The sequence below is a fragment of the Macrotis lagotis genome, chromosome 5 (genome assembly GCF_037893015.1).
Source record: "Macrotis lagotis isolate mMagLag1 chromosome 5, bilby.v1.9.chrom.fasta, whole genome shotgun sequence".
In the NCBI taxonomy this organism is placed as follows: Eukaryota; Metazoa; Chordata; class Mammalia; order Peramelemorphia; family Peramelidae; genus Macrotis; species Macrotis lagotis.
This window is the reverse complement of record NC_133662.1, coordinates 160,259,759-160,323,241: the sequence shown is the minus strand read 5'-3', so window position 1 is coordinate 160,323,241 and position 63,483 is coordinate 160,259,759. Positions and strand designations below refer to the sequence as shown.

The 63,483-nt window shown below is 36.4% G+C and overlaps 1 protein-coding gene across 1 annotated transcript; it reads right to left on the bottom strand.

Moving 5' to 3' along the window:
• Positions 1 to 3,132: 3,132 nt before the first annotated feature.
• On the bottom strand, positions 3,133 to 46,999 carry RAB32 (RAB32, member RAS oncogene family). The gene is made up of 3 exons (XM_074187786.1): positions 46,608 to 46,999; positions 7,661 to 7,938; positions 3,133 to 5,145 (listed from the first exon to the last, which is right to left on the bottom strand). Exons 1-3 carry the CDS (start codon positions 46,858 to 46,860, stop codon positions 4,999 to 5,001), a joined length of 678 nt encoding a protein of 225 aa, XP_074043887.1. The 5' UTR covers positions 46,861 to 46,999; the 3' UTR covers positions 3,133 to 4,998.
• Positions 47,000 to 63,483: the final 16,484 nt, after the last annotated feature.

Here is a 63,483-nt window from a genome sequence, read left to right as displayed (position 1 = left end):
GAAACCTCAATTTCCTTACCTGAAGGGATTGAACTAAAGTTCTAAGGTCCCTGTGGTTCTATGAGCCCATAATATATGTAATATGGGAAAGATTCTAAATTCAACTGCTTTCTTCAGGAAGCAAACATTTCTGATTCTGCTAGAATATGATATATGTCAGCCAACAAAATTTTAGTAAACCCTTACCAGATCCATTACTAAGTTCTGGAGATACAAAGAAAGAAAAAACCTGGCCCTTTACTCCTGAGGAGTTCACATTCTAATGTCTGCTTTGAGAACATGCAAATAAATAACAATGTTCATGAGATACATGCCATGTAAATGGAAGGTAATCTAAGAAAGGGACGGGGTGGGGGAATTCAAGATCTCTTGACAAGAAGGTGGGATTCCAGTGGATTCTTATTGGCCAAAATGGTGATGTCTCACCCCTGTCTCCCCATTTTACACAAACTTTTTTTATGAGTAACACAGAAGTATTATCTGGGTCAATATCTAAAATGAAAATGGTTCAAGCATAACCCCAACAAAATTAATAGGAAAGAGAAGAATCATTTCATATTTTATTAATGAACAATATATTTATTTTTAAAGAATGTGATTCTATAATACATCAAAACAAAAGTTATGACTTTCATTATGTTTTCTCTCACATAATGTTTCCAAACCTCTTGCCTGGGCTCATTCCACAATTAGTATCTATTTGTTTATTAGCTTCTTTAGTTCTGCTTCAGAAACAGCAAAGGCACCTTTCCCTTTAAAAGGACATGGAAGAGGAAGATGGAAGAGTGAAGAAGTGGTGAAAGACTTGTCTCAAAGGAATCTCGATATGTCTTCCCTTTTCCTAGGATAAAATATACTGGTAAGCAGAGAACTGTACAGGTAAATTATGTCCAAGATTTTTCCTCCCTGAATTTATAAAGTAACATTAGCTTCAAAAGACAAATACAATTCTTTAGTCATTGCATACTGTCCTGAAGTTTAAAAAATTTCCCGAAATGGCAACTTATTATCACAAGTGTTTATAGGGAAAACAAGGAGCATGGGGCAGAGTGCATGGCCAGGGAGTCAGGAAGGTCCAAGCTCAGATCTGATCTCTGACATCCATGAGCTATACATAAAGACCTGGAAAGACTTTCAGAGACCATCTAGTCCAAACTCGCCATTTTAGAGATGAAGAAAATGAGATCCAGAAGTCACTTAACAGTGACTTGTCCAAGGTCAAAAAGGTAATAAGTAACAGGGTAGGATCTGAACCCAAGGACTTTTGACTCAAGAACCAGCTCTACCCGCCATATTTCACTGTGCCCTTTAGTTGATTGAAATTCTTAAGTTCCTGAAGCAATATAGACACAGTTCTTTGTGAGGGGAAAAAAATAAGAAAATATTTGTAAAGAGTTTTGCAAACTATAAAATTCTAGCTATTCATCAACGCACATTTATTAAGTGCTCATGCTGATGTGGGTGGTAATGAGGATGCACTGACAGGGAGATACACTCATTTTCACTTGGCTAGTTGATCTGTGTTTCTTAGTGGGTTTCAGAGCCTTAATTAATATGAAGGCAGCTCAATGTCAGGGAAACAGAGCTAGAATCCAGGAAGAACTGTGAGACAATAAGCAAGCCTCTTGACCTCTTAGTCTTGCTTTCCTTCTCTATAAAAGAATGATAATAACTTGTAATGCCTTAAAAGGTAGGGATGAAAAATCAAATGAAAATGCATGTTAAAAAAAAAAAAACTTTGTAAAGTTAGAACAAGGAAGCAATAAAATGCATTCCTTTGCTTTATGAATGCTTGACAACGCCTACTCTAAATTTAGATCTCCAATAATTATAAAGAAGGAAAAATACCAAGAAAAGAGGACCTTTGCTTATACTTTTTTCCTAAAATGCTTCCCTATGATCAATTCCCACCATCCAAAGTCCACTTGCAGGCACCAAAGGCTCAATTGAAATATGTGTTACCTCCATGTTGTCAGAGGCTTTTCCCTTCCTTCTGGCTGTGATTAACTTCTAGTGAACTGCCATGCTACTTTTATCTCTCCTTAGCACTACCTTAAATTATAGTATGGTCCATAATAAAAACTAGCACCTGTTGCTTGCTGTTCATTCATTGAGCCATGCCTGGCTATTTGTGATACATGGGGCTTTCTTGGCAAAACTACGAGAGTGGTTTTCATTTTCTTCTACAGTGGATGAAGGCAAACAGAGGTTAAGGGATTTCCTCAAGGTCTCACAACTAGTAAATGTGTGAGGTTGGATTTCAACTCAGGTCTTCCAGACTGCAGGTCCAGTGGTCTAGCCAATGAGCTAAGATACCTAGCTGCCCAGGTAGCAGTGACGCAGAGTTTTTAAAGTTTACAAAGTAGTAAATAGGTGCTACTTACTATCCTCATCATTTCATAATAAGAAAATTAAGGGCAATGAAGGTTAAAATGAATTGCCAGTGGTCACACACTAAGTATCTGATGCAAGATTTGAACTCTGGTCTATCCTGATTCCAAGTCCATAACTTCATCCATCATACCTCCTAGGTGCTCACATGCTTTACTTTCCCTACTTATGCTAAGTAGGACAAGAGCAAGAGCTTATCTTATTCACTATATTTTCTAGAAGGTCCTGAATAGAAAAAGTATTGAAGGAAAGAAAATACATTTCTAAATATTATAGAAGACTAAAAGGATCCTACCATACATGCTACTGTATACACCCACCATACAAGTACAAATACTAAGAAATATTACCACCATTTCATACGGGGTAAACTGAGCCACAGAGAGAGTGGAATGCTCAAATAGACAAGAATAAAGTCAAGAGGAAAGATCACAGGTCACCTGATTCTCAAGCTGGTAGAATTACTTTAATCATGCTAAAATGTTCTTAAACAGACACACATATACATGAATACACATCCCTCAAGCAATATACACACACATATATGTCACTATATATCTATATATATAGTGGCATATATATATATGTACACATATATATATTTATATGGATATAGATAGATACATCGATAGATATAAACACACACACACACACACACACACACACACATATATATGTTGTCAAGATCACTATCAATAATTCAAATAAGATAACACTCACTTCAGAGCTCCTCCTAATACATTTTTAGTCTAGTGAGGACAGAAAGGGCAAAAATATTTAAGATTCACTCAAGACACTAAAGACTGACAAACTAACTCTATAGAAGAGCATGGTGACTTACTGTTAAAATGGCAAATCCTAAGAAGTCACTTGTTCTTCTTCTGTTCCTAATTATGTATACACTCTCAACAAAAAAACAAACATAATTTGAAGTTTTTCAACTCTATATGCTTAAAATGCATAAATACACACAAATACCTACTTCTCTAAGTGTTCTCTCTAAAAATAACTGTCAGCATATATAGGATTTTGAAGTTTGTAAAACACTTTATATATGTTTTTTCATAATAGCCCTGTGAGGTAGGTTCTAATATCACCACTTGAAGAAACTGAGATTTAGAGCCATTAATTGATATTGCCCAGGTCATATTCCCCAATTAAATATATGAGTCAGAATTTGAATTCAACTCCTAACTTCAATTGCAGCACCATATCCAGTGTACTACCTAGCTAACTAGAAGCACAGTTTTAGTAGTAACCAGGCAAGAGTTATGTTATATAAGAATTTAACCCTGAACAGTACTTTAACTTCTCTTAAACAAGGCAGAAGAATGTCTTTCTGAAATCAGTGAATCCTTTAAAACAAGGTATTTTAATGTGAATAGACACCAAGAAGTTTTTAAAGGACCAGTAATATTTTCTTGTTACCTCTTGTCAAAACATTTATTTTTCCAATAAGTGACAAATTTCACTCAAAAAAAAATAGGTATGTACAACAATGTAATTTGGTCTTCAGTTTCTCTCCCACTGTGTTTCAAATGAACAAAAAATATAGGGTAAGGCTTACTTGAAAGCTTAGAGAAAGTTTTAGTTCATTTGCTGGTTAATTCATTCTACACTGTTTGAATTTTATCATCTGAGTTCACCAATTGTGTAAGATTTATACCATTAATCAGATCTGAAATAAGATCTTTAAGGTAAGAACAAACATACAGGATGTAAGAAAACAAAGAAAAGGATGTCTAAACAGCTATCAAAGTTATCCCCTGCAAAGGACTAGCTTCCTAGGTAGTCACCCATGATCCAATTCAAATTAAGGGAGTAATGAATGCTTAACTGTATTGGAAGCAGCTTGAAAACAGAATTATCCATATACAGTTGGAATTATAGACCTTAAAGTTTAATATAGAATACAAATCTTTCAAATATATATTTTAAAAACTCAACACTGTCAAACAAGGAAAAAAGACCCCTTTTGTGACAAATGATAATTATAATGCCTAAATCAATAGGATAAACTACCAGAATATTCTTCAGGAAAAAAAATTATACACAAAAACTGTAGCAAAGCCCGGACTATAAGGTATTCTTCTATAGTAGTATCTTAATAAAATAATTCAACTTGGAAGTCTTTCAAATTAGGAAGAACTGACTGCTTATTTTTTAAAAAGGAATGTAAAAAAAGCATTAACATTTTGACATTGTTTAAAGAACAAGACAAATTTTGAACACATGCTCTAGACCCATGATATGAAACATTTTTTTTTTAGGTTTTTGCAAGGCAAACGGGGTTAAGTGGCTTGCCCAAGGCCACACAGCTAGGTAATTATTAAGTGTCTGAGACTGGATTTGAACCCAGGTACTCCTGACTCTGGGGCCGGTGCTTTATCCACCACGCCACCTAGCCACCCCTATATTGAACAATTTTAAAATATGTTCCACTTCCAACCAAGGAGTTCAGAAACCCAGAAACACCACCATTTTAAAGAACAACCCATATGAAAGTCCCAATACAGCAGTTCATCTGGAATTTAGTCTCAGTTTAAGTCTTGATACGTATAAAGTCAATGGTCTTTTTATACCAAAAATAAAGTATTAGGGGAAACATTAACAGCACTGGGATTTACTCTCTGCTTTCAAAGTGTTCTGGTCCAGTTTTATTTTGTCCTCATCATCTTCATTAGGAAAATGTTTATAGTTTGTAAGAATATTCTCTACCAAGAATCGAACTGCTTCATCTATGTTGATATTATCCTGAAATGAAGAAAAAATAAATCAGTGTTGTACCTTTCAAAAAATACTAAAAATGCTCAGGAGAAATATAGAAATAAATTTAATAACAATTAGATACATTTTAAGACATTAAGACTTCGTTGAATGCTCCAAAGTTTCCTTATTTTAAATATTTCTTAAAGTGCTTGACTACTTCAGAGAATACAGGGCACTACCCCCTAAAGAATAAACCAAGTTTTGTTATGACATGATCCTAACCTCATGGAATTAACAGTTAAAAAGGAGGAATAATTCACATGTGCATATATGAATATATCTATACCAAAATTTTAAATAGTAAACTGCACTTTATTACTGGCCCCAATTTCACAATCATGTTATTCTGGGACTTTAGAACAATCTTCCTTTTCCAGTTTTCCTAAGTTCCCTGCCCCCTTGAAGTTCTTGAGAGAAGCAATGTGGTATGGAAGAAAGGTCTGTGACAACTTGGGTTCATATCTTAAAGCTCTTTGCATGGTGGAGCAAATTACTTTTTACTTTCGGTTTGCAACCTCAAAAGAAATATTTCAAGAAGTCTAAGCTGCATTATAGATCAATTATTAACAACCATATCATGCCAGGTGCCTCAAAGGTTTCTATTTGTTTTCTGAGAAGTATTCTGTTTTGCAAGTAATAGCTTGTAAATTCTTGACCTCTCTTCACCCCACTTTCCTTAGCATTTCTGTGAACCCAATTCTCTCTTCATAGTGGGCTTGAATGATTGAAATGTACTATTTTAAATAACAAACTTTTACACATCTTTGGAATAATAGTTATTCTTATGGTAAAAATGAAACAAAAAAAAAAGCCCTGAAATGGAACAAAATTTAGCAAGGAGCTAACTAAAGATGAACAAATAAGCTCAATCTGACTTCATCTGGTCAACATCAGATGTTCCAAGACATCTGGTAGAAGAACATGAATACAAGTGAGCGCTGATGTCACAAAATGAAAGTGCATTAAATTATAGTCTGTCCCAATTAAATTCACATTTCATTGTAACAAATTCTATGATCTGAAAGAAGTCAACATCACACAGTTACTGGTCTTGCTTCAGTCAAGTCCAACTCTTTATGATGCCATTTTGGAAGTTTTCTTGCCAAAGATACTGGATGGTTTGCCATTTCTTTCTCCAGCTCATTTTACAGATGAAAAAACTGAGACAAAGAGGGATAAGTGACTTACCCAGGGTCATATGCCTAGTAAGTATCTGAGGCCAGATTTGAACTCGGGAAGCTGATAAGCCTTCCTGACTCCAGGTCTGGCACTCCTCTAAAAGCCTCACTTAAATCAAAGGAAAGAGTCCAGATAAATGTTTCATTGTGAGGGTCCTTTTGCCCCAAATTCTGAGTATATGACAGGAGTCAGTGGTAATTATATTTCCAATGGTCTCTCTACTAAATCATAAAATGAGTTCTATACACACACTTTTATTTTTTTTCCCTTAGTACAAATTGTTGTTTTTGGGAATCATGCACAAATTAGTTAATTTTGAACAGTATGAGATACCTGTGGAGCTTTGTTAAAAAAAAATCCTAAGGAATCAATAGCTATCACAACATTCTCCACTGTGATTTATAAGTTGTCATTATATACACAATGGGTAATTTATAACAGTAGCTATGCTTTTTTCATTCTTAGGTACCCCTCACAGCATCAGCACAAATTACTTTTACTCATTCCTCCAGCCGTAAAGATGTGGATAGTTTAGGCTTAAAAATGGAAATGTTTGGCTCAATGTCAATGTGATAGATCTGCAATAACATATTTTATCTTAAATTTGGCATTTCAAATATCTATTAACCTCATAGGAAAAATTAACTTCTAAAGACAATTATTCATGAACTTCCCATCCTAGTGAAATTATTAACCAATAATGAGTTTCTAAAACAACTAATGCAATAATGTCCTTTTAATTAACTTCTAAGACACTCCTCTTTTCTATATCTTCCATCATTGAAGTTTCAGGAGAAATGGAAGCTCAGCATCTCACACTTAATCTATGGCGATGACTTATTTTATTATACCCTTACTACCTAAAACTGGCTAATAAAACTATTCTGCAGCATATGCCAAAAATAAAAGATCTCCTTTTCACCATTTGTTAGAATAGTTGGGTTTTATGAAAATATCACACAGAATTGTTAATTTACACAAACTTGAGAGCAAAAGAGATCTCAAAGGCATCTAGTCAAATCCATACCTGAAAAAATTCTCTCTACGTCATCCAACTTCTACTTTTGAGTAGCTCTAACGGTTTAAATTTTTTCCATATTCATTTTAAAATTATTTTGAGTTCCAAATTCTCTCTTCCTCCCAACCTACTCCTCACTCCCACCCATTGAAAAGATAAGCAATGTTATGTATGTGTGAAATCATGTAAAGCACAATATCTATAGTAGTCATGTTACAGAAAGATAAAAATAAAAAGTTAGAAACATAAAGTGAAAAATATGCTTCAATCTGCAGAGTTCATCCATTCTTTACATGCTCTTACCTTTGCAGATGTTTCAAACCATCCTATAAATCCATTTTCTTTGCAGAACTGGTCTATCTGAGAAGGGTTATGACCACTATCCTTGTTCTGATCACACTTATTGGCTAGGAGAACTGTAGGTATTGGGATGCCATTTGGAAGTTGTACCTTACTGTCCAAATCATTTTTCCATTTGAGGACTGCCTCAAAAGTAGACCCTCTTGAGATATCAAAGACCACAAAGGCACCCATGGCTTCTTTGTAGTATACTCTTGTCATGTTACCAAATCGTTCTTGACCTGAAAATATATGTACAAGAAAGAATCTTTAGGACAAAAGAAAAAGAAATCCACAATTCAAATGTCTGTATTTTTAAAGACTTTTAAATCAAGCAAACATTTATGGAGCATCTGAATAGTCAAGGCTTTGTTCTAGCAACAGCAAAATAAAACTGAAACAATCCGTGTCTTCAAAGAGCTTATATTCTACTGGGAGGATAAAGATATGCACAGATAATTAAAATACTAGCTACTCTGAAAAGAAAGAGAGCAGTAATAACTGGCTAGGAATAGAAGGGTGAGTGGTAGTAGAATGTGGAGTTGGGAAAAGTTAGAAAGAAAATTCAGCTGAGACTTCATAAGTGACAGCACCTGAGCCCTGATTATAGCTAGGGATTCTAAGAGACTCAGTACTCATTCCAGTGATAGGAAACAGCCTGTGAAGCAAAGGGACACACCCAGGTGGAGATGGGAATGTCTCACACAGGTAACAGCAGACTAGTCAGACTGGAATGGTCAGCAGAGGAAGAGGAAGGATTAAGTTCCATATATTGTACTCAACACTATTGAGATATCTCATCTGATCCTCACAACAACCCTGGAATATAGGTGCTATTATTATTATTTAGTTGAGGAGACTGGGGTAAATAGAGGGAAAATGGCCAAGGTCACGCAACCGTTAAGTGTTTGATTCTAAATTTGAATTCAGACCTTTTTACCTCCAGGCTCTATCTACTTCTATCTACTGAACCACTTTTCTGCCTCAGTACCTAATATGGAAAAGTACATATGAGCCACATTGCTGACACCTTTAGATGATAGGCTGAATTATATATATGTATATATATATACACATGTATATATATGTATATATAATTTATATATTATATAATAGTAGTAACTATTAAAAATATTTCCTCCCCATTGAAACAAAAGCATCTTAGGGTCAGGAAAGATTACAGTTTTGTCTACCACCTAGTACCACACAAATCAATAAACATTTATTAATTATCTATTATTTTCCAACCTTCTGATGAGACAAAAAAGGCAAAAGATAATCCCTTATCCTCAGGGAAATCACAATCTAATTCACATGTAGACAATATATTGAAAGCAAACTATAAAGAGGATAAAAAAGGAAATTAAATAAACAAACAAATACATGAGAAAGAATAAGAAGAAACAGAGAAGATGCTGGAATTAAGAAGGGTTGGGGAAATTTTCCTGTAAAAGGTAGGATTTTAGTTAGGACTTAAAAGAAGCCCAAGGCAGCTAAGTAGTAGGTAGTGGGCCTAGAGTCAAGAAGACACATCTTCCCAAGTTCAAATCTGGCCTTAGACAATCACTATCTGTGTGACTCTGACTAAGTCACCTTACCCTATTTGCCTCAGTTGCTTCATTTGTAAAATGAGCTGGCTGGAGAAGGAAATGGCCAACCATTCCAGCATCTTTGCCAAAAATTCCTAAATGGGGTCAAGAAGAGTTAATGACAACTGAAAAACAATTGAATAACACAGATAATAGCATTATTTGGTTTCTGCCAACTCAAACCTACCAAACCACATACCATCCTGAAGTCTATATTTGCAATTCCATAAGTACTGCTATACAGTGGATATGAGTTTAGGCCTTAAGCCAGGAAGACCTGAGTTTGAATCCTCCTCAGTTACTTAACTGTGGCATGCCTCAGTTTCCTTAAATGTAAAATAGGAATAATAACAACCCTTACTTCCTAGGATAAAATTATACAAGTATATGTGTACACATAACTCAAATATAAAATAAATGCTAGCTCTTATACCACTTTTAACAAATCTAATCTGAGCACGTGAAACAAGAAAATTCAAGTCATACATGTCCTAAACAGTGCTATAGGGATAATTGCAAATGAAAAACAAAACAAAACAAAACTTTGTTATCTAAGATCAAGAGACAAGAGGGTTGGATTAAAAAATGAATAGTGCTCCAATAATATCACCAACTGAACCCTTCAAAAAGATGGTAAAAGAAGGGACTGATAAAACTCATCAGAAGATTAGAGAAGGAAATTTTGAAAGAAAAAAAGATAGGATTTCTTCCCCTTCTAGCCTATATCTTTAGTCATCTTCCTTTCACATCTCAGCCCAGTCTTCTGGGGGTTTTGTATATTTGGTTTTCTTAAACTATGGCATAGCTGGTTTTCCACTCTAGATCTTGAGTTGAAAAGCATATATTAGCGAGCTATATTTGCATTTCAAAGTGATTCATTGCAGAGTTCTCTTTAAGCAGTAAGAATCTGTCATATAATTTTAAAAAAAGGATTTCACAGAGGGGCAACAATTCTGTAGCTCCTACAGCATAATAAACAAAAACCTTGAATTTTTTTACAGTGCTTTCAATATTTTTCATATCAATTAACTCCTGTGATCTTCACTCTGTGGTAGATAGCAAGTTATCCTCATTTACAGGAAAGGAAAATTAAGTTACCCAAGTCATGGGGCAGATAGGCAGGGTCAGTTTGAGGCCAAGTACTTTCCTTAGTGGCTGTGACTAGAGTGCTGGGGTCTAGAATCAAGATTCAAGTTCAAATCTTGATTCAGTCAGTCACTAGCTGTGCTTGGTCAAGTCTCTCAGTGTTTGCTTGCATCAGTTTCCTCAACTATAAAATGAATAAAATGTTAAATAAATTGTGAGGATCAAATAATTGCTTTCCTTTATAATCTGAGGTATTTACTAATTGTAATCCTATGCATTTATGTATTCACAAATATTCTCCAAAGGGTCTACAACACAAAAAACATTAACCATTGGTCTAGCTGGTATCTGAAACACGCACTGTCCACAAGGCCTTCAAAAAGATTAACAATTCTTTAACAATCATCCAGGCCAATTAAATATGGCTATCGGAGTTACACTTTTAACTCAACATCTGGATCTCAGTGCCACAAATATTTTATAAATTCAGGACAGCAGGACAACAAACAGTTGCTGAATATGATGGAAAAACAAGACCAGTGCAAAATTAATGATACTTAATAAAGGGGCAGTTATAGGTGGCAAAGTGGAAAAAGTTCTCCAGTCAGGAGGACCTGAGTTCAAATTTGACCTCAGACACTAGTTGAGTGAGTCTGGGTAAGTCACTTAACCCCAAATGACTTAAAACAAAACAAAAAAAATGATACTAAAGTATGATCCTGGGCTATTAGCACTGCCAAGTAAATTTCAAAAAGTATAAATGCCCCAAATTTATAAACCTCTACATAACTTCCATAGTATTATTTTCCAGCTTATATGGCATGAAGAGGTTATTACCCCAAGGATTTAAGGACAGCTTCATTGTCCATCTCTATAAAGGTAAATCTATTGCCATGGATTGTCCTATGGCAATCACAGGGGTATTTCTCTTTTGGTCATTGCTGGTAAGATTCTTGCCAATAGGCTACCCTTCACCTGACGGATGATCACCTTCCTTAGAGTCAGTGTGGCTTCAAAAGGGGTTGAGGAACAGTCGATATGATGTTTGGTGCCTGACAATTCCAGGAAAAATGCAAGGAACAGAAGAGAAGTCTGAATACAACAACTGATCAAGGCCTTTGATACTGTCAGTTGTGAGGGTTTTTAAAAAATTATGTCAAAACTTTGTTGTCTGGACAAATTCTTATCAGTATTGTATGTCAACCTCATGACGGCGTGTATACCCAGGTTCTGGATAGTGGACAATGCTCTCAAGATTTCTCAGTCATCAGTGGAGTAAAACAAGGCTATATCCTTGCTCCCATACTTTTTTTAGCATGTTTTCAGCCAGTTATCAAATGTCTTTTCTAAGGATGAACACAGCTTCAAGGTCAGCTACCACACTGATGGCAAATTATTCAACATGAAAAGGCTACAAGCCAAGACAAAAGTGGAGGGAGTATTGCTGCAGAATCTTCTGTTTGCAGATGACTGTGCTCTCAATGCAGCCTCTGAAGCTGAGATGCAACAAGGTATGGAACGATTCTCTGCTGCTTGTGCTCCTTTTAGTCTCATGATGAACACCAAGAAAACACAGGTACTCCATCAACCAGCACCACACTATCCATATGTGGAACCATCATTTACAGCAAATGGAGCAGTTTTGAATACTGTGGACAAATTCACTTATCTCAGCAGTACCCTTTCCAAGGAGGTGCACATTGACAATGAGGTTGACACTCTCATTGCCAGAACTAGCTCAGTATTTGGGAGGCTTGGAAAGAAAGTGTGGGAGAGAAGAGGTATTAGACTGACCATTAAACTGAAGCCACTGTGCTGACCTCCTTGCTATAATCCTGTGAAACCTGGACAGTCTACCAGTGCCATGTCAGCAAACTGAATTGCTTCCATTTACACTGTCTTAGGGAGATTCTGAAGAGCACCTGGAAGGAGAAGATACCAGACCCTGAGGTCCTTCCTTGATCTAACCTGCCTAGCATTCCAACAATACTACAGAAAGTGCAACTACAATGGGCTGGACGTGTTAGAAAGCCAGACGTATGCTTCCAAAAAGACTATTCTATGGAGAACTCACACAGGGCAAGCACTTACAAGGGGGTCAGAAGAAGCTATAAGGAGACACCCTGAACATCTCATTGAAGAACTTTAGAATTGATTGTACAGCATGGGAAGCCTTGACACAGGACCGTGCCCTCATCAGTGAGGGGGCTGCATTATATGAGCAAGGCAGAATTGACGCAGCTCAAAGGAAACATGACATCTGTAAGTTTAGAGTAAACAACCCAAGTATTCACATGGACTGTTTGTGACCAACCTATGGTAGAGCATTCCGAGCTCATATGGGGCTGATCAGCCACAGTTGGACACATTGTAATTTGTCTCAAACATAGTGATGTCATTTTGGTCTTCTTCAATAACAAAAGTCAAGAATTACTCTTGGGGCTGCTAGGTGGCATAGTGAATAAAGCACCGGCCCTGGAGTCAGGAGTACCTGGGTTCAAATCCTGCCTCAGACACTTAATAGTTACCTAGCTGTGTGGCCTTGGGCAAGCCACTTAACCCTGTTTGCCTTGCAAAAAAAAAAAAAAAAAAAAAGAATTACTCTTAAAAGTATTTCATAGTAGGATAGTTAAAAAAATGGAGGGAATTATTAATCAAACTAAGATGACTGATTTTAATTATTTTTGACAAGTTCTTCCTTCCAGGATCATTAGAAGCTCTGTCTGTCACAGTAAGAGCCTAATCTATTATCGTAATTGGTCAAATATGACTATACATGAGTATAGACTCATTTTCATGTTCACATTTTCTTACTAACTTAAATCTAGGCAGCCAACTGTTTAGTGTGAGATTTCACTACATATGCTGACATTTTAAAACAGTGGCATCATTCCATTTTCCACTAACATTTAATATGCACCCACAGCATATGCTTAGTTTGACACAGAACACAGCCCTCAGATCAAAAGCAACCTGACTTCTCTGCAAGGACAGGCTTATTGATATTCACCTCCATTTTCTTTTGAAAAGATTCTCCTTATTAACTTCATTATTGGGCTATGTTTTTAAGCCTGTAATAATGACAGGAATGAGATTTAAACTTGTCTCATTGAGATATCATTTAAAAATATTAGTTCTACAAAAGATTTAGCCATTTAATTTGAGAGAGACATAATAAAAGAATCTAGAGAAAAAGAAAAACACAGATCACAAAAGGTATGCCAATCTATTAAGGCAAAGCCAGTGACTACCATTTCATTCCTTTAGTAAATCACTTAACTGGCCTTCATACAGATTCCTTTGGACAAATTATTGCAAGCATTCAACTACCATTTAATAAAGATAAAATACTGTTTTAAGTAAAGGTAGAGAAATAAAGATAACTTATGATATAGATTCTGCCTTCATTAAAAAAAATGACAGTTCTACATAACTGCTAAAGTAAAAAACAGACTAAGAACATGGGAGGTACAGAACATCACGAAAAATAAGAGACTAGAAAGATGATTTTTGGCTGAGATCATAGATTGGCTCCTGGAAGATGTAGGAGTTAAATTAGGCTTTGAAAGATGGGAAGGATTTGGAAGAACATGAAGGAAAAAAAAATATAAACAGTTGACAATATGGGTGGAAGGGTTGGATTTTTTAGGTGCAAAGTAAAGTTCATTCAAAAGTAGTTAGCAAGAGAAATTTGAAAAAGTCAATTGCCATGCTGGACCCAGAATTAGGAAGAACTGAGTTTAAATCTTATCTCAGACATATACTAAGTGTGTGACTCTTGGGGAAGTCACTTAGTCTCAGTCTGCCTCAGTTTCCTGATCTGTAAAATGGGTTTAATGATAGCATCAACCTCTAGGAGCTGCTGTAAGGATCCAATGAGATAATATCTCTTAATAAACTATTCAAACTCTAGTTAGTTATTAAGTGACTATGTAAGGGCTCAAATATTAAATAATTTGAACTTTATTTGGTAAGGAAAAAGAAATTTTTTAAGCAAAATAGTGATGTGTATAGCTTTATGTAAAGAAGTTACTAAAGCAGTGGTGTGAAGAATGGTCTAGAAAAGGGAGAAAAGAGTGGGAAAATCTATTAGGATACCCCAATAAGCCAGGCAGGTAGTAATGAGAGCCTCTACTAGGGTGGTGGTAGTTGGGATTGAAGATCTCATACACGTTTGAGAGATATTGAGAGTAAAATGGAAGATGATATACTTAAAACTCTTATATTTCTGGCAAAGTAGTTTTCAAGACCACCAATTAGCAACTTTATTACCTGGTGTGAATTATTTAACATTAGAGTCAGCAACTGATCACCATCATAATGGGTGAGAATAATTTTTCTAAATGTAAGTCTTTAAAACCCTGCCTTCTTAAAATTAAATAACTACATTTTATCTTGATATTTACAGATGAGAAAGCCAAGGAAGAAAGAAAATAAGTTATAACAAAATCAGTAGTAGAGCCAGGATTTATACTTTGTCCTCTGATTCCAAGCTCAGCATCCCTGACAATAAAATGCCCCTATACACCAATAACTCTTTGGGGCTAAGACAAAAAAGTGTTCTATGTAACTATCAATGACTGTGTCATCATGCAGCCTCCCCTCCAAATCATTTTTTTTTCTTTACAATTCTACCTCTCCAAGTTCTTTCAAACACATCCATCAATCATTAGCAAATTAGTTGCTTGGGAACAGTTCACAGGTAAAATCAAATGGTTTCATTGATATAGTTGGTGTTTTCATTAAAGGCTTCTGGCAAAACAAGATGATTTTTGAGTCTGATAGATATTGCCTAGAAAAAACAGTAAAAATAGGCAACCACTGGAGTAATTTTCCTAATGTTTCCTCTATTCGTGTTATTCCTCTAATCATTAACCTCTGCTATTTCCTCACTGCTAAAAGAATAAAAAATAAACTCATACTTTTGGAACTCCAGAATCCTGCTCCAAGCCAATTATACAGTCTTAAGCAATGCTATTCCATCTCATAGATTTTATATTCTCCCAGCCATTCTACTTTCCAGCCTTAGCCTCATTCTTATATCTCCTAATTTCTGCTCAAATCATTCCCCATAGCTAGAATAGACCACTAGAATACTATTTACTTGGATTTACTGAAGTCCCTTCTTTGCTTTAAAGCTGAGGTGGCACTTCACCTAATTAAATATTCTTTTAAATATTCAAAAATATTTAATCTCTTTAATAGTGTTATAGAATATAGTCAGGAATTAAAGTCTAGCACAATGATTTATAATTTGATTCCATTATTTTCCTTTTTTAGGAAAATTGGGACATTTGAAATTCTTTAGTCCATTTCTCCATCTTCTGTCTTTTTTTATCTGTATTTCAATTTTATTTTATTTTCAGTTCTGAATTCTCTCACCCCCCCCATCCATTCAAAAAGCATAAAAGATAAAATTCATTACAAATGTTTATAGTACATTTCAACACAAGTCCTCTGGAATACATTTCCTTGACATTATTCCCTCTCATCTTCAAACAAAGGGGTGCTTTCTCCCCTTAAATTTCTCAGTACTTTTCTCGGTCTGAATTCTGTACTTTGCTCTCCCTTGGATCAATTACTGGTGTTTTGATCTCTATTACACTTTAACTTTGAAAGCATGAACTGTATTTTGCCTATCCTCATATTCCATCAGGGAGTAGCCTGTACAGTCCTTATACATAGTGCCCAGTTAGTTCGACTGAGTTAAACATAGCACTGTTCTGAAATCAGCACTAGGTAAAAAATGGGGGACATAAAATGCCCCAATCTGTGTGAGTCTGTATAAAAGGGAGGGAGGGATCTAATATTTACTGGAGTGGGATTCAAATCCTAGCTGATCTACTATCTGTAGCCTTAATCTTTTTGGGGTCCAATTTTCTCATCTATCAAATGAAAGGATTAGACTAAATTACTAAGGTCCCACCATCTAAAGCTAAACCCCACAAACCTAATTTCAATTAAGTCCAAAATGACATTTAAACAAAGTTTATAACCTCTGCCATAAGGCCATTTTTGTGTGTGTGTGTGTGTTCTTAAATGTACATATGTACCAGAGAAGTTAAAGGTTATAACTGATTTGATAACTAAGGCCTTGTTGGGAAATGGATAGCAGTGGCAACTGGCAACTGGTAAAAAGCACTATTAATATGGATGATGTTGTAACTAGAGCAGCTTTCTCTATGAATTATGTTGCTAATTGTTTGTTTTCAGTGGTAATCCTCTTAGAATACATAACTATTGAAAAAAAGTTAAAAATTAAAAAAAGGGGCAGCTAGATGGCACAGTGGATAGAGCACTGGCTCTGCAGTCAGGAGTATCTGAGTTCAAATCTGGTCTCAGACACTTAATAATTGCCTAGTTGTATGACCTTGGGCAAGTCACTTAATACCATTGTCTTAAATAAATTTTTTTAGAAAGTAAAAAAAAAAAAGAAAATCTAGCACTGGACTTGAGTCAGAAGAACAGAATTTGGATTCTGCTTCAGAAATTCAAAAGATGAGGGAGCTGATCCTGGGGAAGTTACTTATACCATCTCAGCCTCAAGATTAATCATCTGTAAAATGTGAAGTAATCATTGTACCTAACTCAAAGAATTGTTGTAAAGGTCAAATAGGGGGTGGGAAGAAGGAGGGGAAAGGGAAGAAATAAGTATTAATTTTAGTGCCTACTATGTGTGCTTTATAAATAGTATCTTCTTTGATTCTCACAACTGTGAGGTAGATTCTCACATCTGAAGAAACTGAGGCATACAGAGGTTAAGTGACTTGCTCAGAGTCACACAGCTACTAAGCCAGGAATCAGAGATGAGGAAGGGGAGAACATTCTAGGCATGGCGGGGGGGGGGGGGAGCAGCTCCAGGGAAAATGTCTAGCATAGAGAGATAGAGAGTGATATTTGGAACAAGGTCACATTACTTCATTATGATTTTTTAGAAGCAGGATGACTAGTTTTTGAAGATAATTATTTTTACTTTGATTCAGTTCTATTGAATATGATCAGAGGACCACACTATTTAGAGTTAGAGCTACTCTCACCTCTTCATTTCACAGAGGTCCAGAGAAGTTATTTTCCCAAGGTCATGGGAAACTACCTGCCTGATGAAAACCTAGCAGGTGCAGAAGGAGATGATGCAAACTGTACACATGCTTGTTCCATAACAAAAGGCAGGCCAAGGAACCAAATGCTACCCACAGCAGGAAACCCCTAAATTTTCTATTTCAGACTTTAATTACCAAGCCTATTTTTGTAAACTTAGAGCTTCTACCTAGGTTACAGACCACTGCCAAATGAAACTTATTTGGATGTCACTTGAATAGTACAAGGCCATGACTAACAAATCTACTTTCACAGCATCCACTACTCTGTGGGCAACTTACAAATCTCTCCCTATCCATGAACCCTGGTCCTTAATCTCTAGATACCAAGAGGATGGATACTAAATATGTCATCGATTCAAAGTTAACCCAATCTATCTACCCTCCTTCCCAAGGCAGTTCTCTCCCCTGATGAAAGAAAGGGGCTTGGCATTGTCAAAATATTTTGGAGATACCTTGTTTCCCAGAGCTAAGGTCAAGTAAAGAGGCTCTGCAGGAGTTTGGTATAACAATACTCCTTTGCACTATCATCCTCTGGCAAAGTATATTGCTTGGCCTGGCATTATATCCACCATGCCCACCTAGCTGCCTAAGTGTTTGTTAGTAAAGGGGAAAGTCACAGTGCAATTGAATGATACAGAAGAAAAGGTCGTATTGATTTGATTCTGTTCCCAGACCAATCAATCTGTTCCCAGGGCAAGGGGAGGGAACAGGGAGAAGAGAAGAAAAGACATGAAAATGGTTTGAATGGGAACCAGATCTACATAGGAGTGAGTGAGGACGTAGCAGGAGGGTCAGTGTTTGGATAGGATATTCACAGTATTTCTATCCATGACTAATATTCTGTTCTTTCATCTTTCCTTTCCTTCTCCCTCCATATCAAATCACCAGTTCTCTCTTTTCAGTGACTTCCATTCACTCCTTTCTTTCCAATGCTATTGATATGGTCTTAGAGAGTTGAAAAGGTCATAAGTGAGTCACTCTTAGCACATCTGATAACAATCCTCTCCAACCCTGGGGTGGCTAATCCTCAAATACACAATAAGCCTCCTTTTCCTCTTACCTTTCAGCTTGGCAAGACCTGTCAGAGTTACTATCATGGCACCATAGTCTTGATGAAACCAGAGTTGCCTCCATTCTGTGAGGAGGTATGGAAATTGGACATGAGACATGAGGGAAAGGAGATTGTTTTGGAAAATACTGGCACAAAATATGGAAATAGGTTTAGTCTTCTCTATCAGCAAGTAATATGGGTTGGCTACAACATACTGTGTCTTAAGTGACAAGTAGAATATAATGTTAGATTGGAACTTGAATATAGTTTGTTGAGAGCTTCCAATGCCAGATTAAGGTATTTTGACTTTTAATGTATAGAGAGCATGCTTTAATAGTAGCACAAGCTGAATCAGGGGAGGCTAGAGGAAAGGAGATAGGTAAGGGGGCTAAGGTAATGAAAGTCTCCTCATACTAAGCTCACTTTAAGAATTGAAAAGTATACAGGTACAGGAAAGGGTGAGGATGTATTTTTTTTAATTATCCCCAACCAGTTATATGTACTGCTGGGAAAAAATACTTATTAATATTTCAAGTCTAATACAATAGTCAGCAACTATGGTCCATAGTCCAAAATAATCCTCACCATCTCTTTTGAACATCTTAAAATAAAATTTACTGCATTGTATTGTAAAAACCCATTCTTAAGATAAATGGTCAAGGGATATGAACAGGCAATTTTCAGTTGAAAAAGTTAAAGCAATTTATAGTCATGAAAAAATGCTCTTAATCATTACTGATTAAAGAAATGCAAATTAAAACTCTAAGGAATCATCTCACACCTATCAGATTAGACAATATGTCAGAAAAGGAAAGTGATCAAAGTCAGAGGAGATATGGGGAAAACTGGAACATTAATGCATTGTTAGTGGAGTTATGAACTGATCTAACATTTCTGGAGAGCAATTTGGAACTATACTAAAGGCCAATAAAGCTGTGCATAACTATGACATAGTCTTGATGAACCCATTCTGGGAAGAGGTAGAGAAATTGAACATACATCCCAAAGAGATCATAAAAAGGGCAGAAATCCAACATGTCCAAAAATATTTGTAGTAGTTCTTTTTGTAGTAGTAAAGAATTGGAAATTGGGGGGATGTCCATCAATTAGAGAATGCCTGAACAAATTGTGGTATATGAAAATGTACTGTTTTTCTATAAGAAATCATGACTGGTTGGACTTCAGAAAAGCCTGGAAAGACTTTCATGAAATGATACTGAGGGAAGTAAGCAAAACCAGAAGAACAATATACACATTAACAACAACACTGCATGATGATCAACTGTGATGGACTTGCTCTTCTCAGCAGTATAATGATCAAAGACAATTCTGAAGGATTTGAAATGGAAAATACCATCCACGTCCTGAGAAGGAACTATGGAGTCTAAATGCAGACCAAAGCATCCTATTTTTCAGTTTTAAAAATATTTTTTCCCCTCATGCTTTTTTCCTTTTTTGTTCTGCTTCTACTTTCACAAAATAATTAATATGGAAATATGTTTAACATTGATATACATGTATAACCTAAATTAGATCACTCACTGTCAAGGGGAAAGGGGAGGGAAGGAGGAAAATATGGCACTCAAAGCATTACCAAAAAATGATTGCTGAAAAATATCTTTTCATGTAGTTAGAAAAATAAATACATAAATCTAGCAAAATTAAAAAAAAAAACATTCTTAGTTCATGTGCCCATGAACTAAAAATAGGTGGCAGGTCATATCATAGGTCTGTAGTTTGCTGACTCCTAATCCTAACACACAAACTTCAATTGTAAAGATATAATATATATACATTATATATATATATATATATATATATATATATATATATATATACACACACACACACACACACACACACATACACACACACTGCTCTTACAGAAGGACCTCACTTAAAATCCAATTCCTGTGCCACTGGTCCTCTTCTAAAATGAAGGACAAGCAGCAAGAATTCTGACTAGATACTATCTGAACATCAGCAAAGGTGGGGGGCAAGACAACAGAAGACAACCTTTATAAATTAAATTCATATGACTTACATTGCACACCATGAAGCCAAAGCTGGCCCAATATTTTGTTAAAAGCACTAATTAGAGTAAAATTCTTTCTCCTTAAATAGCTTTGGGAACATGGATAAGCAAAAGGATAACTCATGATATTATTACTTGTTCTTACCTCCTGTGGCCTATGTACATAAAAAAGCACTGAAATCCCAAAAAGTCAGACGATCCCAGGAGAGCTCTGACTGACAGAGTACCTAGCTAAGCTACTGCATCAATTTCAGTAAAAAAAATGGACAGTCTGAGAAACAGGATAGATGTGCTGACAAGACTACAATTATTCAGAATGAAAAGGAAAGGGGCACCAGGTGGACTTCCAAATCCAAAGAGAAGACTATAAATTCAAGTCAACTCTAGCGTCTTTGAGCACAAACTAGACTGTTAGAGGTCAGATCACTGAGGCAGGCTGAGTCCAGTTATTTTTGACATTTTGTCTTTCACTGAATATGTACTCATTATATTTAAGAGCCATGTGACAAAAGGAACCTACTTCTGCCCAAACTTTCAAGTACTTTTGATTTCAACTCATTTAACCCAAATGAGAAGTAGGTCATCCGTTAAGTAGGTTTCAAACAATTCTAAGTTATTAAATAATTTTTAATCTAGATGATTACAAAGTTAGAATCAGTTATGACAGTGCCACACAAATCATCAGTATATAACTAGAATGATTGTTTTAATCTAAATTTGAGATCTGGGGGAAGGCAGTTGTAGGGGACAAAAAAGACAATAAAATCTAGCTTTTTCTGAAGCTTAATAATTTCCCAATGTCAATAGTTTGAGCTGGGAAATAATCCAAAGAAAGATATTCTTTTCCCCAGAAGCAGGGAAGAAACTGATTTTTTTAGGTCAAGTACATAAACAAAATAACTTATCTCAGCATTGAAGTTGGGTGAAAAGAAAAAAGAAAGGGTTTTTCTTTGATGGACTTCCTCATTCCATCAGTGCAACAACCAGGGTGAATTTTGGGCTAGCTGCAATGGAGAATACAATCTGTATTCAGAGAAAGAATTGTGGACTTTAAACAAAGACCAAAGATTATTGCCTTCAAATTAGAAAAAAAAAAAAAAAAACTTGTTCTCTTATTATGTAATTTTGCTATCTCATACTTTATTTTTCTTCCTTAAGGATATGATCTCTCTCTGATCACATTCAACTGAGATCAATATATATACACCATGGAAACAATGTAAAGACTAACAGAATGCCTTCTATGGCGGGGGGGGGGGGGGACAAGAATGGGAGGAAAATTGTAAAACTCAAAATAAATAAAATCCACCTAATTGAATCCAATTCAGTAGAAAACCTAAACCAATGACTTATTAGGTACAAATAGCTAGTTAATGAGTCCTCCCTGCCCATACAGAACTTACAGTTCATTAGGCTAAGGAATGTAACATATATAGTGAACCATGATATATAACTATAGGTACAAAAAAAAAAAGACGCTAATGTGTGGAATATAAAGGTCATTACCAATATAAGCGCATAGGGAATGTTGAAAAATTGGAGAAGGCTTCATAAAAGAGGAAGCATTTGAACTGGGTAAGAGGAGTTCAATGGGCAAAACTGGGATAAGGAAAACATTGCAGTTATACAAAATTGCATGAGAAAAAGCAGGGAGAAAGGAAGTGTGCTAAGCATTTTACAAATGGGACCTCATTTAATCCCTAAACCAACCCTGGGAGGTAGTTGTTATTATTTTCCTCACTTTATATTTTATAGATGAGTTGCTGCTGTTCATCCTTTGTTCTCAGAGGGCCAATGACATGAGGGTGATACCTTGACTCACCTGTGAAATCGATTTCTGTGAGGCAGAGATAAGCAAAGTCTTCCATGTCAGAGGTGAGTGGCAAGATATAAAAGTTGGGATGCTGTGGGTGACCTTGGCCTTTTAAAATTAAGATCTTTCCCAATTTTCAAATTGTCTGAGGCAATGCTCATTCAATGATTAAGGACTAGATAAGAATTGAGACAAAAAATGGTGTATATACAACATAAAAGTAACTAATAAGAAATAAAACTACATATACTATAGCAGACTTTTTAGTTTTGCTTATTTTTCTTTTCCTTGTTTTTATTCTTTATTATAAAGGATGACTCTCTTGGGGAGAAGGGAGGGATATAGGCTGGGAAACAAAAAAATCTTTTCTTTTTTTTTTTAATGAAAGGGAGAATTAGAAAGTTAAGCTGAAACCAGTGAAGGTAGTAATGGTTTGACAAAGAAGTTTGAACTTGTTAAGCAATAGACAGGCAACCATGGAAAAATCTATGAAGAAAGATCAGTTTGAGAAAAGTTAGGATGGTATAGAAAATGACAGTTCAGATCACTGGTAATGAGACTATTAAACTGGTGCCAAAAGAAATAAGGGAGGAGAGGATACAAATGACAGATACCATAGAAAGGCCATTAGAGGGAAACAATATTAACATTAACTTACTGAATATCAATAGGTAAGGGATTGGAATGCATCAGAGATAAGCACTAAGATATACAGACTTGGTCTGTATCACCAAGGGTAGAGGTGATAAACAAAGCCTTGAAAGTAAAAAGACTGACAGTGCCAAAAGAAAAGGATAATGCTAGAGCCAAGAGGAGAGAACCAAAGAAAAGAGGAATTAAAATTTCAAGTGATCAGAGAACCAGGAGAACCTAGTTCAAATCTTGCCACTGATGCTGTTTAAGGAGAAAGAATTTTATTCTAATTAGTGATGTTAACAAAATTTTGGCAAATCACTAAACTTTTATCAATGTGCTCATCTGCAAAGTGGGAATAAAAGCTAGCATTTGCCTCCAAGGGCTACTGTAAAGATAAAAGAAGACAAAATATTATAGAGTTTTTGCAAACTTAAAAACCCATTATTATTGCTATTGTATTATTATTATTATTATTATTATTATTATATTACATAAAAGACAGTTAAGTAGAGTGCTAGACCTGGAGTCTGGAAGACTCATTTTCCTCAGTTCAAATCTGGCCTCAGGCATTACTGTCTGTGTGAACCTAGGGGAAAAAAAAACCCTCTGGCTGCCTCAGTTTCCTCATCTGTAAAATGAGTTCTGGAAAAAGAAATGGCAAACCACTCTATTATCTTTGCCAAGAAAACCTCAAACTAGGTCACAAAGAGTTGGACATGACTGAAACAACAACACAATAACAATCACAAGTGATGATGTTGAGAAGTTCAAAACACCAGGGGAGGGGAGATGAAAGTGTGGAGGCTGAGGATTACAGTTGGGGACTTCAAGAGTAAGAAAAGGACAGGGATCAATTATTTGTAGAGAGTAAGATAAGGGTCTGATAAGAGTATCAGACGAATTAATCAAAAATGAAAAAAGATCCTCATAGGCTCAGTGTGATGACTACATATTTATTATATTGGGAAAAGTTTTGTTCAGTATCCTAGAGGTCACTCTAAAAGCAAGTGTGAACAAGCTGCCACAATTACAGGAACTGTGGAGGGGTAAAGAAATGTTGGCTCAGAAAAAAAAATGTACTGGCTATACAGGGAAGTAAGGGACAACTCCCCAGGATCCACACAATACAAAATTAATACAAATAAGGTGCCTAATGGCAAATTGATAAAAAGAAAGTCACATAGGACTTTCATTCATGGAAAAATTATCATCAAGATCCTGGAGGACCAAAGTCTTTTACACTGATCTCACCTTTACATATCAAATATATTCTTCTCCACCCCACCCCCCACCCTCTGTGAACTATCCTTTGCAACAAGGATTGAAAAAGAAAAAGAATTTTGTAAAACTAATTCATTCATCATTGGTGTCTGAAAGTGTAAGCAATGTGCCCCACCTTGCTGAAAAGGGTAAGGAAACATCAAATAGCTTTCTAATAGAATCTTTGGCTATGATGATACAAACAATAATTCCCAAGCCAGCATGCTATAACAGAAAGAGTTAACTCTGAGTCAAAGGATTCAGTTGTAAATCCTCTTTCAAGCTTACTATGTGATCTTGAGCAAGTCACCTAATTCCTAGGATATCAGTTTTTCCATTTATAAAGTGAGGGAGTTTGGATTAGTTATCCTCAGGATTGCTTTCCACCCTTAGATCTATGATCTTAAAAAAGTCTCAAATATTTTCTCATTTAATCCTCACAACAACCCAGGAGTGAGAAGCTATTAAACTGAGGCAAGTAGAGCCATCAAGTGGCTTGCCCAAGGTTATTCTAGTAGGAAATGTCTGTATAACCTGAGCCTTCCAGATTCTAGGACCTGGCATTCAATTCACTGCATCACCAACAGCCTCAACTTCATAAAATTATTGTGAAGATTAGATGAGGAAAATAAAAATTTACAAACAGTAAAGCTTCAAATGTTTGCTAATCTTATTTTTGGAATAAAAAACACAGATGGAGAGTTAGTCAGTTTGGCTAGAACACTGAGTACGTAGAAGGAAAGTAGTCTGAGAAACTGGAAAGGTGACTTTTGAATGTTAAGATCAGGAATTTATACTTCATGGAAATCAGAGAGGATTCTTCAAAATTTCCTTGAGGAAGGGCATGATATAACCATGGTAATGCATTACCAATATAGTAGAAAACTAACAGGAAAGATACTAGATTTGGAAGGGAGGTTAGCCAGTCTTACTTCAGTCTTCATTTTATGCTTGAGGAAACTGAGACCTTGATAATTCTTTTCAGTTACTCTTATCAGTTCCCTATCTTATCTACAAATAACTAGTCCCTGTCTCTTCCTCTCCTTGACCCCCACACTCACAGCATATAATCTGATGCTTTAATCTCCCCCTCCCCTGGTCTTTAGATCTCAACATCATAACTTGTTGCTGTGGTTGTGTTGTTGCTGTAGTTGTTTCAGTCATGTCCAGCTTTTCATGATCACCTTTGAAGTTTTCTTGGCAAAAACACTGGAGGTGGCTTGATTTCCTTTTCCAGAGCTCATTTTACAGATGAGGAAACTGAAGCATACAGGGTTAAGTGATTAATATGAAGTGCCTAAGACCAAATTTGAACTCAGAAGGATGAGTCTTCCTGATTCTTAGTCCAATTCTTCTCCAGAACTCATTTTAAGGATAAGGAAACTGAGACAAACAGGATTATTGCTCAGGATCATTCAGATGGTGAAACATTATGGTAATACCAGGATCAGAGAAGATACTATCCAGTCCAACCTCCATCTCAATATTATGCTCAAGAAAACCAAGACTTTGATGATTCTTCTCTGTTACTCTTATCAATTCCCTATCTTATCTACAAATAACTGGTCCCAGTCCTTTCCTCTCTTTCAAAGTCCCCAACAGTAACCCTTCACCCCCAAATTCACAGCAGATAATTTGATGCTTTAAACTCCCCTCCCCTGGTCTTCAGAACTTCTCAACATCATCACTTCTTGATGTGGTTATTATGTTGCTACAGTTTCAGTCATGTCCAACTCTTCATGACCCCATTTGGGCTCTATTTATTGCATCCCTTGCCATGGCTGTCCCCAAAAGTCTTTCAATTGCAAAACCAGGGCTCTTTCCACAGTGCCACAAAATACTGTGTCACTTATAAAATGCAAATGAAATTATTGCTGCTTGAATTATCATTTGCTCTTTTTTCATAAGGAAAGATGAAATCGTTTTTAACCAATTCCATCATATATTAAGGCATTTTAAGATTTTTAATTAAGAAGGCTTTTTTAAGTCAAAAAAAAGGCATTTTAAAAATATTTTGTCAATTTAGAGTAAAAGTGGGGAACTTTTTTTTTCTGCCAAAGGTCACTATGTATATACATATAGAGAAAGAAATAGATTATGTTATACATATCTATATCTATAGCTATATCTATATACACATATGTATGTAAAACCATCTTTCATGGGCTATATTTGGACAAAATTTAATTAATTCACCCCCCAAAGCTACTAGATTTATTGAATTTCAAGTGCTGTCTGTGGTTACCTTGGCAACATCTGATCAATACAGCAGAGGTTCCACTCCCCTGATTTTTGATTTGAGTTATAGGATGTATATGGCAATGCTAAGGATTTACCTTAACATTTTTGTACTGAAGTAATTTTGGGAAGGGAATAGGCCTTTATGAAGCCCCTATGGATGGGTCAGGTATACAGCTTTATAAATATCATTTCATTTGACTACTTTGTTTTAAATGAACTATTTTCAACATGAGAAATTTTTGGATTTACAAATGGGAACCAACTAAAAATGAACAGAAAGTAAGATATAGTATTGGAAAGGGAATACAATAGACTGCTCAGTCATTTCTTCTTCTGTAGGTGAGGAGAGGGTTTTCTGTTGTTTATGTACCAAATTCAGAGACGATATGACATGGTAGATGGTATATGAGACTTCCTGCTGCAGATGAAGGCTGCATGACCATAGGAAAGTAAGCTGATTTGAGGCACTATCTGAACACTTTCAGTCCTCAGAAGGGGGCCTCTGCAGAAGATGTGGGTTATTTGTTTATAAATTTATAATCAATTATTTACTGTAATTCTGTTTCTGAAAACTAAAAAGTTCACAATTAGGCTTCAAGATAAGAGATCATCTGCATATAGAACTTTCAAAAAAGAAGCATGTTTATTTGAAAAACAAATAAAAATTACTCAGTGCTCATTCTTTAGGCCTTATAGATAGATGCCTATGTGAAGACCACCCCAAATTCATAGTAGTTATTAGGATGAAATGTGTAAGTTCCCCTCACAGATAGGGTGGTGACACTGCAAACCTTCCAGTTTAGGGAAGGAACTGTGGAAAGACAACTGGACTCTGAGAATCTGGGTTCAAACCTCAACTTTGAAAATTTTTGCAATGTTGGACATATTATTTGACCTCCTTCCTCCTCTGTACAATCTGATGTGTTGGATTCGATGCTTCTGGAGTCTCTTGGCACTTACACTCTATGAATTACAATTATACAATTATATAATCAGAGCTGGAAGGGATCTTATATACAGAAAGGGAATCTTTAATTTAATATCTGGCAAGTTGGGGTCCAGTCTCTGAACAATTCCAAGGAGTTACATCTAGCCCATTCTACCTTTTCAATTACTCTTGTCAGGAAGTTTTCCCCAATATCAAGTGAAAATGCAGGGATTTGGGGAGTGGGTTTGCAACTTCCATTCACTGCTCCCAGTTCTGTATTTGGGGTCAAGCAGAACACATTCAAACCCCGGACACAATAGTCCCTCAAAGCAATGAAGTTATCACCCCCTCTTCTTATCCCCAGTCTTCTCTAGACTAAACCCCCCCCCCACTTCCTTCAAGCAAGAGAACTTCATATACCAAGAGTCTTCATCATCCTAATTTGAACCTCCCCTGGACCCCATTCAGCTTATCACTGTCCTTTATAAAATTCATAAATCTAGAACTGAACACAAATACTCCAGGAAGAAAACTGATGAGGGCATTACTGGGTTTATTTCTGAAAGCTCTGCTCCTCTAGCTTAGAGGCAGCTAGGTAGTCAGTAAGGTGAGTTCAAATCAGCCTCAGACAGTGTAATCACAGCCTTGCTAACTAATCCTTGGGTGAAAGACACTTAACTTCCAAGTTTTCTAATCTGTAAAATAGAGATAATAGCATTTACCTTCCCAGGATGGTTGTGTAGATCAAATGATATAAAAATGGTAAAGCACTCTACCTATATACAAATATAGTAATAGAAATAAACATATATTAAAAGATGCATATAAACAATATATTAAAATATATAAATATTATAAAAAACTTTATTAGCATTAGTAGTAGTAGTAGTAGTAGTATTTTCAATCTTAAAGTAGTCCAAGATTACCTTGGGGTCATTCTGCTTTCATATCATACTGCTGACTCTTATTGAGTTTGTCAACTGTGTCCCAGATCTGTTTGTAGACAAACTGTCACCAAACTATGTCAATCTTATCTTGTATTTATAAAGATGTGTTTATACCTCTATATAGGATTTTTTTTTAAGATGCAACCCAGTCTTCTAAACTATCAAGTTCTCTTTTGGGTCTTTATCATCCAATGTTAGCTATCTCTTTCAGTCCATTAGATTTGCAGATCACATCAAGGTCTTTATTCAAGTAATTGGTAAAACTGTTAAACACAGAACTGATCATAAATCCCTGGGGTATTTCACTGTCTACCTTCTGCCAATGTACCATGAACAACTGTTGTTTGAGTCAGAACCTTCCAATTCAGTACTCAAACCATTTAATTAGTTTCACCAATCATTTCACCAATTCTACCTTTTCTATAAGAACTATATGAACTACTTCTCAAAAATTTTGTTGAAATCTAGGTAAATAATGTGATTATTCTCATGTACTAGTTTAATAAACCAGAGGGGTGAAAAAAAAAAGAAGGAAATGAGGTTAGTCTGGCATGACCTATACTTGATGAAGTCAATGTCTATAACCACTGTTTCCTTTTCTCTCTATTCCTTAACAACCTTTATTTTTTGTTTGTTTTTGCAAGGCAATGAGGTTAAGTGACTTGCCCAAGGTCACATAGCTAGTAAAGTATCACTTTTCTGAGGTGGGATTTGAAATCCAATCCTCCTTATTCTAGGGTCAGTTTTCTATCATCTGCACCCCTAGCTGCCCTACCTCCCTGACCTTTTTAATGATGTGGTCAAGACTTTTCCAGAAAACAAAGTCAAGTTCACTGGCCTACAATTTGTAAAATAAGTTATCTTTCCTGTTTTGAAAAAGAACATTTGCTTTCTCGAATCTAGTAGCACCTCTCACATTTTTCATGATTTTTCCATGATCTTCAATGGTTTAATCACATTGATCCATCTGATCCAGGTCAAATTTGTCAATGACAGTCATTTTCTTATTATCTCCTTGGATAGCAACTCCCCATCAGTTTTGTCTGTGATACCCAATATAAAGACCATTCTTCTTTGCAGAGAAGAGCAAAATAAGATTTAAGCAGCTTGTTAGTTATTATCCCATCTGCTTATGTATAGGTCCTGTTCCTTCTTCAATCCTTTTTCTCTCAATATGGCTTATGAAAAAAAAATCCATACCCCTTTTTGCTTCCCATACCAGCTTCAGTTTATTCAACTTTAGCCTTGCTGACACTAGTTTGACATAATGATGATGATAATAGTATTGGTTGACATTTATATGATAGACTGTGCCAACTACTTTGTAAATATTATTTCATTTGCTCATCACAACAATCCTTGAAGGAACTTTTCAATTATAATTCTCATTTTATGGATGAGTAAACTGAGGCAGAGATGTTAAATGATCTACCCTGCCAAATTTGGACTCAGGTCTTCTTGACTCCAGGAAAAGTCACCTAACTGGCTCTCATGACCATGTCAACATGCCTCAGAGTTATCCTCTGTTATCTAGTCTTGATTACAATATCTTTAGTTTTTTTATTTTTGGTAAGTCAAAGTTAATAAGTAAATTGTTTTTGCATCCACAGTAACATCTTCAGAAAAATCTCATTTCTTCCTCCTCACTGAAATTGTTTCTTTTTGTATCTTCATAAATCTATTACTGAAAATCTACTATTCTTGAAGAGGACGGAAATTCTATTTTTTCCATTTATTAATTGCCTACTATGCATAAAGCATTTTACAAATATTATCTTATTTGATTCTCCCCACCACCCTGGGAGATAGATATGAATTTTACCCCCCCACACACACACACACACTTTAGAGAGCCCAAGAAAATGAGGCCAAGAGAGGGAAAAGGGATTTGCCCAGGAGTCAGTTTTGTATCTGCTGCCAGAGACAAGAACTCAATTTTTACTAACTCTGGATTCAAAGTTCTATCCACCAGAACACCCCCCATCCCCGCCACTGCCTCTTGGGCTCAATTTCCCCATGATATATGTTACTCTACAGGATACTACATTTTTTCCTCTGAATTCTCTGAAGTTCTCTTTGCTGAAGTCTAGGATACATGACAGACCAAGTCATAATTCTTCTCCTCTAACACAAACTTTTAGGATGGTGTAGTCTGCTCCCATCAAGATCCCCATCATTTCTGCCCCTGCAATCAGTTTCTTTCTGTCATTAAGAATCTGACCCAGAATAGAATTTCCCCTTTCTTCCACCTTGCGAAAGGATGAAATCAGCACTAAGACAAATTAGGAAGTAATCAGCTGCTCTGCTTTTATCAGAAAACTCTGAAGATGCCCAAATAATCGAAGTCCCCCATTATATTATTGTGCCTCACTTGTGATCTGTTTCTCAAATTCCATTTCCTCTTTCTGTCCAAGTGTTTATGATATACTGTAAAACACATTAATGTCTCTCCCTGCATAGACCTCACCCATCTGCTACCTCCCTCTGGGTTCTGGATTTCCCCATGAGTCTACAATCTTAATTTTGGCTATCTGACCCCAATTCTGTTATTGCTTGCTTTTTTTTAAATAAGGTGAATCCTTCCATAGTATATATAAGTATTATCCTAACGAACCAGAGTACTTCCTTCTTCAGTATATCTCCCTGCTTATCTTCAAAGTTCACCTTAAAAATAACCCCTAAAGGGATAGATAGATGGTGCAGTAGATAGAGCACTGGCCCCAGAGTCAGGAGTACCTGAGTTCAAATCCGACCTCAGACACTTAATAATTACCTAGCTGCTGACCTTGAGTAATTGCCTTAAATTTAAATTTAAAAAAAATGCCTTAAATTTTAAAGAAAGTAAAAAAAACCTTATTATTAAAAATAACCTCTAAAGAGATCAGTTGCTAGTTATCTCTCCCAAGTTACCTTGTAGAGTCTTATGACAGGGACCAATTAGGTTTTTGTCTGTGTATTACCTATGCCCAATAGGTCCTTAAGAAATACTTATCAATTGATTATCCCACTTACTTAAAGAAAATGGAACCTTGAGTTGACTCTGTTCTTATTCCCCTCTGATTATGCAAAGAGGAAAAAAAATTAATTGAATTTGGTTTATAAATACATTAAATGTTATGCTTAGTTGAATAGAAACTACAGTAGCACACATGCGTGTAGAATTAAAACTTGACCTTGATTTGGAGATTTGATTGGCTGAACCAGCTCAGACAAAACAGAACTACTAATCATGTTTCCAGAAGACAGAATTATTCAGTGGAACAAAACTGAGGAAACCCTCAGGCAGTCCTCTGTCGTAATTATTCAAGTTTGAACTACTATCATTGAAATACCCAAGTCTACATGTCACTTATTTTAGTTGTGTACTCTGAAATGGCCAGTGATGCCTAGAGGTCAGACAGGAAGAAGGAAATCTGCTTAGCAAACATTCTAGAATCAAGGGTATGTAATATTTAAAAAAGTAAGCTAGTTAGCATCAAAATCATGCACTGGAAACTTGGTTTAACAGTTCAATACTCCCCAGTGGATGCTTAAAATAACACCTCCTGCTCCTCCAAATTAAATTATGACTGAAACAAAACATGATCATGATCATTATCTCATAACATGAGATAATCTAATCAAATTATAGTATTAAATTTGTTTAAATATATTTACTGCTTTTGTCCAGACTGATCAGACTACTACTGAGTCATTTTTTCCAATTTTTAAAAAAATTTAATAGTAACATCTTTAATTCCAAGAAGTAAATAAGTCATTTTTGGACTATTATAAATACCCAAATTAGCTACAAAGGATATATGAAAAAAAATATGTTATCTGTTATCTAGAGAAAGAATTAATAAATAGAAGTATATACAGAATGAGTTTACAAATGTGTGTGTTTGGGTGTGTCTAATGTCATAATGGCAACCATGGGTGGGTGGGTGGGTGGGGAAATTAGTGTGATGATTTTAAATATATAATTATTAGCATATACTATATTAATATATAAACATAAATTTATTTAACATGCCAAAATTATATGGTTTTTAGAATAAAAATAAATGTTCTAGGCTTTAAGGTATTGTAGAATTTTAGTGGATTTGGGATCTCATCAATGACGATACACCTCCATTGAGACAGAGATGATTGTGTAAACACCTTTCTTATAATGTCCAAATTCTTACAGGTATCCATCCAATAAACTGCCTTCCACATTATTCTCATCAAGTAGACAGCATGCCATTATCTCTCAGGATATTTAAAAGAAATAGCAATTGTACATAATAGATCTGCCATCATCTTTTTTATTATACCATATTATGGAATTGCTTGTTTTATTACTCAAATTAAAAATAATGTAATTTTTTTTGAAAAAAGAATAGATCATCTAGAATAAGAGCAGCCTGTCCCTGACTCATGCTGAAAGTAGACTGATATAACCTTACTCTCTACAGTGAATGTTTCTGAGGAAATTCTGGGAACTATATCCTGGCAAGTCTTATTCCATAATAAGGTACTAGAATCTATAATTTAAAAAAGACACATACATAAGTAGTTTCATAATATATATGTCGATATAATTTGATCAAAGTATATTATATCTATATATATGATTTGGCATAATTATATATAACAAACATAAAAACGTAAAAAGTGTTTTATATATGTGTGTATATATATATATATATAAATTGATCAAATTATTCTAATCCAGGCTAATCAGATACTATAAGTCATATCATAATATTTTAGATATAATTTGATCTAAGAATATTATATAATTTTATCATATTATACATAAATATATATATATATATATAATTTGATCAAATTATTATAATCCCAACTCATCAGACCACATAAGTCATTTCATAATTAGGATATAAATATTTTAAAGGATTTAAATATTGTTTTACATTCTATCAGTAGAATTATCTCCTCTAGTTTATTTTGCTCTATGGTCAGTTCAAAAATAATTAGCAACTATATATCGCAAGTGTTTTCTGAATTAAAAAAAAAAACTAAGCAGTCAGTTTAAGAGGACAGTACTTATTTACTAAGAAAGACATTCTTTTGTTCACACTATAGAATAAAATGTGAAAAGACCATGGGGCTCATAGTAAAAATTATATTGAAAAGTTCCCCTTTCATAGGTTCTTGCCATTTTTAAAATACCGAGTTAATAAGACACATCTAAAATATCAAAGGAAATGATGAAAAGAAATAGAGCTAAAGGAGGACTAGTGCTTCTGCAGTCACTAGCTAGTTAAAGGAAGAAAATCAGGAAAAAGAGAATAAGTATGTAGCACCTATGATGTGTAAAACACTGATGTGGTTTTTTTTGTTTTTTGTTTTTTTTTTAGTTTTTGCAAGGCAATGGGGTTAAGTGGCTTGCCCAAGGCCACACGGCTAGGTATGTGAAGTGTTTTTTTACAATTATTTTCTCACTTTATCCTCACAAGACTCCTGTGAAATAGCTATTATTATGATCATTTCCATTTTACAGTTGAGGAAACTGAGGCAATCAGGTTAAGTGACTTGTCAAGGATCATACAACTAGCAAGTATCTGAGGCCACACTTGAACTCAAGGCCTCCTGACTTTAGCACCAGAGCTCGCTCTATCCACTATGCTACTACCTTCCTCCAGAGAAGCTGTCATCAGAACCATTTGGTTAAAAAAAAAAACAAAACCCAACCATTTGGTATTAATTAAAAAATAGAGAGATCCATAGATCACTGGAACAAACTAGACAAGAATCAGAGACAATGGAATTCAACAACCCAGCATTTGATAAAATGAAAAACAAATTATTTAGGAAAATAACTTATTTCATAAAAAATTGCTTAAAAATTGATAAACAGGCTGTCAAAAAATAGGCTTAGACAATACACAGTATTCCACAATATTATGGATACTGAAAATACCCTGATGATGTAACAAACAGAAAACATAAATAAATTTTTTTTTTTGAAAAGACATAATGTGGGGTGGCTAGGTGGTGCAGTGGATAGAGGACCGGCCCTGGAGTCAGGAGTACCTGGGTTCAAATCCGGCCTCAGACACTTAACGATTACCTAGCCGTGTGGCCTTGGGAAAGCCACTTTACCCCATTTGCCTTACAAAAACCTAAAAAAAAAAAAAAGACATGATGTTATTTTTGAAGCTTTTATTAACTTGAATTTGGCATCATATTTATTTAGCTTGCCAAATTTATACAGGTTATTAGAATGAAAACGAACATCTTGAGTTTTAAGGTGCCAGAGTATTTCAATGATCTGGGATCTCATCAAGGAGGATGCCCTCTCCAATTAGACAGACCAGATCCTGTCCATGCCTTTTTTTTTTAGGTTTTTGCAAGGCAAATGGGCTTAAGTGGCTTGCCCAAGGCCACACATCCAGGTAATCATTAAGTGTCTGAGGCCGGATTTGAACCCAGGTACTCCTGACTCCAGGGCCGGTCCTCTATCCACTGCACCACCTAGCCGCCCCGTCCATGCCTTTCTTATGGTGTCTAAATTCATCCAATAATATGCTTTCTACTTTCCACTCATTAAACAGACAGCAGGCCATTATCTCTCAGTACAATATTTCTTGGGTCAGAAAAACAAACCCAGACCAAGCAACATTTTTTTTTCTTGAAATGTATTCATAATCTACCATGAATACTTAAAAGATAATGCCTATATCTGGCCCATCCTCCATTTTCATTTGCTTCCCACAAATTTATTAAATACTATCTATTTGAATGGTAATGGTTCAGGTTAGAGATGAACAAATTTTAATAGTGCAATTACAAATGCAATGAAATGGGAACAGAACAACCATTTATTAAGAGCTTCCTATATTACGGGCACTGTGTTAGCTGGATGCTCAACAAATATTATCTCATTTTATCTTCCCAACCCCGGGAAGTAGTTGCTACAATTATCTTCATTTTACAGTTGAGGAAACTGAGACAGAGAGAGGTAAAGCAACTTGCCTAGGGTCAAACAGCTGTGCCACCTGAATTCTAAACTAAAAACTGAAGAATTAGGAGATGGATAAAGTCAATAAAGGACATGACTTTAGACTTAACAAGATGAATTCAAATCCAGTCACTTATTAACTTGGGCAAAAGTCACTTAACTCATTTGCTTCACTTTTCTCAATTGTAAAATGGGAATAACAGCCTATATCTCACAGGGTTGTTGGGAGGCTCAACTGAGACAGTATTTGTAAAGCTAAGACTTAGCCTAGCACACAAGATAGCTATTATTATTCCTTTATCAAGTTAGACCTCAATATTATTCAATTACAATCTTGTTCAGGTCAATGCATTCTGGATTGTTCCTTATTGATTTAAGAGGATGATTTTTAGGGTCTTGTTGCTATATTTCATTGCCTAAATTCCAGTATACTCAACTATTTATATCTTTTAGACTGAATGTGGAAGGAAAACTGGATTTAAAGAAGATGATTGGGGCAGTGAATAGAGCACCAGCCTTGGAGTCAGGAGTACCTGGGCTCAAATCCAACCTCAGCTGTGTGGCCTTGGGCAAGCCACTTAACCCCATTGCCTTGAAAAATCTAAAATAAAAATAAAAATAAAAAATTTTTTTTAAATTTTTAAAAATTTTTAAAAATTTTTAAAAATTAAAAGAATAAATAAAGAAGATGATTGGAAAGAGGGAATTTTAGTTACTGCTTTGGTTAGTGAGCAAAGGGATTTATTTACTTATTGATGATGGCAAATAAAAGCTGAGGAGAGGTTTCCTCACACCCCATGACTAAGGTGGCACAGCCTTCTCATACTGGAAGCCAAACCCTCCCAGTGTATCTACAAGCCAGATAGCCATGCACACAAGGAAGGAGCTCTTACAACTGTTGGTAAGTGATATGTGTAAAGACTTGGAAACAGGAACCTGTGGGGTATGGGAGTGGTTCGGTTAAAGGACTAGCACTCTGAATGGAGAAGGAGGATGGATCAGTTTGTGGAAGGCCTTATTGGGGATGCCTAGAGACTTTACTTTGGTGGCAGAAGCATCAGTTTTTCAAGTTCAAAATCATATTCTTGCATTATAGAAGAAAAAAACTACTGAGTATTGGATAGACCATTGGGTTTGAAATTAGGAAGATGCATCTTCATGAATTCAAATCTGGCCTCAGACACTTACCAGCTGTGAGACCCTGGGCAAGGCAATGACATGGCAAGTAGTTGAACATGACTGAGACCACTCAATAACAACAACAAAATATGTGGGAGAAGGACAGGAAAGACTTGGGGAGGAATAGAAACTGGAAAGAGGAAGACAAATGTCTTTATTATTATATTAATGTATTATGTTATATATTATTATAACTTTGTCAACCTAAAGATAGTATAACTTTTCAGACTTGTAAAAAACAGAGATAAGTGCAAATATGAGAAAGCAGTGACAATTGTTCCTTCCTTGTATGCATGGTTATTTCAATGCTTGACCAGGTGAACTTTGCTTGTGGATATACCAGCTGTGCTTGGCTTCCCAGAATGAACATGTAGGTGCAGCAACTTCTAGAGGATTCATGACAAAACAGACAACCCACCTCCCAAAAGAGAGTCGACAGACTCAGGATGCAGACTGAGACATATATGTTTTGCTCATGATCAACGCAAAATTGCATTGCAAAAATTTTACTCAACTATGCCTATTTATTATGAGTTTCTTCCTTCTTTCCTTCCTTTCTTCCTTTTTTTCTCTTTTTTCAGTATTTAGTGAAAGAGAAGTGGGAGAAAAAGGTAGATTTTATTAAATGAAAAAATGAATTAAAATCTTCCAAAAGAAATAAAAAAAGGAAAAAAAGAGTCATAAAATTAAAGACAGATATATCAATTGCTTTCAGAGCTGGAAAGAATCCTAGAGACCATCCAGTCCAGAGGACTGTGGCTGTATAAAGCCAGTGAAGTCATTTGATCTGGCACTGCCAAGTCAACTACAGGCATGACTCGAAATTCAATAAATCTAGGAGTTTTTTAGGTGTAAATTAAAGTGTTGACCAAATATAGCAGACTAATTTTTAAGTTGATAATTTTGAATGGCCCATGTATGATTATCCAAATTATGCAATGATTATCCAAAAGGTCCCCACCTCAATCTGGTTCAACCCCCTGCATTTTTACAGATCTGGAAAATGAAATTCAGGGAAGCAGTTAATTGCCAAAGATCACATATTTTAAAAATTACAGCACTATGTTGGAGAATGCAGATTTTTTGATTCATCATTTTTGGCTCTCATTCAAATTTATTTAACCACCTCTAAGGAGAGTGGATGGTGTCCAACCTGGAGTCTGTAAGCCCTGAATTCAAATACCAGCTGACACTTCCTAGCCCTGTGATCTTTAACATCACTTCACACTGTTTATCTCAATTTTCTCATCTACAAAATGAACTGGAGAACGAAAGGGCAAACCACTCTAGAATCTCTGCCAAGAAAACTTCAAATGGAGTCAACAACAAAAAAAAATCCAAAAAAACCAAAACCCCTAACTGAACAAAAGTCAACTAACTGGAAAAAAGGGTAAGACAAAGGCCTGGTTGACAATAATGGGCAGACCAAGTAAAGGGAAGGACTTCACAATGGGTTTTGAGTTTTAGGTGTTGAAGACTTTATACACAATAAGAAAGTCAGGACTAAATTCATAAATACTCCGGATTTTTTCAAGACAATTTTGTTCTCTCCTTAGATTTTCAAAGCACCTGTCAATAACTGGTAGAACTGGCTCTATCTTAAGTGTCTCTAGGGTAGGAGGTGATTGTCTTACTAAAGTCCTGCTCTACCATGGAGTTTTCTCTACAGGTCTTCTGGAGAACTGTCATTCATTAAGAGTTTGTTGATTGAATGAAAGCAAGTTCAAGAGATGCCATTTAAAACCATTGCTTTACTACCAAAGTTATTTCCCTGGAGGACAAATTTGTCAGACCCCATTCAACAAATGGCCACAGTAGCTACTGCTAGAATAAAATAATAACTCTCCTGTTTAGCTGTATAAGGCCTTCCCAAATTGGAATCTCAATCTCATCATATATACATACATACATCTCTCCCTTTCTAGCATTATTTAATCCTGTAAAATTGGTCTTTTCTCTTTTCATCATATGCAAAAAAAATAGTCATTGATTCTGTCAGAAATAACCTTAATTGGAATAAAATTCAAAACTTATTTTAAAATTTCAATTTTTTAAACCTATTTTTCATTTAAAGTAGAATGAGTATACCTTGTTAATAGTAACTTTTAAATTGTAAACTTTAAACTATAAACAGGAAAGTTCTCTGAGACATCTTTTTGGGCTTCCCCAAAGGGAGGTGGACATGATAAAGGTATCAGATACTATTCTAGCAAATTACCCAATTTTATGCGTACACATTTATATATTGCTTTGTTGCTGTTTGCCCTTTGTTCTTTAAGAGGTCCTGGTGATATGGGGAAGGTGATGCAATGACTTGTTATGAACTGGATTTAAGTGAGGAAGGGCTTACAAATTCACCAACCTCCCTCTCCTCTAGAACCATCCAGGTTCAGTGGCCAGATATAGATCAGGATGATGGGAGATGACTCTGGATGCAGTGGGAAATCTTGATTGTTTTAAATTAAGGTCTCATCCAGGTCTTAGTTTGTCTGAGGCAATACCCAGAGATTAAAGCTGGTTATGAAATGAAGCAAAAGATAGTTTGTTTTTTTAACCAAGGAAAAGAAAAAAGAAAAAATCAATCTGGGAGTTTTTGGTGAACACTGAAAGAATTGCTATTTACTTACTCTAAGCCATCAAAACCCAAACAAAGACCAACAGAAAGCATTTACTAAGGAAGATCCCTTCCTTAGTAGGGATCTTCTAAGATCCACACACATACCCACCATCCTGACAGGCAGAATCTGAATCCTTGCAGAACATTATCTACCAGGTAGATCAGATTCACATATTACTGTCGACTAGAAGTTTTTATAGACACTTGACCTTTCTTCTCAATTTAACTTCAAGTTACCCTGTCAGTAGATGGTGAAAAATTATCCCTATTTTTCAGATAAGGAAACTGAGGCCAGAAGTTAAATGACTTGCTCAAGCTCACACAATTAAGTGACAGAGGCATCATTTGAATTCAAGTTCCCTGATGTCATCCAACATATGTAACTAGTATTTGGTAATACAAACAGAAGTTTCACCATTTTAGAAATTTCACAGTTTCATTAGTCTTTGACTATTGCTATAGGGACCAGAAAAGGAGATTTTTCCTCTTTTAAATGAATATCCAATGAATTTACTAATGATTATCTACTTCTTTCCAGAAAAGTCACATAAAGAAGATACAACTTCCATAGCCTTCTGGGCAGTATTATATGAACTCCTTTCTGCAAAATTTATTATTGAATGTAAGGTCAATTCAATCAATTCTTAACTTCTCCTATCACATTCTGTTTAAAAGCAAAACAAAAAACCCTTCCCTCAGGACTTTCCCTGTACCTTGGCTTTTCATAATTCAACCTAGAATTTCTATATTAGAAGCATTATAATGCTTCAACTCAGTTGTCAGCTTCAACCCACTCTCTCCCACTTTCCCTAAGTTTATTGATTTGGTGTGAAGGCGTATTCTTTGCCACTTTCAGGAGGCGGCTTAGGAATCACACAATATAAAGCTTTCAAATGCTCCTCCACATCAAATAAATTCTGCAAACATAGCTCTAAAGACCACAACTTCCTCTAAGTGCTCCAGAATATTTTGGCTTTGGAAGAGGAGTTGTTAACCTTTTCTGAGTTACAGACCCTTTGGTGGTCTGATGAAACCTGGAGATCTTTCTAGGAATGTTTTTAAAAGCATAAAATGCTTAAAGGGCTTACAAAGGAAAATGTTCATTTTGAATTCATTCATCAAAATATTTTTTAAAAAAGTTTATGGACTCCAGTTCAAGAACTCTTTCTTTAAAAGGATGCTAGGCACCAAGAAATGTTAATATTTAAATTCAAAATGTTTGAAGATATAAAGTATTCTCAAGTCTGTATGAGTAACTAGCTTGCTCATGAGGTCTCTTCGTAGTATAATATATAAATGTGAGCTATGAAGGTAAAATATTTATTCTTTTTAGGAACAAGGCTTTGCTATCAAAACTAAATTACTGTAGGTTAAAATAAAACAATAGAAATTTAGGCTATACAAGAAGCTTATTCTCTAAAGAACTATAGAAAAACCTATAGATGATAGTCATTTATAGGTGACAGAAATAGAAATGGCTATGCAGAGCAAAGTTTGTGAGATATATTTATACAAAAAGGACAAAGAACCATAAAACTGAGGTAACCAATGAGATTTCATAAAGATGACAGTTATACTAAAATCATGAACCTCTTATAAGTTGTAATATTTGCTTCAATTTCCCACTTAAGATAGAGAAGGAATGCTTACAAACAAATATAGGATTTCTCTCCTCTTCCAAGATGTTTCTTATCTTGTGATTTGTTGACAAGTAAAAGAATTTATTAATGCTATTATAAAGCTCCAGCAAAGTCAACATTCAAACGGAGAAGAGCAGACCTTGACCATGGCAAACCGACATTTTTATACAGAGGCAATATTCAGATTTCTAACCCTTATTTAGAGGCTTAGAAAGTAGTGTATTTTTTTTTAAATCAGGAAATATAAGATTTGGAAATTTAACTTCGGTAGCCCCAATCTATCTATGGATTAGTCCCTAAGGTAAAATCTTAAGATGGTCTCTAACAGCAATAACTGACTTGCCCAAACATATGTATCTAATAAAAGGCTTTAAAGCAGATCATCTAACTCCAAATCCCTTCTTCTTTACAAAGACACAGACCTGATTTTATGATTCAAGGACAAAAATCTTGTTATAATGACCTGTGTAAAAAAATTCAAGTATTTGGACAATAGGAGTTGGCTCAATATATTGGAATGATGGCCAGAGTCCAGTTAGTTCAATTATACTGTAAAGTGATGAAAACCGATAGGCTGGACATCATAACCTTCCATTTGCTTTATGTCATAAAGGCTTCAAAGATTCAAAAGTAGCTTTAAAAAAATCATATAATGTCCCATTCCAATCCTTGAGACAACAATTCAAAACTTGAGGTAATATTTTATATTCTTCAAGACCAACATCAAGATGGGTAGAAAATTGTGTTACTGATTGGCTAGAAAAGTGAATTTGGTGATTTCAGATTTCTACCAATTTCTTCTACCTTGCCCCTAAACTGTCACATCCCACAAGAAGACTTGTTACTGATGAACTTCTTCTATGGCAATCTATTAATATCCTCCCATCGATGCCCCTGAGTTTTAATAATAATTTAAGGCCAGTATCACAGTACCTTTCAAAGATATGCCCAATGACACCTGGACACATATCACTTGGATGCATTACTTCACTTTTGCATCTTATCTAATGCAAAAAGTGAGGAAATTTCTCCAAAAGGTGATGATCTATCACAAACTTGTCCTCCCTTCCCTTCAAGCCATTCTCCATTCTGCTCTCAAAGTTATTTTTCTTTCTGCACAGAGCAGACCAAGACCATATCACTCTTAAATTATTCAACTATTCAACTACCTACTATTAATGCCAGAATCAACTACAAACTTCTCTATTTTGCTGTGGAATCTGTCCCTACTTCTCTTTCCAGTCTCATTATAGATTACTTTAATCATTCAGGGAAGTGGCCTCTTTTTTTTTTTCTCACAGAAAACAGTCCATCTCTCATATCCATTTCCCTTGTCTAGAATATACTTCCCTCCTCACCCTTGTATCAGGAACCCCTCACTTCCTTCAAGACTCAGTCCAGATATTGCCTTCTCATGAAGTTTTTCCTGATCTGCACCTTGCCCACTCTCTCTTCCCTGTTCAAAATTTTCTGTTTATTCTGTATATACTTAGATACATATATGTTCTCTTCCAATACAGTCTCATTTGGTGTATTTGTATAGTCAGCACCCAATACAAGCAGATGATTAAACAGTTGACTCATGGAACAGTAAGAAATATTCTTCCTTTGTCTGATAATTTTAATGACCTTTAATATTGATCATTCTCATTCCCTAAATAGTTTCTCTTTACTGAGGGCCAAGTTTGTGGTATACAATCAGTTTTTGGAGAAATTTCCTCACTGTTTGCAATACATAGAATGCAAATGTGAGGTAATGTGTTCAAGTGATAAACTGAAAGGTACTGACTTATGACACCAGTCATAAATGCTTACTCTTAATGGAAATTTGGGGAATGAATACCTCAAATACAATTTAAGGTACAACAGCCTAACATTGAATTGGGTTTAAATTTACATTATAAATCTAGGCTCTGCAGTGCATATGCAGTAAGAAACCATCCACAAGACTCATAACAGAATGACTCATAACTTTATTTACCTTAATTATTTCAGATTAATCAGCTCTGATAATTTACAGGAAAATATTAAATAATGAAGCCCTGCCACTCAGCATTAAAGCTTACAAAGGCAAAACTGTTTCTTGCCACTTGATTAAAGAATCCTCCCTCCCTCTGGGCCCCAAACATACAAATTATAGGAAGCTCTAAAACTAGTGAGTACCACAGCTCCATGCTATAAGATTAGTCACTGTATTAGTGGCAGACTCCACCTACCTATCCTTTTGCAATCCACACTTTCTATTTTTAAGGGAATTAATCAGACCTCAGTTTCATACATCCCAGGATCCATAAATTAAAACATATGAGTCCCTAAATCTCTCTAAGTATAAAAAGTATATAGTGCAAAGAGCTCTGGACTTGGTTATTGGGGACTGGGTACAAACCCTTCTTCTGGTACTTAAAAAGCATGAGCATAGCGAAGTCAATGCCCATCTGCACAATGGAAAAAGTACTTGCACAACCTCCTCGGTAGACCTTGTGTAAAAAAGAGCTTTGAGAGTCTGAAGAACTGAAAATGTGAGCCATCATTACTACTCTGTTGAGTGATCTGAGTTTAGTAATTTAATTGTTATGTGTTAAGTCCCAGTAACTAGTCTCTCCATCACCTTGCAAGTAACTGTCTCACTTTAAAGCAGACGTGTGTGTGTGTGTGTGTGTGTGTGTACACAGAAAAGGGCAGGGGATGTCTCACTTTCTCAATTGTATCACTATCACTGGGTGTGGTCCACAGAAGGCTTTTAATAATTGCTTTTTCATTAATTTAAGAACAAAGTAGGAATGTCCCATATGGTATAACTGTATCATCTTCTTTTTCCATTTTTCCACTTATACTTCAGTACAACTGAAAACTTTTCCTTCCCAACAAAATTAAAATTAATTTATTTTTAAAAAAAAAGTACTGAAGATTGGGGTGGCTAGGTAGCACAGTGAATAGAGCACGGGCCTTGGAGTCAGGAGTACCTGGGTTCAAATCTGACCTCAGACACTTAATGAATACTTAGCCGTGTGGCCTTGGGCAAGCCACTTAACCCCATTGCCTTGAAAAATCTAAAAAAAAAAAAAAAGTACTGAACATACTATTTCAAGTCTCATTAGAATTTAGCTTAGTTAATAATATTGAAGAAAGATATCTTGAAGTCAAGTAGGGACTGCTGAAGATCTATTATGGATCTCTTTTCAAATATGAACAATATGTTTGAAACAACAGAAGCTAGCATTTGTACTTTTCATTGTATTTCATTTGTCCCGGGAAATAGGTCAAATTATCACCATTTTGCACTTAGGGAAACCAAGGCAGAGACCCTCTTAAGTGCCTTGGCCAGGCTAAAACTTAGGTGTTCCGGCACGTAAGTTCAGCACTCTGGGACTATACCACTAATAACAACAACAATAACCAAAAAACTAGTTTATATGCTAAAGATAGACTCAATAATGGACATTTTACTTCTAAAAAGAGTCAATCACCATGTTTAAATTTCATTTAGACATCAGACCACAACTGAAAAGAAACCTCAAAAAGAATGAGGATCACATGCTGAAGCACCATTTAAAAGGGTGAATTTTGTTAGGAAGCAAGGCAGTTACTGAGTTCTGTGCATCAATGTTTTCGGTGCAATTGCAGGAAGTGTTTCAAAAGAGAAATATCTAACTTACAAAGAAGCCTTTTCAACGGATAAGCTTCAGAAAAGCCACTGACAGGAAGATGAGCCAAGGTCTGGAAACTTCATTTCACATTGACCACTGCCTGACTCTAAGCAAAGTTTATAAGAATGCTTCTATAATAGTGAAGAAAAAGAGAGACACATTTGTCTGTATTTGGGGGAAGTTTTTTTTAAGTAATTTTTTTTAAAAGAGGGAAATATTTCTTCATACAAAAGTATCTGTAGTTTGGATTTTTAAATCATAGAGGGCAGGAGCCTGGTTTAATAGTAGTTAGCTCTGAAACTTTGAAGAAATTACTTCAAAGGGCCTCAATTTTCTTATTTCTATAAGTAAGGTTAGTTGATTGATAAGGACCCATTCACAGTTCAATCAATCTCCTGTTTTATTCTTTTTTGTTATTAAGTGTTAGAGTACTGATAAAATATTTACCAAGAAAGAAAAAAGAAGATAACTTCTAAAAAGACTCCTTGGACCACTTCAATTACCAAAAGCTCACTATAAACTTCAGAGCACTTGTGTAAGTTCAAACTGTGTGACCTATATAGCTAGATTAGATTTAAAGGTATTTGTTCTTCCCTCCTGCTCCTTAAAAACAATTTCCAACCCATCTTTTCTTCCAAGAATCTCTGAACAAATGGCAGACAAGTAAGTTCCTTGAAGACAGGGATGTCTTTTGCCTCCTTTTATATCCACAGAGACTAGCACAAATTAGACACTTAATATTTAAGGACCCACTATCCTGCAAGGCACTGGGAAAGAGGATGCAAGTACAAAGAAAACTGAAGACAGTCACAGACCTCACAAAAGGGCATTCTCTTCTTTACACCTATGGTTCCAGTCTAGCATATTTGAAAATTCTATGATTAAATATTCAATTGTCATCTTTCTAAGTCGGTGAAGAATTGCTATTTAAAAGAGCCAGATGACTACCCAAGTAGGTGCTGCAAATTGACCTGTAACTCACTTACCATTGACCTGCACAGGTCAATGTCCAGCCAGCGGCCATCTTAGAGTACTCTAACCATTTCCCTCTCAGACCCCCCCCATACCTGCCAAGAAAATGCACACAATCAGAGAAGTGATTTGAGGATTCTGGTTTGAAAAAGAGAAGTTTCAGTATGATACTAAAAGAGGTATTTCCTTATTGGCCTTGCTATTATCCTTGTCCTGTAAAGTTTTTTTTTTCCTTTAATTAGCCTTCCAAACAGAGTAAGAACTCCTAAGAATATAGAAACTCAGCATTTATTTTTATTTATTTATTGGGAAAAGGGGGGAGAGCTGGAAGGAAAGAGAATTGAGTTCCTTATTATGAGTTCCTTAGCACAATGACTGCCCTCAGGGAGGAGATTCTAGCTGGACAGTGTTTCTGTAGCTTTTGCCTTGGAAAACTAGTGATTTTAAGTGTTCTGGATCATACAATCAATATTTGCCCCCGCTCAGAATGTCTTCCCTATACTGGCAAGCATTCATTAACAACTTTAACTTGGAAAACTGAATGCGCACAGTCAACTCCCTGACAGGCCCAGATCTGCAGTGGATACCCCCAACCAAGTTGTCTTCCCCTAATGGGGAAGCACTGAGGGCAATCTCTTCATTAATCAACACCCAATGTCCCGAAGCTGCCTCCAAGTCCAAAGGGGAAGCAATAAGAACGACCAATCAAACAATAATATTAGGAAGCGGAGGACAGAAAGAGACAATAAATGGTACTTGCCTCATGAAGTTTACAATCCAATGGAGGCGGCGTAACAGGCAAATCAATATATGCAAAGAAAGTTATAACAGAATAAATAAGAAATAATTACATTTGAGGCCAGAAAAAAGGCGAAAGACGGTGCTAGCCTCATGAAGCTTACATTCTAAAGGTGGGGCAACATGCAAAGAAAGTTATAACAGAATAAACAAGAAATAACTACACTGAGGACAGAAAAAGGCAAAAGAGGGTGCTAGCCTCATGGAGTTTACAATCTAAAGGAGGGACACCAAGTAAATAAATATATACAAAGGAAGTTATGACAGAATTAATAAGCAATAATTAGAGAGGGGGATGCGCCGGAATTGAGAGGGGAGGGGAGGGCTCTCCAGGAGGAGGGTTGCAGGTGGTACTTAAAGGAAACCAAGGGGGTGGGTAGATGGGGGGTGCCGGAAGGGCGCACGCCCCGCCATCCTCACCTGCAATATCCCAGAGCTGCAGCCGGACCAGGGTCCTGCTGTCCCAGTTGAGGACTTTGAGGGCGAAGTCCACCCCGATGGTGGCCCGGTAGTGCTGGGAGAAGAGCTGGTGCACGTATCTCTTGATGATGCTCGTCTTGCCCACCCCAAGCTCGCCGATGACCAGCACCTTGAAGAGATGCTCCTGGGTCTCGGGCACCGCGGTGCCGGCCGCCGCCCCCGGGCCGGGCTCCCCGGCCGCCCCGCCAGCCATGCCGGCCGCCGCCCGGAGCCCCTTGCCCAGGCTACCCGCCGGGCTCCGCCGCAGACCCGAACGCACCGCGCGCCAAACGAGCTCGCAAACTTTCTTGCCAGGCTCAACTTTGCACTCCCACTCGGAGCCCGTAGGCACCACCTGACTGGGGTCACAGGACCCGGAACCTCCTGCTTTATAACCCTCCCCCGACGGGGCGGGGAGGGCCTGGCCACGCCTTCCTCGCCCGGGTCTGTCTCCTCCCCCTCCTTGCTTCTTCCTCTGGGGTCTTTGGAGACCAGGACCCCGTCACCCTCCCCGCGGGCGGCCCGCACGCTGCTCCCTGTCCTGGGCTGGACAGAAACCCGGAGACAGTCAGCGAAGCAGAGCCAGCGGTTGCTACTGTAGCAAGTTCCCGTGTCCTGGGCTGGACAGAAACCCGGAGACAGTCAGCGAAGCAGAGCCAGCCGTTGCTACTGTAGCAAGTTCCCGTTTCCTGGGCTGGACAGAAACCCGGAGACAGTCAGCGAAGCAGAGCCAGCGGTTGCTACTGTAGCAAGTTCCCGTTTCCTGGGCTGGACAGAAACCCGGAGACAGTCAGCAAAGCAGAGCCAGCCGTTGCTACAGTAGCAAGTTCCCACTTCCTACCCGTTGTGCGTGCCGACACCCGGGCCGGCTGGCACCAGACCCCTGGAAGTCGCGGGGCGTTGGCATTTTCTCCACAGGCTTCCTCCGAGCCCTTTGGGGGTGCAAGATGCGGAGAAGCTGCCCGTCTACCCTCTGCCCGGAGAGGAATTAGGGAAAACTCTGCTTCTCATCCAGCTTTGGAGGCCTGACTTCAGCCCTTCCCAATCCTGGACTAGAGATTTAAGGCAGGACTCGGGAACTTGGTCTCTAAAGAGAGAGGAGCTGGGTCCTTAATTGCCCTCTAGAACAGCCCAGGGAGAAATTAATTAAATCTTCAGTTTGGAACTCAACTGGAAGAGTATAAAATAACTACTTATGCTATTCCTCCGGGCAAAAGAAACTCTAAACACGGAGGAACTAGCAAACCGAGGCAAAATCAGCTTAAAAAGGGAATTCAGCAACAGCTTTTAATTATTGTTAGGATCTCCTAGAAAGTCCATAGGGAAACCTCATCTGAATGTAAAATAGTCTGCAGGACAGCTGATTAAGCATGTTTCCATTTCTCCTCAATTCTGCAGCTACAAACCAAGTCAGGGTGGTTTTCTTTTCTTTTCTTTTTTTACGTTTTTGCGAGGCAATGGGGTTAAGTCACTTTTTTTTTTTAGATTTTTCAAGGCAGTGGGGTTAAGTGGCTTGCCCAAGGCCACACAGCTAGGTAATCGTTAAGTGTCTGAGGTCATATTTGAACTCAGGTCCTCCTGACTCCAGGGCCTGTGCTCTAGCTACTGTGCCACCTAGCCGCCCTTGGGTCGTTTTCTTCAATACAGAAATTTCCAACTTCCAGTCAAGCTTCTTTTAATGGACCCCGGACCCCCAAACCAGATAAGTCCATCTTGCTGTTCAGTCACCCTGAGTGAAAAGAAACATAAAGTCAGTCAAACAAGAATTTATTCATTAGCGCTGTGCACAGAGGTAGCCAGAAGACTAGTGGCAAGTTCCTCTAGTGGAATATCCTTACTCAAACTGCCACAAGAGAAAGGTAGCTGTGGTTCTTGAGTGAAAAGACCACACTTGGGGACAGCAGCTAGGTGGCGCAGTGGATAGAGCACTGGCCCTGGAGTCAGGAGTGGAGTCAGGAGTACCTGAGTTCAAATCCGGCCTCAGACACTTAACGATTACCTGGATGTGTGGCCTTGGGCAAGCCACTTAAGCCCACTGCCTCACAAAAACTAAAAAAAGAATAATAATAGTAATTTTAAAATAAAGACCACACTGTAACTTTTACTCTTTACTAGAAGAAATCTCGTGAGTTATGTGATGCTGACTGTAGAGCTTCAGGAGAACCCTTCAGAACTTGACTCTCCTTTAAAAGCACCATTGAATCATCAGCTCCTCCAGTTCAACATCCAATAAAGGAATTGTTCGTGGTATTAAAGCTCCAAGTCCTTTTAGCCATTGAGCCACCACATGGCTGGCAGCAGCCATTTCTTAGTGACCAAGTTTCTGGAATCTCCAGAAATTTCCCAGGGAACTCTGGGCAAACACTGGCTAAGCTAGCCCCAACAGGCCAAAGCTATCCTCTGATAAATGAAGGGCAAAGCACAAAGGAGACTGAGATCACTAGCTTTAACAAAACTTGTTCAGTTGATGTCATTTTTTTCAATCCTGTTCCATTCTTTGTAATCCCATATAAGGTTTTCTTGGCAAAAATAATGGAGTGGTTTGTCTTTTCCTTCTCTAAACCATTTTTCAGATGAGAAAACTGAGGCAAATTTGTGCCTTGCCTGGTCACACAGCTGGATTTGAACTGAGGTCTTCTTGATTCCAGGCCTGGTGTTCTATTCATGGTGCTATAACTCTAGCTGCCCCTAAGGCCTCATGCAGTGGCTTTTATGGAAGCAAACAGCTGTTGGCACACAAACCAAAAATGCCAGGGGGGAACTTCTAAACAAAAGAGATGACTGATTTCTTTTATAAGAATATAGAGATTGTGGCTCAGAATGGGTACCTGGGTCCCTTAATCACACACAGTAAATAGGAAAGCTGTGATTTCAATTCAGATCTTTTACCAAAACGTGCTAGCTATGATCAACTGCACCTCCCTGCCCTCAAGAATACCCATTTTTAATACTAAAATCATGCACTATATAAAGCTTTCAGAACTAGGACTCTATATCCTTAAAGAGAGATTTCAGAACAAAAGTTTACTGAGAATGAGATTTAAAAACCCTGGGACCATGTATCACTAAAACCAATACAACTGTCTCCCAAGCAATATAATACTCTTGAACAACTTAGCATCTAGAACAACTTCTCTTCCCTCAGACCTTCTTCAAGGTCTCAGGCCTACCTTCTGTTCATTGATTTCAAAGACCTTGTTATGGATAACATTTTGAGGAGTTCTCTTTTAAAAGCACTTTCAAAACCAGTATTACATTATTTTGAATGTCTCAGTGGGAGGAAAGGGCCTAATTTTATCCTGGAGGTAAGATTTGGTTTTTTTTGTTTTTTGTTTTGTTTTTTAAAAGCCATTTTTACTTCATTCAGAGTAAAATCTGTTGCTAAAGGTAGATTATCAAATTGGATAATGTTGTGCTAATTGGTTAAATGAAAGTATGAATTAGGAGTGACTTTCTATTATGGCAGATGAAACAGTTTATTTTAATGAATGCAGTAGTCTTTTATAATAGTTTCCTCAAGTAACTACTTTGAAGAAGAGAGTGTTTGTATGAGTACTACTAATTTTGTTTTTCTTTTTTCTCAAGGCAATCGGATTAATTGATTTACCAAGGTAATTATTTAATGTCTGAGACTGGATTATGAACTCAAGTCCTCCTGACTCCAGGGTCTGTGCTCTATCCACTGTACCACATGGCTCCCCTGTTTTTTAAAAATAATAGTGAATGTGAAGTAACTGTATGGTTACTCCCAATATGTTACCTTCTGTAGTTACTACCCTCTTCTCTTCAAATCTTGCCATCTCTTAGTCCTCAGGACTGCATTATATTTGTCTTCACTATGAGAGATACCATAGCAGAGTAGAAAGCAAGCTGACCTGGTCTCAAAGTCAGGAACTTCAGACATACACTGGTTATGTGAATTTGGACAGGTTATTCAACCTCTCAGTTTTCTAGACAACTAACTCTATAAATTGTATAGAAGGTGAAAGATGGAGTTTTCTCACCTTATAAAATAAAATCTCAATAAAATATTAAGTCCAGTCCTATTGCCTTTGACTGATAACTGCCTCATATCTCCAGTCTCTGCTACTGTCAATTTATCTTTTATGCAGCTAACAGACTTGACATAGCACCCAACTTTGTGGCCTAATTGGCCTACTAGCTTTTTTTTCCTATCTTTTCTCACTTCTGCACACTCCTATGAGGTCTAGAATCCATTCTTTCCCCATTCTAGGTCTTGGAATTCTTTCCTTCAAGGCTCAGCTCAAGTACTGTCTCTTCTCTGAAACTTTCCTGAGACTACCAGTTGGATTATCTCCTTCCTCACATGTTCCTAGAGCAGACTGACTGAATTTCTGTTTTCTACCTTTCACATTCTACCTTGTACCATTATTATTTTTTTGATGTGTCTTACCTAAAGGGCTTTGTTTCTTCAAAGCGGAGACTTCTGTGTTTTTATTTTTGTATTACCGGTCCTCAGAACAAAACTATACATCCAATAGTTGCTTAGCAAAAATGTTTGTTGGCCTGGTATGTACTTAAGATTAGTTGTTATTTTAAAATTGTTTTTCAATTACATCTGACTCTCTATTGCCTCATTTGGAGTTTTCTTGGCAGAGATACTGGAAGGGTTGGCCATTTCCCTCTTCAGCTCATTTTACAGATAAGGAGCTGAGGTAAACAATGTTAAACCAGTGGCTCACCATAAAAAGATTTTTATTGCAATAAAATCACAAGTTGAATCTCTATTTCCCTGTCTTTTGTATACAATTCCAGGATAGAGATTCTGGTTTTTTTGTGGTTAGAGGTAATAAAATAAATGCAAATAGCATCTTCCTGACAAACTCTATCTCAAAATTGTTTGTATTAATAATACTTTTAAAAGAACCCCTCTTATTATATCCTGTCATTAAATATTTCAAATATAAAAATATTTTCATAAAGAGAGAATTTAATAGGAAGTATATGTAAAAAATCAGATGAGTGTTCCAGCAGAAAAGTCCAGGATGTGTCTATTTCTATGAAAATTATAAGATCTTTGCCATCAAGTCTCATGAGAAAAAAGAAAAGAGAGTGTGGTCACTAGTGAATGACTGAATAATACTTTTCAGACAAAAAAAAGGACTTTGACTTATTTTAAATGAATGTTTATTTTTCAGTTCAGCTGTGTCTGGTACAAAACTGTAATTATGGTTCTCTGGACATTCCATTTCAAGCTACTTTTTTTTATTGCTCCTCATGCCTATTTCAGTTTTCACAGAACAGAAATGGAATAAGAATATTTTCAGTGAATTGCCTTTCTAACATTAAGTGGCCAAAAGAAATTGTTAAGTAATTTGAATTCCTTTTACATTTAGGTTCAAAGCCTGAGAAAATATTAATAAATGACATTTTCATAATACTTTGAGGTTTTCTGAGTATTTTACATATGCTATCTCATTTGAGCTATATAATGACCTTGTCCTGTAAGTGTTATTATCTCCATTATACAAATAAGGAAACTGGGGAAGAAAGGATTTAATGATTTTCTCAGAGCTTCCCAGGTAAGAAATTAATGTCTGAGGTAGATTTTTTTGAACTCAGGTCTTCCTCACTCCAACTCTGGTGCTTTATCCACTGCAGCAACTAAGTAACATGTTAACAAATGCTTTTTTTTTTTACTTGTCCAATCTGAAAAACTGAGGTTAGTCATCTATTAGGCACAGCTAGGTGATATAGTGGATAGAGCACTGGGATTCCTTCATGAGTTCAAATGAGATCTCAGGTATTTGCTAGCTGTATGATTCTGCACAAGTTACTTAGTACTTAGTTCCCTAGTTTCCTCAGCTGTAAAATGAACTGAAGAAGGAAATAACAAATTGCTCTAGTCTCTTTGCCAAGAAAATTCATAAAAAGTATATGAAGAGTCACACACGAGAAGGAACAACAACAGTAATATTATTATGGTGGGTCCTGCATATAATTTTGTTCTAGTCTACTGTTTCTTAGCTACTTGTATTTGAGGATCACCAAAATGCTCTAGTGCTTAGTTCAGTGCATTGCCATTCAGTTTTACTGTTTTCAAAACTGAAATAATGATACTTCACCTCTCTCCAGTTACTTGTAACAGAGTTGAAAAGAAATAATTTCATTTATAGCTATAGTCATGATTTATTTATATATATATATATATATATGTGTGTGTGTGTGTGTTCTAAGTATCTAAAATATTTAAAATTATTATTAGTATATTTTGTTGCTTTATTAATTAATTTCTAAATAGTAAATCATCTCATAACAAATATTTTGAAAGAATGGGAATGAAAGCAAAAAAAATCAAAGAATCAATCATATTTGACAGTAAGTATATATCTATCTATCTATATGTATATGTATACATACACAAACACACATGCATGCACACAATTCTCTACATCTCTAGTCTCCTACTTTTTCAGTGAAGGGGTAAATTTTCTCATCTTTTTCTTTGAGTTCAAGCTTGGTCACTATAGTGACAAAATGTTGTGTTTAATTTTGTCTATGATTGTAAAAACACAACTTAAAAACTTTTAGTAGCAATAAACTTAAATATCTTGATACAGAGTGGATTTATTGATTGATAGCTCTTTATTCTGTAAATGGTGGTCTGACATGCTAACTACTTACATCTTTGATTTACATTTCCCTAATAGTGGTTCCTTTCTTTTGTTGATTTTCTCTGCCTTGCCTATTCCTTGTTTGTGCATTGTTGTTTTTGTGTTGCCTTTCCCATTACGCCCAGAGTTCTTTGATTGGAAGGGGCATTTTGTTTTGTAGTCCCTTGTTTTTGTTGTTTTTGCCTCCCATTTTTTGTGTCTCAATTGCTTAGCATATCTGGTACATAACAGAATTCTTTTGACTGACTATAAAAGGAGACATTTTCCTTCTTAAAATGAGATGTGACATTCCACTTTCATATTAAAGGTTTTTCTCCATTGAAAATGAGTAGATGTTGATAATATTTATTTTCCTGAACTTTGGATAGTAATTAAACCCCTTTGTAACAAGTTCTGAAAAAGTTTATCCTTTCACAACTCCTGTCTAGAGAAGATATCTTAGATGTTCAATTAAAATGAAACATTATTTCCATCTTCATTTTTTATGTATTAGTTCCTTACTCACCATTCTCATACCTCTCTTAGTTCCTTGTTTCCCTTTAGAATTAAAATATCTATTTTTATTTGCTATTTTATTGGAATACTTGAGGGCTATTTATGAGGAGTAAGAAAAGGAATAGACCTATGATTTCACTAGTATAAGAAAATTCTAATTAGAAAACTCCCTCCAATTATGCAAAAAAACCCTTGCTCTGAAACTCAGGAGTTTTGTTAGTTACTAGAAGGCCACTAAATGGTTACAAAGATAACCTCTAGCTAGATCACTCAACCTGTGTTTGTGTCTATGAAGAATCAACCACTCAGTCAAAACTGAGTATAATTTTTCAGGGGAAAAGATAGCTTTTCAATGAAAAAGGGGATTTTCAAACTTTCGTCATAAAATGACCAGAGCTGAACAGAAAAAATTGATCTTCAAATACAAAATTCTAGAGATACATAAAAAGATAAACAGGAAAGAAAAAGACAAAAACAGAAACATGTTATTCTATAAGATTAAAGTATTTATATCCTTACAAAAGAATTGAGTACTTGTAACTTTCAAAACCTATATTCCCAAATGGGTTTAGAAATTTATCTTCACACTACTGGGAAGGAGGAGAGAAAAGGGGAAAGAAAAGGAGAGGCTTATAGAAGGAGGGCAGAAGAAGGTGGAAGATGAATAAAAGGTGGGGAGAGCAGATTGAGAGACTGTGATCAAAAGCAAAATGCTGGTGAGGAAGGATAGGTGAAAGGAGAGGGGAAAGTATAAACAGGGGAAAAATAGGATGGAGGGAAATATCAAAATTGTAACTTTGAATGTGAATGGGATGATGACCTTTCCCCATAAGAGATGAGTGGATAGCAAAGTCCTACAATATGTTGTTTATAAGAAACACTTTTGAAGCAGAGACATACAGAGTAAAAGTAAAAGGATGGAGTAGAATATATTAGGCTTCAGCTGAAATAAAAAAAAAAAACATAGGTAACAATCCTGTTCCCCAGATCAAAACAAAAGCAAAAATAGATCTAATTTCAAGAAATAAAGAAGGAAACTAATCTTGCCAAAAGGTACCATAGGCAATGAAGTAGTATCAGTACTAAATATATAAGCAACTAAGTTGTATAGCATCTAAATTCTTAGAAGAAAAAAAGCAAAACTATACTAGTGGGGGATCTCAACCTCCCCTTTTCAAAATTAGATAAATCTAACCCCAAAATGAACAAAAAAAGTTAAGGAGGTGAACAGAGGTAAACCTCTGGGGAAAAATGAATAGGGATAGAAAGGAATATGCCTTTTCTTCAGTGGTATGTGATACACAAAAATTGAGCATTTATTAGGCATAAAAACCTCACAATCAGTTGCAGAAAGATAGAAATATTACATGTTTTATTGAACTATAACTCTGAAAAAGGTTTTTTAAAAGTCTGATGAATATCAAATGAAGCTCCTTGACTAGCTTTTAAACCCAAATCACTCAGCCTTCACTGAGTGCCCCCAGACAAAGCCTAATTATTTAACCTTTGATGATTTAAGTTGAGTTTACATAGTAATTGTATTCTGTTCAGTTCAGAAATTCTAATGGTCTTCTCTCAGATTGATATCTTTTTAATGTTGAATTGAAACATCTCTGGTCTCAATTCTTACCAGCCCTTAGTCATTGGATTGATGCTGCCTCAGACATACTAAGACATGGGAAAGATCTTATTTTAGAAAAGCCAAGGTCACCCACTGCATCCTGAGTCTTGTCTTGCCACTGGTACTAATGACTCTGGAGGAGAGTGTGAAACTTTCTGGAAGAGAGGACTTTGTTCAGCTCTGCCTCACTTTAATCCAGTTCACACACACACACACACACACACACACACACACACACACACACACAAGAGTCAAGACATGACCCTCTGATGTCATCTGTCCTAGAGAAAGAAGGATGAACAACAACAACAATGGCAACTACATTCTGGCACTCAAAATTGTAATCATAGTCTGTGGAGTTAAAAAAAATTTTAGGAATCACATAGTCCAACTTCTCCCCCTCACTTAACAGATAAGGGAACAAAGAAGTTAAGTACTTGTTCAAGGTCATCCAGCATTCAAAGTTACATAACTGAGTAGTGACAAAACTTGGATTAGAATTGAGGACTCCAGATTTCCAGTTCTGTACTCTTTAAACCACCTTGTCTCCCTGGAAAAAAGGAGCAGTAATACCCCTGGGGTTACTATCTTATTAATTATGCTTTATGGAGTTCTATCAATGCATTAGACAATTATGAAATTTTTTCAAGCTATTAGATTTTACTATAATTTTCCATACATAATGTATGCCCATCTAATCATTTCCATTTAATTCCATGTTCATTTTGTATAATTTGCTTTAATCAATGTAGAACAGGTTGGAAAAGTATGAATAGAAATTTCCATCAATTCACATATTCCCTCATCTCTCTCCACTCTGAACAATGATTTAATATGCATAAGGTCAAAGAGCCAATGCAACTCCCATCCCTCAGTATATTGTGTTTTAGATGTAGTGATAAGTAAGGAATACTCTTGTAAGGGAACATATGACTTTTAAACTATTTGAGTTGATTGATTCTGCTAAGGAGTCCTCAGTCACCAAGTTTATCTGGAATTACAGTTATTGCTCCTATTTTGGTGATCCGGTATGATTTTGCAAAAGATAATTTTTTAAAAAAAGGACCATCAGTTAGCTATCCCCCTTGGCAAGTCACTTAACCCTGTTTAACTCAGTTTCTTCATCTGTAAAATGAGCTGGAGAAGTAAAAGGCAAACCTTTCCTGTATCTATGCTAAGAAAACTCCAAACATGAAAAATAAAACATGATTGAAATGACAATGAGTTTTGTCCTTTTAAATTTAACTATTTATTTATTTAACTTTTTTTTGTACCTCTTAGAACACAAGTGGTTGGAAATTCATGACTCACATAAAGCCTCCTTTTAATCAGATCAAATTAGAGTAGTCAAACTTTGTCTTTTTTCTTTATTTGTTTTTGCAAGGCAATGGGGTTAAGTGACTTGGCCAAGGTCACACAGCTAGGTGATTATTAAGTGTTTGAAGTCACATTTGAACTCAGGTCTTCCGACTCCAGGGCCATTGCTCTATCCACCACACCACCTAGCTGCCCCTCAAACTTGGTCTTTAGAGAGCCTTCTCCTAACAAATTAACATTTGTAAAGGTAATGTTTGTCCTCCATTCTCAACCATAGCATCAGGGAGGTAATGCCATGACAAGAACATGAATTGGATTTGAGTGAGGGAGTGCTGTTCTAAGCCTCACCTTCTCCTCCAGAGTCAAGAGTCCAGTGGCTTAGATAAGAATCAGGATGACTGGAGATGTCCTTGATGAGAGGCAATCAGGGTTACGTGACTTGCCCAGGGTCAAACAGCTAGTGTCAAATGTCTGAGACTGGATTCAGAACTCCTGTCCTGAGCAAAAATATCCTGAGTAAGAAGGGCCTTTTCTGAATTTATGAGATTATTGAGAGTATTTAATTCTTAGAAAAACATTAGGGAACTCCTTTGATGGGCAAATACTGAAAATCCTACCTCCTGAAGACCTGACTTCTGACTCTATAAATATATTCCCTCAAAAGCCTCTGTGAACTCAGTTTTCTGAGCTTCCTTTCATGTATGATTGATTGCAGATCTAGTGAACAATTAAACATGTACTATTAACCTGTTTGTCTTTTATTAAATCTATCTATAGGTAACCTTTTTCAAATGAGTAATAAAAAAAATTCAAAAATGGGCTGATCTCATTATCATCATGGGTACTTCATGTCTATATAGGGGAATTTTGAGAAAATACCCATGCAATTCTTGCCTAGAAGTTTTATGTCTCTATTCCCCTTATGTAAGACCATCTGCCTTTTATTATTTTTTTTTACTTTTTCAGGCAATCAGGGTTAAGTGACTTGCCCAAGGTCATGGTGCTTTATCCATTGCACAATCTAGCTGTCTCCACCTGCCTCTTTAAAAAGAAAACTTTATACTTGTAAGGAAATTATATTGTAAATTTTCTTCTGTCCACTTAAAATATTTGCAAAGAAAAAGGGAAAAGGAAAAACTCTTTGAAAGGCTTAAAGCTGAAGGTTCCTGGCTTCTTTAAGAAGTTTTATGGAAAGGGAGCATGAAGTAATGAATAGAGGGATGTAGTCTTAGGGAGAGGAAAAGTTCAGTTCATATCCTGCCTCAGACAACTTCAAGTTAAATGATCTTGAGCAAGTCATTCTCTCACTTCCCCCAAGCAACTCTAAAGAGTTGCTGATCTGAACTGATAGAAGGAGTTGTTTCACTGGCAGTTCCTTATATCAATGAAAATCACTGGTCTAGTTTAAAAAAAAAAGAAAAAAAGAAGATATTTGTATTTAACTGAAAGGAATGACTCAGTGGTAAGAGAAGGGATGGATATACTTTGGGAATTTAAGGTCACATAAAAAATCAATAAAAGTAAGATAAACAATCTTATAAGAAGTTATATGTATTGATGTAGGTTAAATACTAGCCAGGAGAAGTGAATGAGTACTTAAAGAGAAGTGAGTAGGAACTACAAACTAAGTTTAGTCATTCAGGTCACGCCACCATGTTCAGATTGGAGGATTAGAGACATAAGCAAAAGAGAGACTAAGAAAGGAGAGGCTGGTCTGGTGTGTAGTTTTATAGTTTACCCTTCCTAGGAAGGAGGTCAGGTATAGCAGCAGCTATAGAATAAAACACACTTGTGCCACACTCAGAAATCATAGCTAAACCCACAATGGATTACTTTTATTAGAGTCACTAGGCAACAGGGGGATTTCCAAGGCAGAGCCGAAATCAGTCTAAGTCAGAAATTCCTAGTACAAGGGGGAAGGTAAAAACAGTTCCAAGGTGACTAGGTGGGAAGGATTCCAGGTTGTAAGGGGACGTCTGATTACTGTGCTAGGACTAGAAGATGAAATATGCACTATAAGTATGCTATTCTTAATTTCACTAATAGAGTTGAGACTAGTGATGCGCTGATATGAGGTTGAAAGGTATAAGAAAAAGCAAGTAAGTGATGAGATGAGCAGTAGATAAGAGTGCTTACCTTAGAGTCAGGAAGACCTAAGTTCAAATCCAGCCTCAGGATACTTCCCAGCTCTGTAACTCTGGTCAAATCACTTAACCCCAGTTTTCCTGCCAAAAGGGGGTAAGGGCTTGGAAGAGTCAATTGTTAAATTTTCGGTATATTTACTACTCAGAAATTGTCTAGTACCCCCCCCCTTTTTTTTGCAAGGCAAACGGGGTTAAGTGGCTTGCCCAAGGCCACACAGCTAGGTAATTATTAAGTGTCTGAGACCGGATTTGAACCCAGGTACTCCTGACTCCAGGGCCAGTGCTTTATCCACTATGCCACCTAGATGCCCCCAGAAATTGTCAAATGCTACAAATTAGGTCTTAATTTATTGTTTTAGTAATTGCGTAGATGTAAGAGAATGATGGAGAAAATGTCAATAATTCTGATTAAACTTTAAAGGCATGTCATGCATTCATCTTTTTTTCCTTCCAAAAGAACTGGTTGTTAAGCATTTACCTGCTAACTAGAACCCAAGTCTCCAGGACACTTCTTTTCCCCTAATGACATACTTTACTTCATCATTTGAATGGGACAGTGGGCAAGAAGAAAGCACAGTATAAAACCTTTGCAAATTTTACTTTGGAGTCTTTTATTGAAATTTATGCCATTGAGTGGAATAGCACATGTCATAAAACATCATGGAAGAAATGTCCAATGCATAATATTCCGAGGGAAATTCAAGGCTAGAAATAGCACTTTAATAATATCATTACTGGGAGGGAAACAATACATTCTCTACCTTCTCCTCTCCTTCCCTCCAACAAACTATAGAAGATAACAGTTCAATTGGATATTTTCTTTAAGAGGCATAGTTCTATGATTATAATTTCCTTTTTATATATGTAAAAACAGAATCACAGAGTGATACTTGCTTTTGCATAGCCTTTTTATCTCTTTAGGCACCCAAAGTCCTTGCAGGTTTCCATAGATGAAATTGTGAGACATCAGGAAATGAGACTACCTTTATTCTTTCCAGCATTATTTTTGCTCTAAACTTACTCATTTGTTTCTGAAGAGTTTCATACTCACAATGCTGTGGCATTCAGAATTGGCTGCATCTTTCTTCCCCAACTCTTGAGAATTAGACTTTCTTCACACATATTGGACTGGACCTGCTGTATTCCTTCCAGAAAGTATTACCATGGTGGTTACTACTGTAGCTGCTGTTGCTGCTGAAGGGGGCACCTAATGAGCCTCAATTGGCTGATGAATGAGACTGCCAGAGACTAATTCTACTGGAGAGTTTCTGGGGCAGGATTAGAGATGGAACTATGACAAGAAAGTAACCTGAATAGGAAGATTATTAGCTGCCATATACCCTAGTGAACTGATGAGCAAGGAAAGGGAAACTAATTGAGATAGGAGGGTAGAATGTAAAATGACCTTGACCTGGCGGAAGAACTTAAATCCCATCTTTGCCCCTTATTACTATGTGACCTTGAATAAGTAACTTGGTCTCAATTTCTCATTTATAAAATGAAAGTTTGAATTGAATGACTATGAGTTTGCTTCCAACTCTAGAACTGTGATACTTTAGTGATTCTTTGTTCTTCTCTTTCTTTCTCACGTTATCTCTCATGTAGCCTGATCCAGAGACAGGATTCTGGAGACACCCACTCTTTCCATGAACTCTGGGTATCATTGATTTGGAAAATCCTACTCAATCCTTATAAAGTTCTAGAAGAGCAATTAGAAGAGACTTTTGAAATGGCTGGACTTACCAGCAGGATAGTTTATTCATTTCTAAGAAGGCAGCAATTAATTCCATCAAAAGTAAAGTACAAATGAATCTCAGAGAGGTCCAGGACTCTTGACTGAATAAGAAGGCAGATGAAATTCAATTTTATGCTGATAGTAATAATCCAAAGTGCTTTTATGATGCTCTGAAAGTTATTTGTAGACCAATGACCTATGTTGCATCTCAACTATTCATTAATTAGTGACAAGGATGTGATCTTAGAGAGATGAGCTAAATACCTTCCTAGGTTTCTTAACAGACTATCATCAATAAAAATCATTGAACATTTATCTAAAATTGAAGTTGATAGCTGAATGTCTGACTGAAGAGGAGGTTTTGAATGCTGTTACTCTCCTTTCATGTAGCAAAGGTCTAATGCTGATTCTATTCCAACTGAGATTTACAAGGTGGGGTCCATTGCTCATATAAAATTTGACTGAAATTTTTCAGGTTATGTGACATGAGCACAGTGTAGGAATTCAAGGATGTCTCCATTGTCCATCTCTATAAAGGTAAAAGGAATAGATTGTCCTGTGACAATCACAGGGAATCTTTCTCTCTAAGTCATTGGCTGGTAACATTCTTTCCAGGATTCTCCTCAATAGGCTAATCCTTCACCTGGAAGATAGTGGAACAGTTAGTGATAGTGTTTGTTAATAATAACTTCAGGAAAGCTACCTAGAGCAGAACAGAGGTGTGTCATAATGTTTGTAGATCTGACCAAAGCTTTTGATACCATTAGTCATGAAGACTTATGGAAAATTATCTAAAAACTTGGTTTCCTGGAGAAGTTCATCAGTATTGTACTTCAATTTTGTGATAGCTTGCATGCCTAAGTTTTGGATAGTGAATGATGCTCTCATAATTTCCCAGTCACCAGTGGAATGAAACAAGGTCATATCCTTCCTCCCATATTTTTGCATGATGTTTTCAGCCATATTATCAAATATCTTTGCTAAGGATGAACACAGCATCAAGATCAGCTACCACAATGCCAGTAAATTCTTCAACTTGAAAAAGCTACAAGCCAAGACCAAAGTAGAGGGAGTGCTGGTGCATGCATTACTGTTTGCAGATGACTGTGCTATCAGTGCAGCCTCTGAAGTTGAGATGCAACACAGTATGGATAGATTCTGCTTGTGCTCATTTTAGTCCAACAATTAACACCAAGAAAACATGGGTGCTCCATCACCCAGCACCACACCATCCATATGTAGAACCATCATTCTAGAAAATGGGGGAGTTCTGAATGATTTTTTCTTTTAGGTTTTTGCAAGGCAAATGGGGTTAAGTGGCTTGCCCAAGGCCACACAGCTAGCTAATTATTAAGTGTCTGAAACCGGATTTGATCCCGGGTACTACTGACTCCAGGGCCAGTGCTTTATCCACTGTGCCACCTAGCTACCCCTGTTTTGAGTGATTTTTAAAATTGAATTTTTTGAATTCATTTTGAATTGAGTAAGCTCACCCACCTTGGCAGGGTACTTTCCAGGAAGGTGCACATTGATAATAAGGTTGACACATGCATTCCCAGAGCTTGCTCAGGATTTGAAAGCAAGTGTGGTAGAGTAGAGGTATTAGACTGATGACCAAACTGAAGGTCTACAGAGCTCTTGTGCTAACTTCATTAATACATGTCTGTGAAACCTGGACAGTCAGTCTATCAGTACACATGTCAGAAAACTGAATCACTTACAATTATATTGTCTTAGAAAGTTTCTGAAGATCAGCTGACAGGAGAAGATACCAAACGCTATGATCCTTTCTTAACTAAATTGCAAGCATTCAGTTGTTATTATAGAGAGCACAACTAGCATTGTTTAAATGCCAAGTGTATGCTTGCCAAAAAGATTATTTTATGGAGTAACTCACACAAGGCAGACACTCACAGGGGGCTCAGAAAAAGTGATACAGGGCCACACTGAAGGCCTCTTTTAACAATTTTGGAATTGGCTGTACAGCATGGGAGACACTGGCACAGGATTGCCCAGCATGGCATCAGTGAGGAAACTGCACTCTATGAGCAAGGCAGAATGGAAACAGCTCAGAAACAATATGAGATGCAAAGTTTAGGAAATCCATCCCAGATTCACAATGGACTTTTTTGTGCCCTACCTGTGGTAGAGCATTCTGAGCTCATCTTGGTCTGATTAGCTAAATTTGGACACAGTGTAAGTTGTTTCTAACATAGTGATATCATTTTGATGTTCTTCTATAATGAAGGGCAAAAACTGTATGACAGAAGAGCACCCAAGCAACTGAGACAGAATACTCCCTCAATAGATAATTAATAAAGTAAGAGTAACATGTTGTCTTATTAGGATTCAGGAAAACAACACTTGAGATATATATCCCCAGAAGGTATTAGGAAAGGGGAAGCATGAGTTAAAAATGTTAAATACCAAAAAAAGAATCACAGAATCTCAGAGTAGTAATGAACCTCAATGATTATCTAGTACAATTCATATCTGAATAGCAATCCTTTGTAAATGGTCACTGATATTCACTTGAAGACCTTGTGATAAAGAATTTGCAGTCTTCCATTATGGGTCTTTTAGAATTGTCTTTGATCACTGTATTGTTGAGAAGAGCATTCAAAAGATGAGAAAGGACTATGAAATCTGAATTCAGATCAAAGCATACAATTTTCACCTTTTTAAATTTGTTTTTTGCTTTTTCCTTCTCGTGATTTTTCCCCTTGTTCTGATTCTCCTTTCATAGCATGACTAATATGGAAATATGTGTATCATGATTGAAAATGCATAACCTATATCAGATTACTAGCTATCCTAGTGAGGAGAGAAAGGTGAGTGGGAGAAAACTTTTACAAAAATGAATATTGAAAATTATTTTTACACATAATTG

What these genes read in the sequence shown, in the direction of transcription:
- RAB32 (XM_074187786.1), bottom strand. Translation starts at nt 46,860, where the DNA reads ATGGCTGGCGGGGCGGCCGGGGAGCCCGGCCCGGGGGCGGCGGCCGGC. An exon ending in GCAGCTCTGGGATATTGCAG is followed by an intron (nt 7,939 to 46,607) that starts GTGAGGATGGCG and finishes ATATATTTTCAG; the next exon opens with GTCAAGAACGATTTGGTAAC. An exon ending in GGTTTGAAACATCTGCAAAG is followed by an intron (nt 5,146 to 7,660) that starts GTAAGAGCATGT and finishes TCTTCATTTCAG; the next exon opens with GATAATATCAACATAGATGA.